Source organism: Arachis hypogaea, chromosome 14 (assembly GCF_003086295.3).
Source record: "Arachis hypogaea cultivar Tifrunner chromosome 14, arahy.Tifrunner.gnm2.J5K5, whole genome shotgun sequence".
NCBI classification, from domain to species: Eukaryota; Viridiplantae; Streptophyta; class Magnoliopsida; order Fabales; family Fabaceae; genus Arachis; species Arachis hypogaea.
The window spans coordinates 3,696,139-3,767,773 of NC_092049.1; the positions used below are offsets into that span (position 1 = coordinate 3,696,139).

The 71,635-nt window shown below is 36.3% G+C and overlaps 4 protein-coding genes across 35 annotated transcripts; 3 read left to right on the plus strand and 1 right to left on the minus strand.

Moving 5' to 3' along the window:
• The first annotated feature begins 298 nt into the window (after positions 1 to 298).
• On the plus strand, positions 299 to 14,654 carry LOC112740999 (putative pentatricopeptide repeat-containing protein At1g16830). 32 transcript variants are annotated; one of them, XM_072213623.1, is made up of 9 exons: positions 305 to 766; positions 2,182 to 2,535; positions 3,391 to 3,622; positions 3,709 to 3,976; positions 4,099 to 5,877; positions 7,976 to 8,147; positions 8,306 to 8,393; positions 8,854 to 8,955; positions 9,660 to 11,218. In XM_072213623.1, exons 4-5 carry the CDS (start codon positions 3,952 to 3,954, stop codon positions 5,787 to 5,789), a joined length of 1,716 nt encoding a protein of 571 aa, XP_072069724.1. In that variant the 5' UTR covers positions 305 to 766; positions 2,182 to 2,535; positions 3,391 to 3,622; positions 3,709 to 3,951; the 3' UTR covers positions 5,790 to 5,877; positions 7,976 to 8,147; positions 8,306 to 8,393; positions 8,854 to 8,955; positions 9,660 to 11,218. The 32 variants fall into 32 exon arrangements, with proteins under 32 accessions (XP_072069721.1, XP_072069724.1, XP_072069698.1 ...); XM_072213620.1 differs by lacking the exon at positions 9,660 to 11,218 and having other exon boundaries at positions 299 to 766; positions 2,087 to 2,535; positions 8,854 to 9,462; XM_072213597.1 differs by lacking the exon at positions 9,660 to 11,218 and adding exons at positions 13,643 to 13,820; positions 13,902 to 14,654 and having other exon boundaries at positions 305 to 2,535; positions 3,709 to 5,877.
• Positions 14,655 to 15,676: 1,022 nt separating this feature from the next.
• On the plus strand, positions 15,677 to 44,238 carry LOC112741001 (alpha-N-acetylglucosaminidase). Its single transcript, XM_072213626.1, has 19 exons — positions 15,677 to 16,117; positions 16,554 to 16,630; positions 17,343 to 17,554; positions 17,638 to 17,759; positions 18,808 to 18,896; positions 19,414 to 19,508; positions 37,195 to 37,276; positions 38,150 to 38,256; positions 38,381 to 38,411; positions 39,057 to 39,174; positions 39,300 to 39,347; positions 40,025 to 40,133; positions 40,688 to 40,791; positions 41,256 to 41,354; positions 41,946 to 42,056; positions 42,378 to 42,607; positions 42,696 to 42,933; positions 43,025 to 43,103; positions 43,797 to 44,238. Exons 1-19 carry the CDS (start codon positions 15,881 to 15,883, stop codon positions 44,048 to 44,050), a joined length of 2,442 nt encoding a protein of 813 aa, XP_072069727.1. The 5' UTR covers positions 15,677 to 15,880; the 3' UTR covers positions 44,051 to 44,238.
• A 16,775-nt stretch (positions 44,239 to 61,013) lies between these two features.
• Positions 61,014 to 66,690, plus strand: LOC112741002 (probable sucrose-phosphate synthase 2). The gene is made up of 12 exons (XM_025789779.3): positions 61,014 to 61,624; positions 62,326 to 62,561; positions 62,640 to 62,703; positions 62,784 to 63,473; positions 63,547 to 63,681; positions 63,756 to 63,887; positions 63,971 to 64,147; positions 64,226 to 64,279; positions 64,377 to 64,439; positions 64,681 to 65,604; positions 65,719 to 65,846; positions 66,147 to 66,690. Exons 1-12 carry the CDS (start codon positions 61,346 to 61,348, stop codon positions 66,427 to 66,429), a joined length of 3,165 nt encoding a protein of 1,054 aa, XP_025645564.1. The 5' UTR covers positions 61,014 to 61,345; the 3' UTR covers positions 66,430 to 66,690.
• Positions 66,691 to 67,549: 859 nt separating this feature from the next.
• LOC112741003 (glucan endo-1,3-beta-glucosidase 4) lies at positions 67,550 to 71,284 on the minus strand. The gene is made up of 5 exons (XM_025789780.3): positions 71,142 to 71,284; positions 70,154 to 70,294; positions 68,452 to 69,699; positions 68,034 to 68,061; positions 67,550 to 67,936 (listed from the first exon to the last, which is right to left on the minus strand). Exons 2-5 carry the CDS (start codon positions 70,218 to 70,220, stop codon positions 67,783 to 67,785), a joined length of 1,497 nt encoding a protein of 498 aa, XP_025645565.1. The 5' UTR covers positions 70,221 to 70,294; positions 71,142 to 71,284; the 3' UTR covers positions 67,550 to 67,782.
• Positions 71,285 to 71,635: the final 351 nt, after the last annotated feature.

Here is a 71,635-nt window from a genome sequence, read left to right on the forward strand (position 1 = left end):
GGATTTGAACACCCCTACTGGAGACTAGAAGGAAGAGGGGTTATGGAACTTAGGGTTGCCATCGCTGCACAGCGAAACGCAGCGTTTTTGTTAAGATTCAAAAACCGGTCGGGTCACGGTTTGGTTCGATTGACCGGTTCTCAGCCGGTTCAACGATCCAACGGCGGTTTTGAAATTTGCCGGTTTTGCCTTCTGTCTGAGTCGTAATTGATAGCGGTTCGACCGGTTCAACCGTCCGGTTCGAACCGGTTTTCAGAACCTTGCCGACTGGTTTAAAAGAAACGGCGTCGTTTTTGTCAAATTTGGCTTACTTTCACCCTTGGGCCTTGGTTCTGAAGCCCCTTCGTTTCTTTCTCCCTTTCTCCCTCCCTATCTTTCATTCACAGAAACTCAGCCAAAAAACCCTAGCACTGTAAGCCTACACCACCGCCGCAAGGAGTGGCATACTGCCGCCATCCGTCCGTCTATCTAGCTTCCCTCGTGCTCCAAGTCTTCAACCCCTGTTCGCTGTCACCGATCGCAGTTGCTTCCTCGAGCTCGGCGTCCGTCGTCTTTGTCTGTTCAGCCGCCGTTTGTTTGCCGTTCACGCTCGCGTCTTCGTTCAGCCGTCGTCTTCGTTCGCGTTCTTCGCTGTTCAAGTTTGCTCGGCGTTCACCGTTCGGGTTCGCATTCGCGTTCGTCTGGAAGCCACGTTGGTCTGCTTCAAACGCTGCGACCAACCCGCGCGCTCCACCTAGCCGTCGAACTGCTCTCTTTTATCGCCGCCGTGAGTTCCCTAAACCCGCCACCAGACAATACACTCACACAACACCAATACTCTGCTTCAAACTCTGCAACTTCTTATTTCTATTACAATAAATAATTATTTGATTTGGTAGTGGTTTGTATTTTTTTCATAGACTGATTAAAGTATACAATTGTTATGTTCTCTTCTCTATGACATTGATATTAAGCTTTGAAATCTCTTATTTTGTTTTAAGTTTACCGCACTCAACACGTTTGATGAAATGCTTTAACCATATTTCGGGTTGGTTTTATGATTTCTAGCTTTTAGAAATTTAGTAAGTTGATTGCATGTGAAATTAGAATAATTGGATCTTAGTAATTAGGAAATTTTAGCTGCACAAATAGCATCTTTGTAGAAAACATATTATATTAGCATGATGATTCCACTTGCATTAGTGTTCTGGTAAATTTTTGGGCTGCGCTGTTGTTTTAATTTGCTAAATTGTTAGGTTTCTGCGATTTAATTTGTTGGATTTTCTATTTAGGTCTTGTTCTTGTTTATTTGCTAAATTGTTGTTGTGTATTTATTGTTGTCTTTGAGATTCTTGCTGGATATTGGTGATCATTGATTTATTATATGCTTCATGTTTTCATTGTTTTCTTTTTCTGAAGGAAAAAAAATTCCTGTTTTCATTGTTTTGTTAATTGTTTGTTTTGTTTCGGAAATCAATTTTTTGTTATCAATGCTCAAACTCTGAATGTTGTTCTTCTGTTTTTGTTTTGTTTCATAAATCAATTCAATGCTCAAATTCTGAATGTTGTTCTGCTGTTTTTGTTCTGTTTCAGAAATAAATTTTTTGTGGTCAATGCTCATACTCTGAATGTTGTTCTGTTTTGTTTTAAGGCTGTGTTTGGAAGAGGTGATTGATTTTTGAGTGTTGTTTTATTTTTGTTTTAAAGCTGTGTATTGTGTTCAATTTTCATTTTATTGGAAATTCTTTGAGGTATATAAGAATTAAGAAGGAAGACTATTTCAACGGTATTACTCTGTTGATTTTGGTTTGCTACAAGCTTGAACATAGAATTGAAGAGAGAAACCCTTTATTATTTCATCATTGGCCTATTTTTGGCATTACATATCATCATTGTAGTTTATTTATTCATAGAACTAGTTGTTTATGATCCCCTTTATAAGTAAAAAAATGCAGCAGAATAGTGTTTAGAACCAGTTACTTTATTCATTGAATTTTTATAGAATCAGGTGTTCATTATAAAACGGTTTTTTCGGTTGAACCACGGTTGAACCAATGAATTACTGAACCAGTAACTAGAGCGGTTCGATAACTGGTCCGGTTTTCAGAACCCCTAAGCCATCCACAACCTCAAGTCTCAGCTCACTCTCTCCCAAGAATCACAGATTCACTGACTCTCACCTCTCAACCTCACTCACCGCAGTTCCGCACGTTCACCGCCGAACACAACGGCAGCCAACGAAGAGGACGTCACTCGTCACTCCCCTTGCCGGCTCCTCTGCCTCGTCCCCCCGCCGCCAGTGTCTGCTCGCCTCTGCCTTCTCCGTCTGTGACGTCCCAGCCGCCTTGGCTCCACCGTGCCTCGCCTGTCTCTGCTTCTGCTTCCTCCGTCGTCATCGAGTTGGCTCCTCTGCAGTCTCTGCCCTGCTCGTGTCGAAGTTCTGCGCTCTCTCGACGGTGGCCTGCTCTGCAACGGTGCAACACTGCAAAACGACCCCAAGTTGGAAAACCGCACCTGACTCTGTTTCTGACTTTCTGCTTCTGCAGTGTAGGGTAGGTGAGTCTTTTTTTTCCTAAGTTATTCTTATTAATTTTTTATACTGGATTTTTGCTGTTTTAATTTATTGATGCTAATTGTATTTGTACGTAAAACTGGTTGATTCAATTTGTAATAGGTTTAGATGAATTGTATTTGTATGTAAAACTAACTGATTTAATTTGTTGTTCTCTTTGTTCTTTTCCCTTTCTTGGGGCTAGTATACTAAAGTTGGAGAAACCGAGAGAGATAATAGAGCAGAAAACATTTTCAATAACACTCAAAATTTGTCTCCTAGCTTGATAATCAAATGATGAAGATTCAATAAAAGGGTCTTTCTTCTGGTGTTGTGTAGTACTGTTTAATTTCCTAAGGAGATTAATCACTTTGCGATAGTTTGATTTGGAGGTCAGTGGTAATAAATAAGAGTTTGTTTTTAAGAGAGAAAATAGGAAGGTTCTAGCAGTTTTAAGTTTTTTTTGTTATATTTGTCTTGTTTTCAATTCAGGAAGGGTCTTTTACGTTCTGTTCTTTGGTCATTTTGTTTTTTGTTGCATGTTTAGAACAACGATGCTAAAATGTGCAAAAAAAAGAGAGTGAATGTATGGAAAATTGGAAACAAGAAAATATTCAACAAAGAATCTGTGAATGTGGGGAAGATGTAAAGGCTGATTTCATTTTATAAGGAGCCTTGGAAACGAGGTAGGGAAGACAGGATAATTGATCATTGAAGCTTTTTTGTTCCGTGCCTGTAGCTAGTGGATTTTTTTGTGTTTAGGGGTGATTACTAGTTACTTTGTTTTGTGTTGATTGATCTATGTTTTGTATTCTTGTTTTGGTTGTATCTTTTCATCCTATTGCTGCTGGTTGTTGCAGTTGTTTTGCTCCTCAGCACCCTCTTTAGGTTTATGGATGTGACTTAGGCTTTTCTAGAGGAATGTTCATCTTCACAAAAAAAATATCTGAATGGCGGCCATTTGTTTCTCAGCGTTACACCCATCTCTTCACTGCAGCCGCTGCTAAGTCTTCTCTCTCCTTCGTTGCTGTTGATATGTACATGTCTCTCCCGCGAGGCTGCAACCTTTGAGCTTGCTCTCGCTGTTGCTATGTAATGTCTTCTGTCCAGAGTTTTTTTTAATGCCCCCTGTGAATTCACGATGTTGAATGACATGATATATGTTTTGTATTTTGTAGGTTTGCTTATGTGTGCTTGGAAACACACGAGGTGGGCTTTGTTTGTTCACAACAGGAAGCCACACCACCAGGTCATGAGAGTGACAAGACTGCTAGCTCGTGTCTTCTTGTCTCGCTGCTACGCATCATCCTGTCATTGTTTGAAGTGGGGTGGTGGCAACAACACCAGCAGTAGTAGTAACATCATCAATGAACACAAAACTAAAACAAAAACCAAAATGGAATCGGTTATGAGTAGGATTGATGTTGTGCATTCCACAGTGGCCAGGTGCCCCTCTGACTTGATTACCCTTTCCTTTTTTATCTGGACTGCCCAGCGCCAGAATTACTATAATGATTTTAATTATAATTACTCTCATGATATCCGTGCCCTTGATTACATGGTCCCAGTGCTTCAACGTCTCACCAACCATTACAAAACCCTCCAAGTTATTCTTTTTCAGTTGGAGACTATAGGATGTGTCACAAAGCGTGCAACTTACATCCTCTTATTAAGGATTTTATGGCATGGCAAAATGCATCCCATGGTGCTTGAGGCTTATAACCTGATGCAAGTTTCGGGCTTCGAACCTAATACATTTGCTCGTAATATCCTCATGGATGTTCTATTTAAAATTGGCCAACCCAATCTCGCATTGAGGGTTTTTCACCACACGCAAGCCCCAAACTTCTTCACCTTTAACTATGCACTTTGTCATCTATCCAAGTTAAATGATATTACTCACACCGGTTATGTGTTTCGACTCCTGTTGAGGATGGGCTATTATCCCAGCATTCCCATGTTTGAGATGCTTCTCAATTGTTTCTCTAGGATGAGTGGATTACTTCAGGTGTATCAAGTGCTGGGTCTCATGATTTCTTTAGGGTTTGAACTGTCTGTTAACATTTGGACGATTCTCATCCATACATATTGTAAAGTGGGGAGACTTGATGTTGCTCGCAATCTGCTCTTGAAAATGGCTGGAAGTGGTTGTTCCCCTAATGTTGTGACATATACAATCTTGTTCAAGGCATTTATGCAATCTGGCATGGTCACTGAAGCGATAGATTTGTTAAAGATCATGTTATCTACTGACCAAAATCCGGATTTAATTCTTTGTAATGTATTAATTGATTGCCTTTCAAAGGTTGGAAGGTATCAGGATGCAGTTGAAGTTTTTGCCGGTTTGTCAAAACAAAATCTAAAACCTGATTCTTATACCTTTACTTCATTGTTGTCTGCAATTTGTCTTTCGGGAAAGTTTTATCTATTACCCAAGTTTAATCTACTACCCAAACTAGTCTGTGGATATGTAGATACTGATTTAGTGCTATGTAATGCACTTTTATGCTCTTTTGTTAAGGCTGGACTTCCCTCTCATGCAGTTGAACTCTATAATAATATGGTTGATAAAGGTTTTACACCAGATAACTATACTTTTGCTGGATTACTGACTGGACTTTGTGCTTCGAGAAGAATTGAAGAAGCAGTTAATGTTTACCGTGGTCTTGCCATGAGTTACCCTGATGTTGATGCTCACATCCATACTGTGATAATAGGAGGGCTTGTCAAGGTTCGTAAATATAACATGGCTGCTGATGTTTTTAGATTTGCAGTATTGAAAAAATATCCACTTGACGGTGTAGCATTCGGAGTTGGCATATATGCACTACTTAGATGTGGAAGAATTCAAGAGGCCCGTGCAATGTATGACCAGATGAAGGTGAATGGTCTTAGACCTGATGGTCATACATTTAATCTGATGATTTATGTATTTTGCAGAGAAAAAAATCTTCAAATGATGAAAGTAATGCTACAAGAGATGATTGATTTTAGGGTAGAATTGAGTTACAGGAATTTATTAAACATATCTAAACTTCCATGTGGATCAGAGACATACTTTTCTACTTTGAACTTGTTGTCTAAGATGAGAGGTTTAGGATTATTATCTGCAAAGGTGTTGCACTCATCAATCTTAGATGCACAAACTGAAGGTGAAGAAGCAAAAGAAAAAGTTTATACCAAATCTGAATCGGAACAGAACGTACTTTCATATTCATCCAGTTCTGAAGACCTATCAGACATTGCTGCAGTTTGTTGAGCTCTTATGCTTAACATGCATCCAATTTCTTCTTGAAGGGCCATTCAATTTACTTATCCTGAATATATCAGCACACCGATAACAGTATGTAAGTATTAATTTAGATTTATTATTTATCCTTCCTCCTTTATTGGCAGTATTTTAACTATGATGCTGTTATCTATGTTGGCTGTTGTGAATGTAGGAATGAAATAGAAGAGCTAATTTTTCTATTTAGTAATTTATATTGGAACGTTTGCAGTAATTTATTATTGGTCAAATTTATGATTACTTTAGGTTATGGTGAACTTCCCACATCATACAATGACATTGCAGCATACAAAACTAATGGCTATTGCTTCAAATATGCCAGTGACTGCTCATAAAGCTTCAATTTATATATACAGGCTGCTTGTTTTTTCTTAAATTCCAAAACATTTTCTTTCAGTTGAGATTAACATGTTTGATAGTTCTTTAGTATTATACTATTGCCTATTGCTATGAAGTACAGCTATATCAAGGTAATGGTGTATCTGTTGACATGATACCAAAATACGGTGAATACCCACGCGTCCTTACATGTCCATGTTCAAATTATTTTTTGTTGAAAACATGTGGAAAACATATGCGAATGAGCATGTCGAAAACATGAAAGGAAACAACCTGAATACAATCTGGCATGACCAATGTTTTTCTTGTTATTCATTTATTTATTATACAAGTGTCTCATGTTATATGTTCTATGAAATGCTAATAGAAATGATTCCCCAGGTGTCCTAGAGGGAACTTAGAAACAGGTAATATATATGGCATAGGTCAATAATACTCTTTCTTTCCAGAGGGATCTAAAAAATTTATGGAAATTAATTGTTTGACATCTATGAAAATCTGGAGATATTGTAAATCTTATGTATGTGTGTATTTGTCGTGTTGGTGTCCTATAATTTTTGGAATTTGCTGTGTCATTGTCTGTTTTGTGCCCCGTGTGTCCATGTCAATGTCCAATAGCAAGGTAGCCATGGCTATGCGTGGGTGAGTGGATTCATGGAAATAGGGATCGAATGGCTATGAAAATAAGATATTTGCACACATAGTGCTGCAAAGATAGTCAGAAAAATCACCTTCAAGGTTGTGTTAGTAGTGTAAACCCTTCCAAAGTATTATCCCTTTACAATATTAACTTAGTATTTAGAAGCTCAGAAAGTTGCAAGAACCTTCAAATGAGCACCTATCCCGTGAAAAGGGAAACATAGAAAATGGAAAAGGAGAAAGGGGGAATGCTGAGTAAGAAACATACCATCAGCAGCCGTGAGACGCCGAAATCGATTCTACTGATCTGATGCTTTCTGATCTGGTGACAGTGAGTTATGCCAGTGGGATGTTGTGGTTTGGTGGTGCCGAGGAGAGGGGACCCTGAACCCCTTTTTTTGGCATCAACCTTCTCTCAAGTCTCTTCTGACTTGCAAGCTTTTTACTTTCTTTGCTTTTTGATTGAATCCGAATTGAAATTGAAAAATGGATGAAGGGTATGATGTCACCTTTTTGGCTTCTGGTCTCAGAATGCATCCTCAAGCGAAACCAGAGAGGAAAGGAGAGGGTTGGAAAAGAGAAGGGTGGTTACGAGAGGAAAGGGGACACCAATGTGCTTGTTTTTGTTCAAGAAGGATCAACAGAGGGACTGAGATGAAAAGAGGGATTAGCCATTGATTTGTTTATACTCAAATTTGTGCGAGAAAGTTCTCCCTCAAGCCACTTCTCACTCCTTTATCCACTGAACTAATTGCATTTTGTTTCATTTCAGTTTGAACTTTGAAGCCAAAACAGAAGAAGACAGGTGTTGCCAATTGGGAGGCCGTGAACATTTTCTATTTTGGGGGGGACATTGTATGGGTTTCAGGAAGTGGGTTATCCAACCTCCTAATTTTAGTAGATTATAACTATTATAATTACATTTGACGTGTAGAAGTTGTTTACTACTAAGGCAGTATCTTTGGTCAGAGCAGCTTCTTTTTTTAATTTCTAGAATATAATTAAAAAGTTCTATTTATGACTTATGAGGAATTCTGAATGGGAATTGGATTAAGTGTTGATTGTGATGGTAGTGATGCTTTCTGAATTATTTAATCCCATCTTATGTTGTCACTTCTTTTCTTTTTTCCTCCTCTCATGTTCTTGTGAAAGTAAGCTAAGTAAACAGTTGATCTTAGGTACAATGATAGAAGTTTTGCAATGGCAAGAGGAGCGTCAAAAAAGCAGCTAGTCAATTTCATTGTGTTAACAGTTTCGTGAGGTGAGCGTGGTGGTTTGCATTGATGATAAAGCCAAAACACCTATCAGAAAGCTCACATTGAGTGAGCTGCTATTAATACCCTGGTGCAGGTTATTAATTCTTTCAAGTAAATTCTTCACGTGTTCCCTTCTCTGTGTCTATCACTATACTCTCAGTTTTGGCATTCATATTATAGTAAATCTAAAATAATGAATTTTTAATAATTCATACTCCAGTGCCATGGTTTCTGATAAGTATGATGCAACAGGGTAATGTAGCAGATGATGCCGAACGCCATGTTGGAAGTTTTGAATAATAAAGAGTTGAAGGATCTTGGATGGAACTTATTTCTATAGGTAAATTGTATGACTTCTACAATTTAAATAATGCATGCTAGTCCTCCTATTTGTTCATCGAACTTATCGGATATTATTATTATTATTGTTGTTGTTGTTGTTGTTGTTGTTGTTGTTGTAAGGGTATCATTTTTCTCGCACTTAAATTTAGTTTGTTACTTCAGTTAATAATTTCATAACACAATGAATTTGATTTCCCAAATTTGAGGCGCTTTCATAAATCATAAGCAATTTTTAAGACATTAGTCACATAATTTATATTTCTATTTTATTTCTTCTGGTTCAAAATAACGGTCAATTCAGACAAACTGATACATCGATATTTCAAAATATGGCACTATTCCAAAATTGTCACTTATTTTGAAATGGAAGGAGTAACTTTTTTATCTTTACACTAATAATGTCATTTCAAATTTTGACGCTTTTTAACATTTATTACAACTTTCGTGAAAATTTTCAGTGAAGATATGACAATTCAGGACCAACCAATTCAGCTGAGGTTGCAAGGGCCATAGTTGTTGTGTGCATATCCAAACACATCAATGGCAAGAACATTTGTAAGGTTGACCTCTCTTTTGATGCAAAGTTTTCTCAGAACTGGTATTAGAACACTCTATGATACAGCGTGAAGGGCCATGTCTCTATTTGGTATAGATATTACCCTATTTTGGCTGCATGGTCTGTCGGTTTTTGCTAGTAAAAGAGGTTGCTATGTTGGTGCATTTGTTTTTGAAGGAGAAAGTAATGTCTTAAATATTATCTTTCTACTTGATTTCCTTGGAGGCTTCTGGAGTTGTTCGAATGTTATGTATATTCTAGTCATGCAAAAGCGTAGAGCATTTCTCTAAGAGAGCAAAAATGCCATGTCACCTGTCTCTGCATTTAAATCTTCCCCCTTGTTTCCCCTTGTTTTGAGATCCAAGTGTGTATTCATATGTGTATATATTGATAGGCCATGAGTGTGAGAATGGGTACATTCCATTTTCTAAGTCTCATTTGTAAAACATACATTCTTTTGCCTTCTAATTAGTTCAATCATGAATAATAACAATTGTGCTTCTTCTTCCAACATTCTATTTTTTTGCATAATTAGCATTCTCTGCTTTCTTGCTGTGAAAGCATTCTCATCGATCTCAAAAACCTTTCTTGGTATCACGAGCCAAAGGTTATTGATCCATGGCTTCTTCCATCACAAATGAATTTTCATAATCTACACCCAATACTCCTCTTCCGAATAGTTCATCTTTTACACCACAATCCTTTCAGAATGCCATTAGCAACAAGTTAGGTGAAAACAACCATCGAACATGGCAGCAGCAGGCATTGGAAGCAATTAGAGGACAAGATTTAGAGAGCCATCTTCAACAATCCATTCCTCCTCAATTTTCATCAGATCAAGATTGACTTTCAGGTAAAGAATTTGCACAGTACAAGCAATGGCGCCAGGAAGATTACAACATCATTTCCTTCTTGTTGGCTTCAATGGAGGAAGTTTTCTCCAACAAGATGGTTGGCAGCCAATTTGCTTATGAAATCTGGAATAGGATCGAGGATTACTTTACTAAAAGCACCAAATACAAGATCAAGCAACTCAAAAAGCTAGCCTCAAGAATATCAAGAAGAACAGATTAACAGCAACACAATACATTCAAAGATTAAAGAAGTTACTGATTCTTTGGCTGCTCTTGGGAGTCCACTCACATCAGAAGAACATATGATGCCCTTCTTGCTGGTTTAAATTCTGAATATCATGTTCTTACTATGATCAATTCCAAACCTGAACTCTATTCTTTAAGTGAGATAGAAACCATCACTATGTCACATGATGATATGTTATAGCAGTTTCAGAACCCAGATACTTTGCTCCCTCAGGCTCATCTTGCACAAAGCTCTTTCTCCAATTCCTTCACCTCTGGTCGTGCCAACTACAACCGTAGAGGCAGAGGTGGAAGAATATCTCGAGATGGCAGATTCAACTATAGCTCACCAAGGCCTCAATGCCAGGTTTGTGACAGATTTGGTCATATAGCTTGGCATTGTTTCCATAGGTTTGATCAACAGTTTCCACCCCCTTCTCAATCCCAGAATCAATCTTTTAGGCCTCCCTCAACAAAGACTTTGCCGTCTTCATCTGCTTCACAAGTTTTTGGTTCATCGTCAATTCCCCCATCCAACCCCTGCCTTCCACAATCCATCTGCTTACATGGTTGCTCCAACATCTCTTGTTGATCCAACATGGTATCCAGACACTGGTGCTTCACACCATATCACACCCAATGCTGACAACCTCCTTTCAAAAACAGACTATAATGGTCCTGAACAGGTTATCGTAGACAATGGCAAAGGTTTGTTAATCTCTCATTGGTAATTCAATTTTACATGCTTTAGATACAAATCGTTTCTTTAATCCTCAACAATTAATTCACTCACCACAAATGACCAAGAATCTAGTTAGTGTATCAAAATTTTGTGAAGACAATGCTGTATTCTTTGAATTTCATGCTTACATTTGTTTAATGAAATGCCAACACTCCAAGAAGATACTTTTACAAGGCTATCGTAGAGGTGGTCTATACAGATTCTTCAATGTTCAAAGTCCTTCAAATCTCACTCCTAGTTCTATTCCCTGTGTGTTTAGTGTAGATCTGACTTACAATAATCTTTGACATCGGCGTTTAGGCCATGCCTCAACTAGAATTGTACATTTGGTTATGAATTTGTGTAATATTTCTTCTTCAAGTAAACAATTTGATATGAATAATATTTGTTCTCATTGTGTTCATGCTAAACATCATAAATTGCCTTTTCCCGAGTCTTCTACTGTCTATACAGCACCTCTACAGCTTGTTTACTCTAATGTTTGGAGACCATCACCATATAGCTCTCACTTAGGTTATAGATTCTATGTGACTTTTATTGATGCTTTTTCAAAATACACATGCTTGTACTTACTGCACTCGAAATCTCAAGTCTTTACTGCCTTTGTACAATTTCAATCTCTAATGGAAAATCTTACTGGACGTAAAATTAAGAAATTTCAGACTGATCATGGAGATGAATTCACCTCAAACATCTTTATTTCATACTTAGCAGAGCAAGATATTTCTCATAGATACACTTCTCCTTACACACATGAGCAAAATGGTAGAGTGGAGAGAAAGCATCGCCATATTGTGGAGACAAGTTTGGCTATGCTTTCTCAAGCCAAATTGCCACTCACTTATTGGGATGAGGTTGTAGTTACAACCTTATCTTATAAATCGATTACCTACTCCAACTCTCCAAGATAAATCTCCATATGAGGTTCTGTTTACCAAAGAACCTGATTATACTCTTCTAAGAACCTTTGGTTCAGCCTGCTATCCCTTAATAACTCCTTATAACAAGAACAAATTTAATTATAAGTCCCACAAATGTTTATTTCTAGGATATGCTATTGATCATAAAGTGTATAAGTGTCTACCTAAATTAGCTAATAGCAATACTTTAAACACTCATAATTCTACTACCATACCTTCAATTCACACTTCAAATAATTCTTCTGATTCAAGTATTATTTCAGATAGACCAACTATTGGTACTAACTAAGTCTGCAGCATCAACAACTAGTGATGTACCTAGTGATTTAATAAAAGAATCACCACCCTCTACTTCTCAAAGTACAAGTTCAGATATCATTCCAATCACTGGTATTGAAAAATAGCTACCTCTTTCTGCACCTCCTACTACTTCACAAAATATTGCTCAACAGAATCTTGAATCACCTGCTACTATTGAGGTTCAGAATCAACACCTCATGACCACAAGGTCAAAAACAGGAAAGTTAAAGCCAAAACTTCACTCTACTGTTGGAAGTTCAGACTTGTCTATTGAAAGTCCTCCTAAAAATGCAGCTGTGGCTCTTAAAATACCACATTGATATGCTGCTATGCAAGAGGAATACCAGGCTCTTATGAGAACTAATACATGGACCTTGGTTGAGGCTCCACCTAATGCAAAAGTGATAGGTTCAAAGTGGATGTATGCTGTTAAAAGGTTACCAAAGATACAAAAATACAAGGCCAGACTTGTGGCACAAGGCTTTGATCAAACTGAAGTATTTGATTTTGGTCAAGTCTTTAGTCCAGTCATAAGACCTACAATTATTAGAATTATGTTAAGTGTAGCACTGACTAGAGGATGGACTATTAGACAATATGACTTTAATAATGCTTTTTTAAATGGGGATTTATACCAAACTATTTATATGAGACAAACAAAGGGATTTGAAATACAACCTTAAACTCTTGTTTGCAAATTAATTAAACTAGATTTTGACCTGCACCATGCACGGAGAATTTGAATAATAATTTTTACATAATGGTTTTTTATTAGATTTTATAAATTTGTGTAAATAAAATAGTATATATTTATATTGTTCTTTGTTATTTGTGACCGTTCAAATGATCGTTATAGTAGCCGTTGTAATATCTTATTACATAATATATAATTATGTTATTTTTAATTATATTTAAAGTAGATTGATTATTCTAACTTTTGTGAATCTTAAAAGAATTTTTACATTTAATTTTGGTTTCTTGTAACATTTGATAATTTTAGTGGCATCTTAAGAATTTTTTTTTTTCCTTGTAATGTGACCTTAAGATCAATGTAGGATATGGTAATTGTACATTAAATAGGTGTAACGTTTCAAAAATTTAATGGGAGCTTAAGGTGAAATTTTTACATTAATTTAAATTGAATTTTATTCCTTGTAACGTTTCATAATTTTAATGGGAGGTTTCATTATGATATTCATAGTTTTTTTTTTGTTTTTTGTTGTAGTTGAAAAAAGAAGAGTCAAAGTCTAAGAATGAATCTAGAATCATGATAGGAAGCAAGGAGACTAACAATACATCTAGAGACTATCTTGTATTCTGTTTTAATATATTACTAATAGATAGGTCTCTCTATGATCTTAAACAAGTTCCAAGAGAGTAATTTCTTAAATTAAGTAGCACTTTAGCAACTTTTGGGTTTTAAAATGCTAAGTCTGATAATTCTCTTTTTATTAGAACTGAAACAGATAATGTTATTTTTATATTGTGTTATGTTGATGATGTGATTGTTATAGGTAATAATCAATCTACAATAGTTGGATTAATGCAGCAACTTCACAACATCTTCTCTTTAAAGAATTTAGGAGATTTGAGTTACTTTTTAGGCGTTGAAATTTTAAAAATTGATACAAGAGCTTTGCACTTGTCTAGGACCAAGTATATACGTGATCTACTCTCTAAAGTTGGTGTGGCTATGGTAACTCCTATGGTATCTTTTCTACAATTAACTGCTAGAGGTTTCGAAGAATTTGATGATCCGAAGCTTTACAGATCAGTGGTAGGGAGTCTGCAGTATGCCACTGTGACAAGGCCAGATTTGGCATTTGCAGTGAGTAGAGTGAGTCAATTTATGCATAGACCTCTTCTTGCTCACTAAAAGGCTGTAAAAAGGTTGCTTATATACTTGCAGGGCACTAAAGATCAATAGTTGATATTCCACAAAAGCAGAGACTTCAGAATTTATGAGTTTTCTGATGTAGACTGGGCCTCTGATTTGGAGGACAGGAGGTCTGTGTCTGGTTTTTGCGTCTTTCTTGGTCCTAATTTGGTGTCTTGGATGTGCAGAAAACAATTGACGATCAGCAGGTCATCAACTAAGGCTGAGTTTAGGAGTCTAGCATCTTGCCAAGCGGAGATCATTTGGATTCAAGGGTTGTTGACACAGCTGAATGTGGAATTAGCCAGTGTCCTTTCGATTTTCTGTGACAATTTGAGCATTGTGTTGCTCACGGCCAACCCTGTTTTTCATGATAAAACCAAGCATTTTCAGCTTGACATTCAATTTGTTCGAGATAGAGTGCAGAAAAACTTGGTACATGTGATACATATCCCAGGAGCTGAACAAAGGGCTGATATACTAACTAAACCTTTGACATCGGTATCCTTTGAGAAATGGAAAAGCAAACTCAGAATTGTGAGAAGACCAATTATGATTTTGAGGGGGATGTCAAGGGTAAGGATGTAAATTCTTTATAGTTAGTTAGAGATGTTGTGAATTAAATGTGAGTTAATTTATGGGCATTAGAGTTAGTTACTGGTCTGGAGTTTCTTGAAATCCATGAGTGTGTATTCATGTGTGTATATATTGATAGGCCATGAGTATGAGAATGGGTAAATTCCATTTTTTAAGTCTCATTTATAAAACATACATTCTTTTGCCTTCTGATTAGTTCAATAACTGTGCTTCTTCTTCCAACATTCTGTTTTTTCTGCATAATTAGCATTCTCTGCTTTCTTGCTGTGAAAGCATTCTCATCAATCTCAGAAACCTTTCAGTTATTACCACCACACCTTCTCCTCCTTCTTACACCCCTGCTGCATCTCCATCTCCTCCTCCTCCTCCTCCTTATTTTTTCTCATCTTTCTTTCATTATCGTCATCGTCATTACCACCACACCACCACCTTCATCTCCTTTTTTTTCATTTGAATTTTTTCGATCTCCTCCTTTATTTTCCTCCTCTTCCTCCTCCATCGTCATTATTATCATTGTTATCGTTATTGTCATGACCATCGTCGTCTTCTTTTTATACATACATTTAAAATCCAGAATGCACCAAAATTCTTAATGACAATGACACACAAACAAACTTAGTTTAAAACAAGTTCAGATTAAAAGTGCACTTTATTTAAATCCAGAACGCACCGAAATTACTTAATGATACACAAACAAATTCGGTTCTAAACAAGCACAGATCAAGTACACCTTATTTAAATCCAGAATGCACGGAAAGTACTTAATGATGACGATACACAAACAAACTAAGTTCAAACCAAGCACAGACCAAAAGTGTACCTTATTTTAAATTTAGAATGCACCGAAATTATTTCCTGAAAAATTATGCATAACTCAAAACTCTTCCTGTTTTTCTTCTTCATCATTTTCTTCTTTTTTTATTCATCTCTGTTTTTTTACCTTATGATTTTTCTTGTTTTATTCTCTAAAAAAAAATAAAAATAAGAAAAAATCAAATAAAGAAGAAACACAATGTTGCAAAATCACTATAAAGAGGATGAAGAAAAAGAAAAGAAGCAACAGCAATAACAACTATAAAAGAATGAAAAACTTATTTTTGTTGGATTTAAACTAAACTTGACCGTAAAAAAAAACTTGGATGCGTAGCAAGATACTTGGTTGGCAAGCATTCATGTGTTTCTACTTTCTAATAAAAAACTAGTTTTCTGGCAATAGAAAAACGGACAAACGAACTCCTCTTAGTAGCTGAAACATCAGCTTCCACAGTTAACAACTCTTGTGTCGTCTCTCTGCCGGCCTCCAAATTGAATACTTTTATCCTGTTTCCTCATGGAACCTCCTTCCTCAAATACGCTTCTTCTTCCTCTTCTTCTATTCGCAAAAGCCTTCTTTACCAACCTCCCAAAACCAACTAATGAACCCCAACATGCTCCCATGTTTTCCCGCCATTTTTCTCATCATACTCCAAAGTCTTTGGTTCCCAAACCCAGCTCTCTCTTCCACGGCCGGCGTCGACTCCATCTCTCGCCTACTCCGAATCCAGGACCGCCAGAGGGCTCCCCCTTCCGTCCAGGAAGCCGCTGCTGCGGCCGTCCTCCTCCGCCTCCTCCCTTCCCACTCCTCGAGCTTCCACTTCCGAATTATCTCCAAGGTAATCCCAATTACTCATTTTTCTTTTCATTTTTGAACTGACTAGGGTAAACTAGCAAAATGATACAAATAATCTCGAAACAAATAAGGTATATATTTTTAATTGGCAAACGCATTTTGTATTTAGCAGTGCATTTGATTCAAATTTGTATAGAAATATTTAAATAATTAGTTAGAAGGTGCATACAAAAATGAAAAGATTTCTAAAGTATTTTTAAATTTTTAAAAAATGTGGATCATAAAAAAATTCAGTTGTCGTAAAATCATCAAACTTTAGAAACAGATCTCATCGTTTCTGAAAACGCATTTTGTATTTCTAAAGCTTATTTACTATTCATATCTTTTGGGTGATTTTCGCCAGCAATATGAACGAATACCATTTTCGTAGTTTATCCAATTGACTGAAATAGTTAGTTATATAATTTTCTCATTTACAGGATGAATGCGGCAGTGACTATTGCTTTGTAGTAAAAAACCATCCTGCTTACACACAAGCCGGGGATCCTCAAATACTGTATGCTACTTTTGAATTTTTAGATTTCATTTGCAATATTCATGATTGGAAATTCTGTGTTGTGGTTTTAGGTTGCACTTGCTGTTGTCTCGCAATCAAAAAGGGAAGAAAATCAAATTAAAACTGTGATATTGCAGTAGTTGCAGTTGTGGTTGTCTACTGGGGTCTAAGACTATACTTACTCCGTTTCAAAATAAATCTATTTTGGACAAAAGGATACGGGTAAATTTAATATATTTGGATACAAATTGGATCGAGATACATGATTCTTTTTACAGAACCAATTTGGCTAAACAGACTTTTTTAGAACTGAGGGAGGAGGTGACTATAATAATTGGTTGGTTCAAATGGTTCAGTACTAGTTCTTGGGCAAGGTTTTCGAAATATAGAAGACTTAATGCTGGGAGAATTACCTCATAATAAGCTAAGCTAACTTGAATAAGATTAGTTGAACTTTAGTGGACCCTTAGCTAGTGATTTTCACCCAAAATACTATATATGGCTTTCATACATGGGCACATGGAAAAGTAAGTAACAAATCAATAACAAACTTAAGTGTGTTTTGTTATAACTAATAGGTTGAGCCAGAAAATTAACTCTCAACTAAAGAAAATTAACTCTCAACTAAGGTAACTAAGCTTAATGCATTATGATAATCTTGCTTAAAGATTTTAAAATGGTTAGATGAATAATGATTTTCAGTCCTCAACAGTATAGCTGGGACTACTGGAGTGGACATTGTGACTGGTCTACACTGGTATTTAAAGCAACGGTGTGGCTCACATATATCATGGGACAAAACTGGTGGCTCGCAACTATCTTCGGTGCCTAAGGTGGGATTTCTTCCACGTGTTCAGGAGGCTGGGATCTTGATTCCGAGGCCTGTTCCATGGAGCTATTACCAAAATGCTGTTACATCTAGCTGTAAGCTTACCTCTTTGAGCATCATGGTTTTACAATAGAACATTTTGTTTCCATGTGATCTTATTTTAATTTCGTTTTGGAAGATTCGTTTGCCTGGTGGGATTGGAATAGATGGGAGAAGGAGATTGACTGGATGGCTCTGCAGGGTATCAACCTACCACTCGCATTTACAGGTCAAGAGACTATATGGCAGAAAGTGTTTCAGGTTAGTATTCCTACCCAAATGCGTTAAATAGTTTTTGGGATAAGTTTGGCATTATGACATCATTTTGTCGCTTTGGAACTTTCTGAAAATGACTTTAATCTTCAAAATCAACTTTCAAATATGCACCATCTGACAAGTTCTAGATGTTATATTGTCAGAAAAGTTCTTTAAATACGGGTTTAGGGTACTACGAATAGTCATTTTCGTTTTTAATTTACGGAAAGCTTGAGCAGTGAAAAAAATGCATATCCTAAAGAGCATAACCGTTTCCTTGAATTTATGGTTTATGCAAAACAATAAATATTTGAAAGGCACAGTTATTAGGTGATGACCAATTTATTATTTTCCATCTCCTTCACATCTCATGTAATACTGCCAGAGCTCTTCGGGCTTAAAGCATGAGCTAACATACATATACTATATCTTGTAAATAAGTTTAATTTAAATTATCAGCAATGATCGCATCGGCGCATAGTCAGAGTTTATGATACCTTATAAAGAACCACACCAAGTGTCTCAAAGAAAAACCTTTGAGAAGGAGGCATAAGAATTCTTCTATATATCTAGCAGTTTATATATTTGCCATGAACAACTACATGCGTTATCTTATTGCATGGAATTTTGTGGCTCTTCTCTTAAGACACTGGCTTTGCAAGCAAGCTATGATCTGTTAACATCAATTTGAGTGTGGTTTTAGATAATACATATTATGATCTAATAACGGCAGGAGATGTATAGAGTAATCTGCCATCTTATAGGATATAGAAAATGTTCAAGTTCAGTCAGATTTGATTTGAGACTTAGTTCTCTAATGGCCTTCTTCCTTTTTAGCATATAACTCTTAGAACCTTTACTGCTAGCAACTTTCATCTCTCTAGACCATTTATTGCAAGTAATGAGTTAACAATGTGAAAATCGATTTTGGCCCATAGTTCTGTAATAGAATTTTTTATTCAAATAATCATTATCTGTAGCTTAGTAATCTTGAATATTGTTCAATTCTGTTTAAAGAATTTATCATATGGCTGACTTTATATTTATTCTCCAGGAGAAATTTAACATGAGCACTTCTGATTTGGATGATTTCTTTGGAGGCCCCGCATTTCTTGCATGGTCGCGAATGGGAAATTTGCATGGGTGAGTGGTAACCAAATTCCTGGTCTTCTTGTTTGACTTAGATTATTCATATTATATGTTTATATTTCTAGGTTCAGTAATTTCTTATTATGTTTACCACAAATATAGTGGTTGAGGGGGAAAAAAGAAATGAAAAAAAAAAAGAAAAAACAGTACCTTTTGGTCACAATATCAATTTCTGAAAATACCCTTATTTACAATTTAGTGTTAAAATTTCTAATAAAAGTTCAAATCTGTTGTAGGTACAAAAAAAACTTTTAAATTAGAAAACTACTTGCACTTTATCTTGAGTTTACACTAGGCACAAAGTACCTTTCAATTTTAGCCTAAATAATTAGGGTTGAAAACTTACAAAATGTATATGTAGTGGCCAAGACTTTTCAGTTTCATTATAAATTTCTCAAGTTTAATGCTTCTAGGAAAAACTCTTTTTCTCTGTCTAAAGTTTCGTAATAATTCTGGTTCTAGCAGCCCAGCTCAATATTTAGAGTGTGAATGATTGTGTAATTTTTTCTAGATGGGGTGGACCCCTGCCACAGAGCTGGTTGGATCAACAGTTAAACATGCAGAAGAAAATTCTTGCCCGAATGTATGAGCTTGGAATGAATCCTGGTAATGAATCTACGGGCTCTTGTATTTTGACGTTAGTAAATCATTGTTGATCCTTATGCAAACTAAACAACAACAATTAAGGCTTTTCATCACTACATCGTGTCAATTTCATGGATAAAATAGAATAATAGCATCATATCATAAATCATTTCTATGATAGACTTGAAATACACGAATGGAGTGAGACAAGGATTGTGTTTTGGATGAATCCCTTGAGAGAATCATCTCTCAGCGTCAATATATATATATATAGGTACAAAAATAAAATCCCTTAATACTAGGAGATAAAATTCCTTAATACTAGGAGATACAACAGAATCAGATATCTAAAAACAGAAACTATATCAAAATAGAATAACTTATATAAAACCTATATCTCTCAGAATAACTTATATACAGCCTATATCTCTAATATGATATTCAATACTCCCCCTCAAGCTGGAGCATATAAATCATATGCACCAAGCTTGTTACATATGTATTGTATCCGAGGACCCCGGAGAGCTTTGGTAAAAATATCTGCAAGTTGATCGTTAGAGTTGACAAAAGTTGTTACTATTTCTCCACTTTGCAACTTCTCCCTTATGAAATGGTAATCAATCTCTATGTGCTTGGTCCGTTCATGAAACACAGGGCTGGAAGCAATATGTAAGGCAGCTTGATTATCGCACACCAGTTCCATCTTACTCGGCTCACAAAACTTAAGTTCCTTAACTAAGTACTTCAACCATATAAGTTCACATGTGGCAAGTGCCATAGCTCTATATTCAGCTTCCGCACTAGATCTTGCTACAACATTTTGCTTCTTACTCTTCCAAGATATCAAGTTTCCACCAATAAAAACACAATAACCAGATGTAGAATGTCTATCAGATGGAGATCCTGCCCAATTTGCATCAGTATACCCAACAATCTGGTTATGTCCTTTATCTTCATACAACAAACCTTTTCCTGGAGCACCTTTGATATATCTAAGGACTCTAACAGCTGCGTCCCAATGACTATCGCATGGGGAGTCAAGAAACTGACTTAGGATACTTGTGGCAAATGAAATATCTGGCCGAGTGACTGTCAAATAATTCAATCGGCCAATTAATCTGCGATATCTACCAGGATTTGTAAGAGGTTCTCCTTGATCTGGACTAAGTTTTGTGTTGGGATCCATTGATGTATCTACAGGTCTAGAATCCAACATTCCAGTTTCTTCAAGAATATCCAGAGCATATTTTCTCTGTGAGATACAGATCCCAGCATTAGATTGTGCCACTTCAATTCCTAGGAAATATTTTAACTTCCCTATATCCTTAGTCTGAAAGTGATCAAACAAGTGCTGTTTTAACTGAGTGATTCCCTCATGATCATCTCCAGTAATGACAATATCATCCACATAAACAACCAGATATATGGAGGTCGTGGAGGAAGAATGACGGGAGAAAATTGAATGATCTGCTTCACTCTGAATCATGCCAAATTTAGAAATAACAGCACTAAAGCGACTAAACCAAGCTCGAGGGGATTGTTTCAAGTCATATAAAGATCGGCGTAAATGACATACTAAGCCGGAAGACTCCTCCTGAGCAACAAACCCGGGAGGTTGCTCCATGTATACTTCCTTCTCGAGATCACCATGTAAGAAAGCATTTTTAATATCAAGTTGATGAAGAGGCCAATGGCGAATGGCAGCCATAGAAAGAAAAAGACGAACAAAGACCATCTTCGCAACAGGAGAGAAGGTATCACCATAGTCCAAACCAAATATTTGAGTGTAGCCCTTAGCCACAAGGCGGGCTTTTAATCGATCAATGGTTCCGTCTGAGCCGACCTTAATAGTATAGATCCAACGACAACCCACAGTAGATTTGCCCGGTGGCAATGGAACAAGATCCCAAGTACCAGTAGAATTTAAGGCATACATCTCCTCAATCATAGCTTGGCGCCACCCTGGATGTGAAAGAGCTTCTGCTGTTGTTTTGGGTATAGAAACAAAAGACAAAGAGGAGGTAAAAGCATAGTGCGAAGATGATAAACGATGGTAACTAAGAAAATTATAAATAGGATTAGGATTACGGGTGGAACGAGTAACTTGTCTGAGAGTAATAGGAGGACTACTGCTAACTCCCGAAGAAGGATCCAAGGACGGTTCAACCACGGGTTCAGGAGATGAGTTATCTTGGACTGCAGGCTGTGGGCGGCGATGATAAACCTGGAGAGGCTTTGTGGGAATAGGAGGCCCATCTAAGTAAGGAACAGGAAGCACCTCCGTAATGGAAGGTGAAGTGATGTCGGGTGCAGAGAAAAAAAGGGTATTCTCAAGAAAAGTGACATCTGCAGACACGAAGAAACGATTAAGAGCTGGAGAATAACAACGATAACCCTTTTGAAATCGAGTGTACCCTAAGAAAACACATTTGATAGAGCGAGCAGTTAACTTGTCTTTGCCTGGGGTAAGATCATGGATGAAACAAGTACAACCAAAGACTCGTAGTGGAAGAGAAAAAATGTGCTCATGAGGAAATAAAATGGAATGAGGAACTTGATTTTGCAAAACAGAAGAAAGCATACGATTAATTAAATAACATGTAGTTAGAACAGCCTCACCCCAAAACTTAAGAGGAACATGAGTATGGAGAAGAAGAGTGCGAGCAATTTCAATCAAGTGACGATGTTTACGTTCAGCCACACCATTCTGTTGAGGGGTATGGCGACAAGACGACTGATGTAGAATGCCTTGGGAGGACAAGTAAGACGAAAAGGGTGCTGAAAAATACTCACGAGCATTATCACTTCGTAAAATTTTAATTGAAGTTTTGAATTGGTTTTGAATTTCAGAACAGAAAGACTTGAAATGTGCAAATAATTCAGATATGTCCTTCATTAAATATAACCAAGTGCAACGAGAAAAGTCATCAATAAAGGTGACAAAATAACGAAAACCAGAATGAGAAGTAACACGACTAGGTCCCCGTACATCAGAATGAATAACAGAAAAGGGAGACGCAGCTCGTGTATTGACACGACTTGAAAAAGAACTACGAACATGTTTACCTAAATGACAAGTTTGACACTCTAAGGTAGCAAGACGAGATAAACTCGGGACCATAGCTTGTAACTTCAAGAGGCTGGGATGTCCCAGGCGACAATGGACCACGTCTGGAGACTCAATAGCAACAACAGAAGACACAGTAGTAGTGGGTAAGGCAAGCCAATACAGTCCTTGAGACTCGCATCCTGTACCAATCGTCTGTCCCGTCCCTCGATCCTGCACAATGACGGAGTCAGCAAAAAAGGTAACAGAACAATTAAGAGAACGAGTAAGTTGGCTAATAGAAATCAAATTGAAAGGACAATTGGGCATGTAAAGAATAGATTTCAAAGGTAATGTAGGAAGAGGAGTAGCTTGACCTATTCCCTTAGCACCAATTTTAGAACCATAAGCCAAAGTGATAGAAGGAAGAAATGCAGGGTGTTCAAGTTTAGAGAGGACAGAAGAAGTACCAGAAATGTGATCAGAAGCACCTGAGTCAAGGACCCATGGTCCAAGAGAAGAGGAATGAGAGATACAAGCAACAGAATTACCAGAGTGGGCCACCGAAGCAACGGGAGTAGATGCCTGCTTTGAAGCTTGGTATTGGAGAAACTCATCATAATCATTGCCAGAGACAAATATCCTTTGTGGTTGTGCGGCGGAGTGAATGTCAGATGGCTCATTAGTTTGGACAACATTAGCTACCTTGGTAGGACGACCATGGAGAGCATAACATTTATCCTGAGTATGACCAATCCTATGGCAATAGGTACAACTAAGGCGAGTACGATTACCACGACCATTACCACGACCCCCACGGCCGCCCCGAGTGGGCACTTGAAAGGACACTTGAGAAGAAGATTGGGATGCCAATGCAGTTTGGTTGAAAGTATGGGTCTCAAGAGAGGGGCCGGATTACAAGAGTCGTGCAAATACGTCCTGAAGGGAAGGAACGGGTGAGGTGCCCAATATTTGTTGCCGAAGAGACTCAAGTTCAGCTGGCAACACAAGTAACGTAAGTACCAAAAACAGCTTTCCCTGTTGAGCATGATGGTCATCAGCATTAGACACATAGGGGAGGAGAGTCGAAAACTCTTCCTTGACAACTTCCACAGCCCTAACATAAGATTCCATATCAGTTCCTTGAAGCTGTAAACTACACAACTTCTTAGCAACATGGTAAAGTCTTGCAATGTCATTAGTGTATAAAGCTTTAGCACGGTCCCACACCTTTTTACAAGTTTTGTAAGCCCGAAACATAGTCAGCTTTGGTGGATCAATGGTCTGCCACATAAGGTTACATAGCTGGGCATCAATCTTCTTCTAAGTGGTTTTGTCAGCGACGCAAACATCATCAACAGATTTAGTAAGGTGGTCTTCATAGCCTTGGCCGATGAACCAAAGTTCCACAGAATCAGCCCAAGAAAGGTAATTTTTGGCACCCATCAATTTTTCAGAGGTCATTGTAGCGGTTCCAGAAACAACAGATGTTAGAACAGCCGGTTTGCCACCATTGGAGTTGGTGTAGGGGGTTACCTCAGAAGACATGATGGTAGACACTCAGAAACGGCCGAAAAACACCTGCAGAAGGGAAACGAGGGCCGGAAAAAAAAAAACTGGGCAGCGGAGCGTGATGTTCACGCGCGTCTGGAGCGGAGGCGCGTGAGGACCACGCGCAGGAAAAGGAGCGGCGCGTGTCGGCGCGTGCGGCAGTTGACGGCGGTGAAATTTTGGGGACAAAGATTTAGGGATTGATTTGCGGTGCTACCATAAAGAACAAAGATATATGCTAGTTCAGTTGAGACTTGCTTACATCCAGTCCTCAACAATAGTTAAGATTTACACTATAAAACGATATTACAAGATATCGTTTCAAGTTTTTCCGGGATAAGTTTTGACTAAAATTATAAGAATATAAGAACCCTAGATATTCTTTCCTTAATAGAGTAAGATGAAGAGTAGTTCTAGAGGAGTTTAGAGGAGTCTAAACGGATCAAAATCTGGAATGTAACTAACTTAAGTGAAGAATGTCACTGATAGAGTCAGCAGCTAGCAGAATTGGTAAGGTTTATTGAAGAAATAGGGATTGCAAATTACAGTCCCTATAGGAATACACGGTTGGAACTACCAATTATGGAGGGAGCTTAGCCTCTCCCGTTCAAACAGATTTAACAGAAAAATTCATACACTGAAAACTAACTGGTCAACTAGTATTTATAGGCAGTAGCTACTGAGACTACTACCCTCATGCTTGTTAGCTTAGATCAAAAGGAACAAACAAACAGCCAAATAATACCAGCAAGTAGAATGATAGAGAGGCGCCTACTACTAACAGATTTGGGCTGTGTTACAAAAGGAGAGGTAAGTAAAGGTCAAGTAGGGGTTGTTTTAGCTGGCTGATAGATTGTTAGACCCTATTACTCACTACCTATAAATAGCTAGGTTATAGTTAGTTTAGGGAGGATATTATTTTGTTATGAATTCTGCTAGAAGTTGGAGAGAATCTCTCACTCTCTGAGTTGGTAGTTCCCACTGTGTAGAACCTTCTAGGGAGAGCTAATTGGCCATCCATGTGTATCAATAAAGCTTGATCATTCTGCTATTGCTGGTCCTATCAACTGGTATCTGAGCTTGAGGATCCCGTCACTGAATGGTGCAACCGAGATCGAGGAAAATGGAGACACGATTTGACACAATCGAGTCGCGCATGGAGATGTTTCGATCGATGCAGGAGACGCTGCAGTGCTTCGATTCCCGAATGGATTCGTTCGAAAATCGCGCGCTTAATTGGAACGAGCGTGGTTCACCGGGATTGCACCTGGCCACAGGCTTGTCGGTCGGAAGCCGCGGCGCGCCGGAGCAATGGCGAAAGCTGGAACTTTCGATCTTCCGCGGAGATGACGCGGTGGTTTGGATTGAACGCATGGAGCAATTCTTCTTGCTGCGTGCAGTGCCAGAGGAGGAATCACGGTCGCCACCTTCGCAATGGAAGGAAGGGCGTTCACGTGGTTCAGGTGGTGGGAGGCGACGACGCCGGTGCTGCAGTGGCGGTTCCTCAGTGCGGCGTTGCTACGGCATTTTCAACTGGAACGGCTGCAGAGCCCATATCAAGCGCTGCTGAAGCTGAAACAAACGAACTCGGTACGGGACTATGTTGACCAGTTCGTGCTTCATGCGCGTCCCCTCCGCGGAATTGCGCCAGAATTGCTGATGGACCTCTTCCTGAATGTGCTGCAACCGGAAGTAGGGGAAGAATGCAAACTGTTCCCATACCAGTCAGTGGACGAGCTAATGGAACTGGCACAGAAGGTAGAAAACCGCAACGCTGCCTTGCGCGGGGTATCGGGACGCAGTAAATCACTGGCTCCCAACTTCGTCGCTACCAATTCAACCGCCACCAAAGCGGTGCACCCCGCTATAGCGTCCAACTCTCCAGAAAGCAACGACGCGGAGTCGACGACAGATCCCTTGCGACGGCGTGGATTGAGGCATCTCAGCAACGAGGAGTATAGAGCGAAGCGTGCTAGGGGGAATGCTTCCTCTGTAATGAACCGTACGCCGCATATCACATTTGCAAGAATAAGGAGTTCAAGCTTTTAATCATGGAGCCAGACTTTGAAACGGATTGGTTACAGCATGAGGCAGTTCCGGAAACAGAAGAGCAAGGACAATTGGAACTCAAATCCATAAACTTGAGTGGAAATCACAAGTCAATCAAAGCCTGGGCAGAGATAAATGGCCGTCGTGTACGTGTTCTCATTGATTGTGGAGCTTCGGACAACTTCGTGACACCGGAGATCGTCACCGAGTTGGGCCTAAGGATGGACAACACCCCTAAGTTCCAGGTCAGGGTAGCGGACAGCAGCAATAAAGGGGGACAAGGAAGGTGTTTGGGTGTCACTCTCCAATTCAAGGAAGTGGCGATCAAAGAAGACTTCTTTATCTTCCCAACTGACGAAGAGGAGTTTGTCCTGGGGCTGGCGTGGCTAGATAAGTTGGGAGACGTCATCGGAAACTTCAAAAAAATCATGCCTTCGATTTCGGAATGGGGACAACATGGTTACTTTGCAAGGGGACCAGGAGCTGTGCTATGGAGGCATGCACCTTCAGTCTGCAGTTTTGTCCATTCAAAAAGGGGGAGAGGGATTTATGGTCCAGCTGTAGCCCATGTCTCTACAAATGGCTACTCTATCGCAGGTGCCGCTAGTGATCAAATCGGTGTTAACTTCTCATGCTAAGGTGTTTCAGACACTACCAAGGCTGCCACTGCATCGTCGCCATGATCATGCCATTCCATTGAGTGAAGGAGCTTCAGTCCCGAATATAAGACCGTATCGTTACCCGCACCATCAGAAATAAGTGATTGAACAAATGGTGCGAGAAATGCTGGCCTCAGGGATAATTCGGCCAAGCTCCATCCCCTACGCTATCCCGATATTGTTGGTGAAGAAAAAGGACGGCAGCTAGAGATTTTGTGTCGATTATAGGGCGTTAAACGGTATTACGGTGCCGGATAAATTTTCTATCCCTGTCATTGATGAGCTACTCGATGAATTGGCGGGAGCTGCAATTTTCTCTAAGTTGGATTTAAAATCGGGGTACCACCAAATTCGGATGAGGGATCAAGACATCCACAAGACTGCCTTCCGCACTCATGAGGGCCATTATGAGTTTCTAGTCATGCCCTTTGGCTTGACCAACACCCCTAGCTCCTTCCAAGCCTTGATGAATGACATTCTTAAGCCTCTATTGTGGAAATTCGTCTTGGTGTTTTTTTTATGATATCCTCATCTATAGTTAGGATATGGCGAGCCATGCCCTTCACCTCTAACAAGTTTTCCAAATTTTAATGGAGAACCAGCTGGTGTTGAATGAGAAGAAATGCGCATTCGCAGTGAGCTCGGTGGAATACTTGGGTCATGTTGTCTCGGCACAAGGAGTCTCGGCGGATCCTAACAAAACCACAGCGATGCTAGAGCGGCCGGTGCCTATGGATCAGCGGGCTTTACAGGGATTCTTGGGCCTTACCGGCTATTATAGGTGTTTTGTGCAAGGCTATGAGGTGATTGCCAAGCCGTTGACGGAGTTGACAAAGCGAAATGCGTTTGAATGGAATGACAAGGCCCAGGAGGCTTTCGAGAGATTGAAGAGGTTGATGGCAGATCTACCGACTCTAGCAATCCCGGATTTCAATCAAGACTTTGTGTTGGAAACTGATGCATCGAGTAAGGGGTTGGATGCGGTGCTGTCCCAGCAAGGTAGACCAATAGCATTCCTAAGCCAAGCACTGTCTCTAAGGGCCCGACAAAAATCTGCATATGAGAGAGAGTTGATGGCCATTGTCTTCGCTGTCCAAAAGTGGCGGCATTACTTGTTGAGTTGCCATTTTATTGTTCTCACAGATCAACAAAGTCTGAAGTTCCTCACGGACCAATGACTCATGGACCCAGCTTACTTGAAGTGGACCACTAAATTGTTAGGCTTGGATTTTGAGATCCGATACCAGCCAGGCCTTGAGAATAAGGCAGCAAATGCGTTGTCACGGTAAATGATGGCAAGGGCAATCTCGGTGGTGCACATGAACCTCCGGGAAACGGTGGAAGAGGAGGTGGCTCACGACCAAGAGCTACAAAAGATCATGGTCGCCCTGCAGCAAGGGCTGGATGACTATCTGGGGTATTCCCTACACAAGGGTCGGCTGTTTTATCAAGGGAGAGCAGTGTTGTCCGCAAATTCTTTTCAGATCCCACTTTTGCTGGCTGAATCCCATGATAGTGGGGCGGGTGAACATTCAGGCTTCTTTTGAACCTATAAGAGGCTGGCAGCAGCGGTTCATTGGCGCGGCATGAGGCAACGAGTCAGGGATTATGTTGCGGGTTGCCACACTTGCCAGCAAAACAAGCATGCATCGATGAAACCGGCGGGGCTGTTGCAGCCCCTACCAGTCCTGGAGAGAGTTTAGGAGCATGTTACGATAGATTTTGTGGCAGCATTGCCAAAATCCAAAGGCATATACACTATCCTGGTGGTGGTCGATCGGTTAACCAAATATGCTCACTTCATTCCCCTAGCTCATCCATTTTCAGCCAAGGAGGTGGCACTAGCCTTTATTAAGGTGGTTAAACTATACGGGTTTCCCAAGTCAATCATATCAGATAGGGATAGGGTGTTCATGGGTAAGTTTTGGTCTGAACTATTCCAAGCCGTAGGGACAAAATTGAAGTACAGCACGACATTTCATCCGCAAACCGATGGCCAAACCGAAATGGTGAATTGCTGTTTGGAGACTTATTTGCGGTGCTTTGTGGGGGGCTACCCGAAGAAATGGTTGGAGTGGCTACCATGGGCGGAGTTTTGGTTTAACACCTACAATGCCTTAGCCCAAACTACTCCATTTCAAGCACTTTATGGTGTGCCAGCACCTGTTTTTTTCCGTGGAGAGACATTTCCATCGCATGTTGAAGAGGTAGCAGCATTGATCGCAGCCAGGGATGCGGTGTTGGCAGAGCTGAAGACGCACTTGGTGTAGGCGCAGCAGCGGATGAAACAAGCAGCAGATAGGCATCAAAGGGATGTCGAGTTCAAGCCGGGTGAGTGGGTTTATTTGAAAATGCAACCTTATCAGATGCGGACACTAGCGCGGAGGGTCAATGAGAAGCTAAGCCCTCGTTACTATGGACTATTTGAGGTGGTTGAGAGGATAAGGGCAGTGGCATACAGGTTAGCCATGCCAAAAGGGTGCAAGCTCCACTCGGTCTTCCACGTTAGCAAGTTGAAAAAGGTCATTCCGCCGCAGCAGCAGGTACAGACGCTTCCACCAGGGCTGGCTGAGGATGGCGAGCTGGTGATGCTTCTCATGGTAATCAGTGGCTAAGAGAAGGGGGGTTGAATCTTAGCTATCCTTTTTGCAGAATATTATTTTTTCCCTTGTAAAGAAATTTCAGGAGATATTTGTACTTTTGTCTCATAAGAAGTTGAGAGACATTTTCATTTTGTCTCGTAATAGATTGAGAGACATTTTGCATTTTGTCTCCTGAGTGCCAGAAGCATAAACGAAGCCGAGAAGAGAGAATCACACCAAGATGTATCCTGGTTCAACTGCTAAGTGCAATGCAGCCTACATCCAGTCTCCATCACAACAGTGACAGAATTTCACTATCTTTCAATAGAATTACATTCACCAATTCTCCCTAGGATCTGTCCAATCCTATCTGGGACAAGTCTAGATTCTAAGCCAACCTGAACTTGACTAGGAATCACCCTAGCTTTCAATAGCAAAGTGCTCACCCAACTTGTAAGGGAACAAGTCCAGATTTTAACCCAACCTGAACTTGACTAGGACTCAAACCTAGCTTTCAACCGTAAAGTGCTAACCCAACTTGTAAGGGAATCCCCTCAGGATCATAACAACAAAACAGAAATATATACAAAGAATTTCTGAGATAACCATGATTTTTTTTAACTCTCTGCCTTTTTTCACTCATTGGCTTTTTCTTACAAAACCTCATATTTTGCCTTTTACTAATGAAACATAGACAGACTAAACTGAGAAAAAGAAGTATTCAATGAAAGTCGTGAAGGAGAAGAATAAATAGCTCAAAGAGCTATGGGAACCCAAACGTGTGCTCTCACTCCTTACCTTCAACCTTTAGCCGTTCACCCTTAATATAGAAGAGTGAAGCTTTTAAGGTCGAATCACGTTCAACCCTAGCACTGTCTTCTTCTCCAACATTAGAGCCGCGACTTCACCAGAGGAGAGAGAGAGAGATCGCCCAAATTTGTTGCATGCATCTCTCTCATCCTTTTTCATCGAACTTCTTCAATCTGGATCCTTGAACTTGACTTTTGCCCCAAGATTTGATTCTAAGCGTTGATGTGGTTCTGACCCAGGCTGGCTTCAAGCTTTCCATTTTTGCTTCTTCCCCTCTAGAGATTCATAGGCTATCTTCTTCTTGGTGGAACAAAAATGGAAATAAACTTTTTACCAAGGTAGATCTGCTTCTTGACCGAGGCTGATCATTTCCTTTTCTTGGCAACAAAATCTTGAAGCCTTTCTTCAAATCTTTCCTTCTGTAGAAATATCTTTTTGAGCCTTTCTTCATAGCCTTTTCTTTGAGGCTTCATTTTTTTCTATCTTCTTTTCTCATGATAGACGTGACCGAAGGAGAGAGGAGAGAGAAGAGAGAAGAAAGAAACTTTTGATGGAAGCATTAAATGAAATTAAACTAAAATGAATTCTCACTTCCATTACCCAAGACATAAAGTAACGTGTGAAGCTTTCAATGTAAATTAAACTCAATTGAATTTGGAGTTGCAGTTACCAATGGGTGTAGTAACCGAAGCATGCTTTTAATGAAATTAAACTCAATTGAATTTTTTACTTCTAGTTCCCAAGTCATGGAGTAACCGAAGCATGTCTTGAAATCCTTGGGCCATTTCCTTCTTTTCTTTTGTTTTGAATTATCATTCTTGACTCTTGGGTTGTTTCCTTTGATTGGGCTTGGTTCCATTTGTTTAGCCCATTTTGATTTCTCTTTGTTTCTTCAGCCACTAATGTTGGATCAATTTGATATGTGGCTTGTTTAATGTGGGCTTAGGATTTCTTTTCTTTAATTTCAAGGTTTCAGCCATCATTAATTTGCACAAGGCTAAATTAATTCAATGATCAGCTTGGGCTTGTTTGGCTTTTGGCCCATTATAGAAACTGAGTTGTTTTCCTACACACTCACCAAATTCATCAAACAAAACAATTAGTTAATAATGTTTAATTATCATATTAGTTTTTCAAACTCAACAGATTCCATCTTAGATCCTGGCATCGCGAACTGCAGAGGACAGGACTTTGGAGTATTTGGTGCGCTGGGTGGGCCTCTTTCCTTGTGAGGACAGCTGGGAGTGGGCGGCGACATTGCGGGCCACCTTTCTGGAGTTCCACCTTGAGGACAAGGTGGTTGTCGGAGGGGGGAGTATTGATAGAGAAGCGCCTACTAATAACAGGTTTAGGCTGTGTTACTAAAAGAGAGGTAAGTAGAGGTCAAGTAGGGGTTGTTTTAGCTGGCTGATAGATTGTTAGGCCCTATTACTCACTGCCTATAAATAGCTAGGTTATAGTTAGTTTAGGGAGGATATTATTCTGTTATGAATTCTGCTAGAAGTTGGAGAGAATCTCTCTCTCTCTAAGTTGGTAGTTCCAACTGTGTAGAACCTTCTAGGGTGAGCTAATTGGCCATCCCTGTGTATCAATAAAGCCTGATCATTCTGCCATTGCCGGTCCTATCATAGAACTACTTACCTCTCTTGTAAACTAAACCAAACCAGTTTGGGGTCACCCTATCAGTCACCTTTTCCTCTTGTGTTCTAACTATATATATGCTATGAGTTGACCATTAACTCGGTTATTAATAATAGAATCTTCTTCTTCACTTATTATCTCAACCTCTCTCCCTTCTTCACTTATAAATGTTCTCCCTTCTTCACCTATAAATGTTGGGAGCCAAAATTATCTGTGCTGCAAGCAAAACCATTTCTGGTGTCTATTTCCGCACATTCTTCCATTTATGATGTATTAGGAAGTGACTTTTCTCATTTCTGAGGTTGACTAGCATCTTAGAAGCTCGTTCTGAGGTTATGACTTTATAGTATAGTCCTTTTGAGATAGCATTTTTAACTAGTTAACTTTTATAATTTAGAGAAAGATTCTCTAGTAATTTAAAAACACTTGTGCAAACTATTAGATAAAGTTGAAGTGTTTGAATATAATGTTCTGTCAAATGTTCAGGGAATTATTCTCTTTATAGAGGAATTACAGAAATAAAAATAACTAGAAAATGGGAAAGAAGGAAAAAATACTAGCCTAAAATAAAAGAAAGATTTCTAATCATAAAATTCCTAAAATTAAGCTAAATCAAAAAAGGAAAAGATTTATAACTAATTCTATTTACATAAAAGATTCATGAAAAGAATTAGGAATTTGATTTTGATTTGATCTAGTCAACACTCCCCCCTCAAGCTAGCTTGAAGATATCCTTCATTGACAGCTTGCTTATTATGCTATCAAAGGTCTTCTTGGGTAATTCTTTAGTTAGAACAATTATTCCGTGGTTGGAACATATGAGATACAAATCTGTCCTCTCTCAATCTTTTTCCTGATAACATGCTTGTCAACTTCAACATGTTTAGTTCTATCATGCAGCACTGGATTATGAGAAATAGAAATTGCAGATTTTTTGTCACAATACAACCTCATTGGTGGAGAAATGGGAACTTTTAGTTCTTGTAGGATTTTCTCTAGCCATAGTGCTTCACATATTCCATGAGTCACTGCTCTAAACTCAGCTTCTGCATACTTCGTGCCACAACACTCTGTTTTTTACTCCTCCAATTAACTAGGATTCTGCCAACAAAAGTTTACCCAGATGTTGACCTTCTATTCATGACATTCCCAACCCAATCCGCATCTGTATGGGCTTCTACTTGAAGATTTCCATACTTTTTGTAGAGTAACCCTTTCCCAGGCGACCCCTTCAAGTACTTTAAGATTCTAAAGACAGCATTCATGTGTTCTCGACCAGGTGAATGCATAAATTGGCTTACCATGCTCACAGCAAAGGCTATATCCTAGTGTGTATGGGATAAATAGATTAGCCTCCCTACCAACCGCTGATATCTCCCTTTGTCCATTACAGCTGGCTTCAATTTTAAGTAGGCTCTATAGGTGTTTCAGCAGCTTTACAACCAAGTAATCTCGTCTCTTTTAAAAGATCTAGGATGTACTTTCGTTGGTTCATAAAAATGTCTTCCTTAGACCTTGCAAATTCAATTCTAAGAAAGTATTTTAATGAGTTAAGTTCTTTGATTTCAAATGCTTTGGCAAGCTTCTCCTTCAAGTCTTTTAGCTCCAAAAATTCATCACCTTTTAGAATAATGTCATCCACATATACAATTAAGATGGCAGTTTCATTAGTTGCTGAATGTTTATAGAAAGTGTATGGTCAGCTTGGCTTTGAGTATAACCAAGTCCCTTCACCACCATTCCAAGTCGTTCAAACCAAGCACTTGGGGATTGTTTCAATCCATAAAGAGATTTCTTTAGTTTGCACACTTTATTCCTCCCTAGTTCAGCCTCAAATCCTGGTGAAAGTTTCATGAACACCTCTTCCTCTAGCTCCCCATTCAAAAAAGCATTCTTTACATTCAATTGATGTAAAGGCCAATTGTAATTCACAGCAAGAAATAAGAGAATCCGCACAGAGTTGGGTTTAGCAATTGGAGCAAAAGTCTCTCGATAGTCTATTCCATAGGTTTGTGTAAATCCCCTAGCTACTAACCTAGCCTTATACCTCCTATGCTTCCATCAGCATTGCATTTGATGGTGAAAACCCACCTGCAACCAACCAATTTTGTATTCTGTTGCAGATCTACAATCTCCCAAGTTTCATTCTTCTTGAGTGCATGCCACTCTTCCATCACAGCTAATTTTCAGTTGGGATCATCTAGTGCTTCTTCTATGTTTCTAGACTCAAACAGATTTGTAATTTTAAAAGTAAAAGCTCGATGTTTTTGAGAGAGATTTTGGTAAGAGACATAATTGGAAATAGGATGGTTGGTGCTGGTTTTGAGTACTTTTTTGGTGCAGGTTCTGGTTTCTTTTCTAAGGGTTATTAGCAAGTTATTATTAGAAGTGACAATTTCAAATTTACTTGGAAGTTCCTGAAGTACTACAGTACTACAGTTGGGCCGTCTTCCGGATTTTCAGATTGGGTTGGTACAGAGATGATGGGCTGGTCTCTAGTTGTCTTGGGATATTTCCGAACATAATATCGAAACTCCTTTTCTGATTGTGGTATTTCTTTTCCTGTTTGGGTTCCAACTAATTCTGGCACAATTTCAGAATTGGTTTCCACATCTTGTTTTCCAATTGTTTTAGAATTTACTTGATCAGTGAAAGTTGTATCCTTAATATGTAAGATAGGAGTGGGTAAAGGTTCATACAAAAAATTTTCTTCACTTAGACTTTTTTCCCGAAGAGAATTTTTCTGAAAAAAGGTTTCATGTTCCAAAAAAGTAATATCCATGCTTACGTGAAATTTCTTGATATGTGAATTGAAACATTTATAACCCTTTTGACTTGGGGAATAGCTAATAAAAATGCATTTTTCTACCCTTGGATCTTGTTTACTTCGATACGAAGGTGTATGCAAAAATACAGTGCAACCAAATACTTTTAAAGGTAAGTCATAATGCAACCTACATGCTGAAAAATTCTTTTTGAAAGTATCCAACGGTATGCAGTAATTTAACACACGTGTGGGCATTTGATTTATGAGATAGGCTGTTGTTAGGACAACATCTTCCCATAAATACTTTAGAAAATTACTCTTAAACATAATGGCATGTGCTACTTCAAGAAGATGTTTATTCTTCCTTTCAGCAATGCCATTTTGTTGGGGTGTATTGGGGCATGTAGATTGATGTTGAATACCTTTCTTTTGAAGAAATTCACCAAGATTTTTATTAAAGTATTCATTGTCATTATCACTTCTTAATATTGAATTTTTTGTGTCAAATTGTGTTTCTACCATTGTTGAAAAATACTGAAAAATTTTAGAAATCTCAAATTTTTCATGCATGAGATAGATCCAACATAGTCGTGTGTGGTCATCGATAAAAGTTACAAACCATTTTTTTTTAATTGAGTTGTTATTTTCAATGGACCCCATACATCACTATGAATCAAGTGGAAAGGTTTAGATGCATGATAAGGTTGAGAGTAATAAGGAACTCTATGACTCTTTGAACGAATACAACTTTCACATTTAAGAGAGGAAGAATCAATATTCTTAAACAAACTTGGAAACAAATGTTTGAGATATGGAAAACTAGGGTGTCCTAGTCTATTGTGCCAGAGCATTATTTGGCCCTTTATAGGCATAGAACTTATACCACTAAATCCTTGAGCTACTTTATCCTCCGAAATATCCTCAAAATGATAAACTTCATCCCTCATCTTGGTGCTGCCAATCATCTTTCCCGAGGTCCGGTCCTGAAAAATATCATGTGTCAAAAAATGTCACAGCACAATTGGAATCCTTGCAGATTTTACAAATAGAGAGAAGATTACAAGAAAGTTTTGGTATATGTAGGACATTTCTTAGGTCAATATTTTTAGACAATTTAATTGTACCTTTTCCAATAAAGGAGTACTAGACACAGAATTGGAATTTAACAGCCTTATGAGCTGCTCAACCTGTTCTTTACTCAAGGATGATTTTTCAGCCTCATGAGCAGTTGGGATAGAACGTATTTTGGGACCAAGTTTGCTGCTTTTAAGATGTGCTGGTTTTCCATAAATCTTCCGGTAGGTTTCTCGGGTGTGACGAGGTTTATTGCAGTGGTCACACCAAAGATTAGAGGGGTGCTTCTGATTTGATGAACTTTTAAGTGCAGCAGGTGCCACTAAGAGTGCATTAGACTTCAAAGAAATCTGTTCAGTCTTGCCTTTTCCCATTATCATTGCTCTACGAGTTTCCTCTCTTCTAACTTCAGCAAATACTTCTCCAATTGAGGGTAGGATTGCTCTTCCAATAATTCTGCCACGAACTTCATCTAACTCCACGTTGAGGCCTGCAAGAAATTGGAATATCCTCCCTTCTTCCACTGTTTGTTGGTGGTGTTTGGCATCAGCGGCTGAATTCCACTTGTAATTATTGAAGTGGTCAAGATCCTGCCACACCCGCTTCAATGTGTGGAAATAGTTGGTGACATTGTCGCTCCTTTGTCGAATTTCTCTAGCTTTTAGAGTAAATTCATAAATCTAGGATTGATTTCCAATATCAGAATACATCTCCTTGACACTATCCCACAATTCTTTGGCAGTGGTATAGTACATGTAGTTACTACTAATATCCTCCTCCATTGAGTTCACCAGCCATGTCATCACCATGGAATTTTCGGTATGTTGTGGGTCAGTGACGTTAGGCTGGCTTCACTCACCGGTGAGATATCCAATCTTCCCTCTTCCACGGATTACATCTGAACTGATTGAGACCACCTAAGGTAGTTTGACCCATTGAGTCAAAATGTGGTGATCTGAACTGAATGGGAGTCACCACTAACTAGTACCTGTTGTTCAGATTTTAAATTTGATGGAGTAGGAATGGTATTCTCCTTCTGTTCAGGATTAATGACCGCGGAACTGTCAGCCATAGCTAGAAATCAGAGGCACAGTGCAGAGATCTTGCTCTGATACCAAGTTGAAGTGTTTGAATATAATGTTCTGTCAAATGTATAGGGAATCATCCTCTTTATAGAGGAATTTCGGAAATATAAATAATTAAAAAATGGGAAAGAAGGGAAAAATACTAGTCTAAAATAAAGGAAAGATTTCTAATCATAAAATCCCTAAAATTAAGCTAAACCAAAAAGGAAAAGATTTATAACTAATTCTATTTACATAAAAGATTCATGAAAGGAATTAGGAGTCGGATTTTGATTTGATCTAGTCAACAGATAAAAACTTAATGAAAATTTTAAATTGTATTTGTCTTTGTTAATCATCAAAACTTAATCTGAGATATATGAAGTTGACACCTTTGGCGGTCAATGTTCTACCTCCATTTTCTGGAAATTAAAACATTTATATACTGAATAATTGCTTTGCAGTCCTACCAGCTTTTTCTGGAAATGTCCCTGCGGCGCTGAAACGTATATTTCCATTAGCAAAAATAACACGCTTGGGAAATTGGTAAGTACAGCTGTATGCATGTTAACTTGAACTTCCATAGAATTAGTCTGCTTATTCAACAATTGCACTGGTTTAGGAAGTTTACTAACATCATTCTAAAAATTCAGCTATTTGATATTTTTTGAGAATATTCGAAGTTTGTATTGTGTTACACCAATTTGTGATACTTATATATGTATATGGATCAGCTGACACTAATACATATCTCACATACCAGTATATTAACACAAACTCATTAAACAACGGAAGCATATCTATGATGGTGATTGGATGCCTAGTTTTTTGAGGAACAAATTTACAAAATCACAAGCACAGAGGTTTCTTACATAGAGAAAACTGGAAACCAGAGAGTCAAGCTGGCTCGGAGAAATAACTTATATGTTTAGCACCCCGTCACTCTTTACTGTCCCTAGAAATATAAAATTTAATCTTGCACCTTCAAAAATAGATAACCTTCCGAAATTGGTAATGCTTGGATTTATGGCTTTAATATCTAGTACCAGTACCATGAATGTCACTAAACCAAACAAATGTTCTTAATTTTTGTACCCGTTGATTTTTCCTTTCAAAATATTGATAACCCCCATGCATGAGTAGTAAATCCATTTGATCATGCATGTCCATGAGTTACTAAATTTCATCAATCCGTATATAAAACTGAACAAAAGAGAGAAATGTGCTATAGGAAACTGGGTGTTTATGCTTTTATATATTTTATCATAACAAAAATGTGATACCATGGATTTAGTGTGATAGCCCAATGAAAGGATATCAAAGGCAGATATTATATGTTTTTATATGTTTTCTGTTTCACTCATGTCCATTGAAACCCCCCATACTTACTTTATGTACCTTTCTTTCATCCTGCTATAGGTTTTCTGTTAAGAACGATGTCAAATGGTGTTGCACTTATCTTCTTGATGCTACTGATCCCTTGTTCATCGATATTGGGAAAGCATTCATTGAGAAACAATTGCAAGGTGATTTGAACTTTTGTTGCCCAGTTTGCAGTGCAAAATAAAAGGATTCATGCAGCTATTCTATAATTTTATCTAATGGATACCAATTTAATTGTTTTACATATTTGATTATGTCTCTCTCCAGAGTATGGAAGAACCAGCCACATATATAATTGGTAAGTATATCTTTACACATCAATTTCAAAAGAGTAGAATGATGTTATCTTTGCTGAATATTTGTGTAAATTTCTGTATGTACATGGAGATCTAGTAGAACTGCACTAGCTGTAACTTGAAATATTGAACGTTGAGTTGTTGACCCTTCCTGGCATGAAATGATATTATGTCTTACTTTCTTACTAAGAAGTGCATGCCAATAAGTTTCATGCTTAAATCTCACCTTTGTAGTTCCTCGGATATGTTTTCACACTTCTCAGAACTTTATTCTAGATTCTTATATTCATCGCATTTGTTATTATCATCAATATGCATAATGATTAAATATTAAATCCATGAGTATCCAATGAATATGAGTTCATTCGGAGAAACACATCTCATTTGATTGTCCCAGTATAGTGGAGCTAGAATTGTGTAATTATACTAAGTTGTGATTTTAGAGGACTCTCTCTGATGGCAGTAATTGTGAAATTCCTTGTGTTGAACTATTTTTGCTCCATTTGATGCCAAGACAAAGGCCTGAATTAAAGTTATAATAATATACATGATTAGTGCGCAAAATCTGGAGAATTTTGCCCTTTATCACTGCTTTTGCTGATACGTGCTTCAATTTAATAACATAGATTATGTTGAACCAATCACAGTGATACTTTTGATGAGAACACCCCACCTAGTGATGATCCAGAGTACATTTCATCATTAGGAGCAGCAATCTTTAAGGGAATGCAAAGTGGTGATGATGATGCTGTTTGGCTGATGCAGGTATGGGAATTAGTTTGCTTTTTTCTTTAGTGTCAAATAGCAGCTTTTGTGTATAACTAACTAAAATTTCATGCCTGTAGATTTATGCAGCAATGAAACCTAATGGTTCAATATTCTGTATGCAGGGATGGCTATTTTCATATGATCCATTCTGGAAACCACCACAAATGAAGGTCATATAATAATAATTTTTTTTTTTCATAGAAAGTCTTACTTTTTCCTTTGTTTTCAATAATTGCAATGGTCTAGAAGTTACAAGTAAAGTTTGTCTAAGATCTGTATGTGTAAACCACTTTGTTGCCTTAACTGTTTTCATGTTAGATTGCTTTTGTCTTAGTTTTGATATATTGTAGATATCTCCATCAATGTTTATGGTTGTTGGTATGTATTGAAATTTGATGGCTTTGTTAGGATCCCATTTGCGAGTTTGCTAGTAGTTAGTTAGCGGAGTTGGGTCACTCTAAATAAAGGCATTATTTAGGAGTCTTTGCTCATTTGTTAGAGTTTTATGAGAGTTGATGGGTTCTCTAATACCCTCTCTATCATTGTAATTCAGTTTGAGACAATGGATTAGTTACTCTTAGTATTTCTTTTCTTTGTTCCTTTTTTTTTTTCCTGTTCTTTTCTTTCATTTGCTGCTTAAGATAGTGATTATGTAAGTAATGGTCCTAATGGCTGCTATAGTGCTATATACATGTGAACAGTTGATACATTAATCAGCATGGATGCTTTCTAGAATATAAGTTAATGCTAGTTGTTTATTGTTATTAATGTATCACCATTCATTTATATGTGACTCTTGAACTTTTTTTTTCTTTTTTAATTTTCCCCTTATTTGAGCTTATTTCAGGCCCTTTTGCATTCTGTTCCCATTGGAAAGTTGGTCATACTTGACTTGTACGCTGAAGTAAAACCTATATGGATTACATCAGGACAGTTTTATGGAGTTCCCTACATTTGGAAAGTCAATTTCCCTTTTATCTTGATCAATGAAAATAATAATATCATCCCATCTATTTTTTAATTTTGTTGGCTATATCCATATTCTTCTTGCCTCTGCTATACATGTGCCAGTGATATCTTGACTCTGCTGGATGTAAAATATATTTTTTTTCAGTGTCCTATAATTTGATTTATCTTCACTTTCATTAAAATTTGGTTGGCATTATGTTCAAGCCAATATTCAGCTTCATAAGGAGGTGGTTCATTGATTGATTTATAGTTGTTTTGCAAAACACTGACAATGTTGTCCAAGTAACTATTAGCCACTGGTGGACTTGCATTCAAATTATTTGATGCCCGTAAAATAATCCAAATTATTTGTTTCATACATGTCTATATCTATACATTGTAGGTATTAGGGCTTTTATACTTTTTAGTTAATACTATTATTCACCTTATCTATTTGATATATAAATAGACCTATTGGTTACCCAAGATTCTACAGTCTGTATCCTTTTGATTTGCATTATTTTGTTCTTTGATTGATTGGGTGTAATATTTTTGCTTCACAGGTGTATGCTGCACAACTTCGCAGCAAACATCGAGATGTATGGGATATTGGATGCAATAGCATCTGGGCCAATTAAAGCACGTATAAGCATTAACTCAACAATGGCAAGTTATCCATTTCTGTTGGAGAATCAATTTCATATTTTTTCTCAGCTATCTTACTTGGGTTTTTTGGCTCTATTATATTAGTTGTGCTCTCAAATGACTAAATAAGTTTAATTTATTACAAGCTTCTTTTGTTATATATATATAAACATGAGAAAGGATCATCTTGTATCTCGAAAAAAAAAAAAAAAAAAAAAAAGAAGAAAATTTTCAATTGATTATTTAGAACAGATACTCAAAAGCACACTCATACATCAATAAATGTATATTGTTGAAGGTGACAATCCATTTCTAAAGTAGTCTGTCCAACTTGAGCAATATCTTTTCCATCTTGTCCACTCGATTCCCATTTAGCATGTGAAACATGTAGAAATGATATTACTGTGTACAAAAGTAATTATGTTTCTGGCTATTATAGGCATATAGATCATACTTACCATGGTGGTCTATTTGATTTTCCAAAGGTTGGAGTTGGAATGTCAATGGAAGGTATAGAACAGAATCCAATTGTCTATGATCTGATGTCAGAAATGGCATTTCAACACAATAAAATTGACGTTAAGGTATGAATAAGAAAATTCCCGGTAGCAAGTCTTTTTGTATTCTACATGTCATTAGGAGAGATTTTCTTCAATATGAATGTAACCTCTACTTGATAAGTTTGTACTTTGGATGTAAGTCTGACATATTTTCTCTTTATTTTAAAAACAATCAGAATATGTATGAGCCCCATTTTGTTGACAATTTTGATAAGAATCTCTCTTGTTTTTAGCTTCCTTTTTACCTGTATAATATATTTCCGTTGGCACTATCATTTTCACACGGTGCCTATTTGAATTTATCAATAACTATGGTGTGCAGGAAAGTGAATCTGTATAATATTAAGATTTATTATTTATTAGTTCTCTGGTAAGCCTGTAGTATGGCGTTATATGAATCCATTTTTATATAGTTATATGCTTCAAGCTTTGCATACTGGTTCATTCCTATACAAGTGTGTTTCACTTCTGTTATAATGAAAAGTTGTTAGCCTCCGAGCCTTTACTAAATCCATTCTCTAGTTAGGTTGTGTTTTCTTCGTATCTATCTCAATATCATGGTAAATGTTTTCAGATTGAAGTTTTTCATATCAGTTATGGTTGTTCCTTTCTCAGGTGTGGGTTGATCTGTATTCAACCAGACGTTATGGGCAGTCAGTTCCTTTAATCCAGAAGGGATGGAACATATTATACCATACCATTTACAATTGCACGGATGGTGCCTATGTGAGTGCTTGCTCAATGCTTATAAGTTATAACATATCTCAGATTAGTAATTCCTGTTAGTCTTGCAATAGAAGAGTTTCGGTGAAATTATGTGTTCAACTTATTATATCACATTGTACACATCCTTTTATCATATGTTGAATATTGTTTTCTTCATATGTACAATGCTAGAGAAAAAGGTATATGTCTCCTTCATGTAATTCTGACTGATAATTACTTGTATAACTGCACATCTTATTGCTCAAGTCCATTTTCAACCAACCAAGAACTACATTGTATTCGTCTATTATTTGACAAGATATTATTTGTTTATGGTAACAGGACAAAAATAGAGATGTCATTGTATCAATCCCGGATGTCGACCCATCCTTGATTTCAGGACAGCAAAATGGGTTTCTGAAGTATGGCAAACCATACACAAAAACATTTATCAGGGAAATAACTGATTCATTTGAACAACCTCATTTGTGGTATCCAACTTCTGAAGTAATTCATGCATTGGAGCTTTTTCTTTGCAGTGGAGATGAACTTTCAAGAAGTAACACTTACAGGTGAGAACGTATTAAGAGTTTCCCTTACTCTTGCTTAGCTATTATATGTTTCCAAATCCAAATTCATGGTATCTCTTGTGTATCCCAGGTATGACATTGTTGATCTGACTAGACAAGTCTTGGCAAAATATGCAAATCAGTTGTTCTTTGAGGTCATAGAGGCATACCAATCACGTGATCTCAATCAAGTGACTCTCCTCAGTCAGAAATTTCTGAACCTGGTCAATGATTTGGACACGCTCTTGGCTACCCATGATGGATTTCTTCTAGGACCTTGGTTAGAAAGTGCAAAGCAACTAGCTCAAAATCAAGAACAGCAGAAGCAGGTTTGATTTTCATTGATTGGCAAAAAATTCAAATCCATGCATTCTGTCATTCTGTTCTATACTTAAATTGTTGTAATCTAAACATCTACAGTATGAGTGGAATGCGAGAACACAAATCACCATGTGGTACGACAACACAGAATTGGAAGCCAGTCTACTTCGTGATTACGGTAATGATAGATAGTTCCTTGCCATTTTTATAAGTGTTAGTTGCATTTCACCCCCTGAATTTTATGTCATGTGCATATTAGTTCCTAAACTGCAAAAATGTGCAAGTTGATCCCCTGAAATTTCCCAAATGCGTAGATTGATCGTATTAGCAAATTTTCCATCAATTAACAAGTTTAGAATGTCAAAGTTGCATCGTTAAGAAAGTTTTCGGGGCGATGGGTACATAACCCAAAGCTTTGGGACGTATATTATACTTATTTTGGGTAAAATGCACATTTAGGAAAGTTTAGGGTGTTGTTGATCTGCACATTCTTAAAGTTTAGGGACAAAAGTACAAGATAGTAAATAAAAAGGTGGAAACTCAGGTGCAGTCGACTTCACGTGAAGTTGATACTTGAGAGCCATTAAATGATTTGACTGATTTGACTAAATTTTCATTTAACGGCTCTCAGATATCAACTTCACGTGAAGTCGACTTCACCTGAGTTTTCACCAAATAAAAAGAGGTAAATGAAGTTTGAGGATGCGTTTTGTGGCCGTTGGCCCTTTTGCGAAACGTGTCATAGCTGGCAAGAAGTTTTCTCGTCCCTGTGAATTTCTTCTTTGAACTCTACAGAGAAGGAAAATAAAATCTTTTTGACATGCCAATTTATTCTGATATCAATTACTATGTTGAACAACTTTTTCAACAGGGAACAAGTACTGGAGTGGTCTTCTCCGTGATTACTATGGTCCCAGAGCTGCTATTTATTTCAAACAATTAAGAGAAAGCTTAGAGAATGGCGAGGATTTTAACCTGAAGGAATGGAGGAGGGAGTGGATAAAGCTTACCAATGATTGGCAAAACAGTACAAACATATTTCCATTGAAGAGTAGAGGAGATGCTCTGAATACTTCAAGATGGCTCTTCAATAAATACTTGAGAACTTCAACAATCCTTGCATAAAACTTACATTGAAAGGTACTGAAAACCAAGTAAACTTGAATGAACTGCATTTATATATACCATACAGGGGATTGGAAACTTTAATTTCCATTTCATGCAATGTATAAACTACCTTGGCATTTGCCATGTATAAAACTAAACTTATGTAGTACTAAGAACATTGAAGACAGATCTTGTTCCTTACTAAATGTGAATAATATCTCGTATATTGTGCTTGGGGAAATTTTAATATAATAGGAAAGTATAAAATAATTTAATGTAATATTGATTACCAAAAATATGAAAAGAAAATCAATTGATGTAACCAATCAACTTTAAAATCCCTCTCCAGCGCATATGTCAAATTGTCTCTGATTTTGATGTCCCATAATGTTTGAACTATTAAGTGATTTTAGTAATAAAACATATTTTTTATTTCTTTTAAAAATTTATTGAATAGTCAATTTTAATTTTTATTTATTAATTAATTTTTCATATATTATTTAATTTTAAAATCTTAGATTTAATTTTTAATTTATTATTTTATTATTTATTATTCATTTATTTTATTTTTACAACTCTATCATTAACAATCTGATATTTATCCGTATTTATCTTCAATCTCCTTTCTAACTTTTATTGAGTTTGGAATCTTAGTCTTATCTTTTCAATCTTAACATCAACAATTTTATAATCTATCATCAATCTCCGTTTCAATTATCTAATTTCTACCTGAGGAATGCTAGGGGCCAGCAACTTTTGTGATTTGTAGTCATCAAATAGTCATCAATGATGGTTTTAATGGTGTGAGATTGGTGTGAGATTTTATCCAATTGCTCACTTTTCTTTGCTGGTTACATGCTAGCCAAAATTTAACAAAGTTGCTGGCCTCTTAGACTTTTCCTTTCTATAATTGTAATCGTTTTATGAATCTCTTTCATCCTCTCGGATCATCGGTTTGGACTTTTCACCTTACAGTTGTCGCTTTTGGTGTTCTGTCAACTACGAACTTTGATGTTCTTTGAGATCGCACGAAATCGCACTGCATTGCAAAACAATCAATTTGTTGAAGGTGCGAAGAGGGAGTGTGAGAGCAAAGCAAAGGTGAAGAGAGAGAGAAAATGAGAGACTTCTTAATTCTTATTAGCTCAATGCACAAAATGATAATCTCATCTTCTACTGTTATAACAATTAGCTATATATAGTGGTCTATCTAACTAGCTGAGTTAGGATAAGAAGTTAACTAATTTCTATTTCACTTTCTACAACTAACTAATTAGTGCTAGACTATGCTAACTAACTTGTTAATACAACTAATAAACCAAATAACTACTTACTGAGTTTGTACATCAGCTAACAATTTTATTTTATTTAAAAAGCAGAAGTATAATACTTAAAGTTTTAAATAATTATAATGTACAAAATAATAATCTCAAAATGAAAAAGCAGATCAAATATAATATTAGAAAAGAAATATATAACAACAAATTTTAGAAATGGTCCTGAAGTATGTTACCTAACATGGGATTATTAGGCCTAAATTCATGCATGGTTTATTTTGGCTTGGCCTAGTATATTAAAAAAATCACTTAATTACCACTTTCATTGTTATTAGTCTCTCTTTAAGGAGTCAAAATGATTGCAAACTAAAGTAACAAACTACGCCAACCAGCCTTAGTTCACATGGCATTTCGCCCCCTCTCCATCTCAAAGGTCTCGAATTTAACTCCTACCAACTGCATCCGAGGAGAAAAAATTGGTAAGTATATGAAGAGTGTGTGGGTGTGTGTATTTGTACCTAGAATTGGGGGTTGTCCAATCCAACTGAAACACCGACTCGGTACACTTGAAAATGTTGGCCTATATGGTCTGAAAATTTCGTTGAAGAGCTCAAGCTTGGTTTATTAACATAGATATATTTAGGGTTGTCAAATTCAAAAATATAGTGGATTGGTCTATCTCGCTAAAGTAATGGATCTAAAATATTATTAGTTTGCCTCATTTTATGATAGATTTGCAGGTCGACAGACTAATCCACCAAATTCTTTTTTTTTTATAAATAAAAAGCAAAATTAATTGAAATCAACCTATTAAAAAAATTTAATTGAAAATCCAACCATAATTCAAATACAAATAAAAGGGAATCAGATTATAACACAATTTTTTTTTTAAATTCTCAACATTAATAGAGTTGTTAATCATAATATTTATTCTCAAATTACTACAAAAATAGAAAAGAAAAGTTTCGATTTAATTTTCAATTAACAAATAATTTTGAAACAACATTTATAAAATAACATAACGCAACACAACATAAAAATAGAAATAGAATTTTGTGATTTAAAACAAAAAAAAAGAACTATCTTTGATTTAAGAAACAAGTTATGTCACATGGTCTAGAATATATATAAAAAATAAAATAAATAAAAAAATTACAAAAAATAAGTTGTGTATTTGAAAAGTCATATTTTATAATATATATATATATATATATATATATATATATATTTGAGTTTTTCATGATATCCCTAGTCATGTAGTTCAACAAATAATTTGTTGTATATTTTAGCTCTACTTAAATATTTATCTTGAGTGAGTTGAGTCAATAGGTAGTTATATATATAAGGCGAGTTTAATATATTTTCAACAGCTATTTAAGAGAATAATTGCCCTAACCACTGGATTAACTTAAGTTATTTTAACTTTCTAATATATATTAGAGTAAACTGACAATTAGATCTTCAAAAAGGATTTAGATTCTCTAAATTTTAAATTTTACTTTAGAGGATAAAGTGTAATCTCTCATCATTTATTTCATAGGTGAGACCCAGAAAAATACGAGAGAGAAACTATTTAAGGGTGAGAGCTCACACTTTACTCTCTCAAGTGAAAATTTAAAATTTAGAGGATTCAAATTCCTTCGAAAATATTGATTTTGGACTAATTAATCCTTGAAGAAGAAAAAAAAGTACCAATTAGGTTTTCTAAGATAGCAAATGGTGGACATGTATGTCAATAGTGCGAAACGAAACGAAATTGTCCATGTATTTTATTATTTATAGTGGTGCATGTCTCATTATTGTCATATGAGCAGGAAAACGATGTAGTTTTAGATAGTAAAACATTTATTATCTTTTGAATTTTCATATATCTTTTATCAACTGCTCTCTATTTATTATAATAAATACTATTAAAACAAGTAAAATTTCGTTCCAAAAATTATTATCTATATGACTATCTTTCATAGATAGATACGTCAGAATAATTAACCAATACATATAAATATTACCGTTAAGTTTTAGTTGATGAATTGATAAAAACATATTATGTATCTACCGAATAAATTAAAATTTTTTTAGGAACTAATTAATTCAAAATCAAAATATTTAAGAACCTAATTGTCATTTTATCCTCTATATTATTGTAATACTCACTCCTTTTGTGTAATAAAAAAGAATTTTGACCCAGCAAAACCTGCAAATTTGATAGTACAGGTTTGAGTGTTTGACGTGTTTTTTTTTTTTTAAATTCAAACCCTCAGGACCAACAAATTTGGCATCTTTTGACACTCTTAGATATGCTAGATTATAAATTAATTTTGCGTGCTAGATTATGCAGAGACTAGGTCAGATCCAAACCCCTAATCAAGTAGCCTAACTTTGTCCCACTTCGTAATGAGAACCTCGTAAATTTTAAAAGGAAGTAATAGATAGAAGGAAAACGAAAGAGAATTGGAATCTTAGAATGAATAAACTAATGAATAATCCTGAAAATGCGTACATATCTGAAGGACTTGAAATGACAAAAAACGACAATCTGTCTGCTTTTGCAAAATGGGCAAATGACCAAATCCCTGATTCTTATGGTTAGGTTTTCTTTGGCTGGTTGCTGAAGGCAACATCTGCCCATGAGATCAGATCACTATAATTTAGAACTAATCAACTTTAGAGGGTTCAAACTTCAAAATATTTTAGGAAAAGAAAGATGAGATAAAGTTTGGTTGATGGTGGTCTAACACTTGTGGGATGAGGATGATGCTTCACTTGCCACAAACTTTTGCATCAAATACATTACAAGAGAATGACAACTAGACATTTAACCATTTAATGACTGTTGGTTCCATTCAATTACTCTTTTTCACCTTTACAATATGTATAAAATAATCAAATTTTACAAAAGATGTATATGCAGGTCTTCAAATAAAATATTAAATAAGTTTTTGAGAAAAAATAATATAAAGTGAGTTCGCAAAAATTACAGTGATGGATTTATAGGTATTAGAAATTTTACTTTCTTAGTATTTTTTGTTAGCAATATATATAAAAAAAATAAGCTGATTTAATGAGGATAAAATCAGTTACAATTCTATGTTACTTGAATTTTAACGGTTTAACGAAAACAAATAACTAATTATAAATAGATTTTTAGGATTTTGATTTTTGGTAGAATTTAATTAAAAAAATCAAAGAATCACATATTATGACCATTAATAACAACAAATCAAGATTGAGAATTAAGATTTTTAATAATTGTGTTTATATATTCAAGTATGCTTTCACTTTTAGATTTTTTTTTAATAATTTAATATAGATTATCCTAGTAGAGTTAGAGCTCTCGGAATTCCAACAATATATTCTTGACAATTATGAAACATGTATATATAAAATTTTAAGAACTTATAAGTTTAGCTTTTCAATTTTTCAATGATTTCTTGGTATGTTTTTCTTATAGACTTATTAGTTCATTATTACAAATATTTTTCATGGTATGTTTTCTTATCAAAAGCTTACTTGGTATTTTATGTTCTTTCGAAACAGATAAATCTGTTATAAAATTTTTAAGGATTTATTTATCATCTTATCCTATTAGTCGATATATAAAGTCTTGAAAATGGAAAAAATTTTCATGCGAAAACCTCATATGAAACTTTAGTTAGATCAAATCAAGTTAATTCCTCATAATTAGATCAATATTGGTAGTCCAATCAGAATAAAATAATAACAATTATGTTATACAAATACTAAAAATTAGTTACTATATAAAAATATTTTTTAATTTTATTAAAACAAATTATGTTATATTACTGTAAAAATATTTAATTATTCTAATATATTAAATTTAATTATTATAGTGATGCCTGATTATTTTCTAAGAAAAATATATAAACTAATGTATATAATTAAATATATAATAATTAATTTGATGATTGAAATTTTATGTTTATAAAATATTTTAATAATAATAATAATAATAATAATAATAATAATAATAATAATAATAATAATAATAATAATAATACATTAAAGTTTATTTCTTTTTGAAGGATCAACCTTTATGGACTAATAATTAACTAAAGAATAAAGTTCTACGATTAATTAAAATATTTAATCAAATTCAATCAAATTGCTATAACAATTTATTACATTAAGTGTGTGCACTTTTCTTCTTCTTTCTTTTTACACTTTTTTTTTTCTGTTTCTTCTTGTTCTCCTTGTTCTTTTTTTTCAATTTTTTCTTTTATTATTCGGATCGTGACCACTACCACCATCATCTTCATCTCCTCCTCCTTCTTTTTTAATTTGAGTTTTTTTCTTTTCTCCTTTTTTTTCCTCCTCCTCTATCATCATTATCATCATCATCATCATTATCCTTATCATTATTGTTATCGTTGTCATCGTCGTCTTCTTTTTATACATAAATAACATTGTTTATTCTCTTTTGAATTTTTGCACTTGTTCTTGTTAATTTCACTGCGTTATCTATAGATTTTTTTACTTATTTTTTTTATCAAAATTTGTAAATCTGCGACTCAAGTCTTTATGAAATAAATTCTTAGTTCCATCACATCATTCAGTTGAAAATTTCGGTATTAGAGTGAAGATATTTTAGTGTTGTTGTTTAGAACTTTATGTGTTATTTTATATATTAGATATATCGTATTCTTCTTATACTTAAATGTCACTATTCATTCTCTTTTGATTTTTTGCACTTCTTGTTAATTTTGCTGTGTTATCTACAAATTTTTTTATTTATTCTCTTTTCTATTAAAATTTGTAAGTCTACAACTCAAGTCTTCATAAAATAAGTTCTTAGTTCTATCATAATATTTAGTTCAAAATTTTGGTGTTAGAGTGAAGATATTTTCAGTATTATTTTTTAGATTTTTGTGTTGTTTTATATACGAAATAAACATTCAATTCATTAAATTGTAATATTTTTTAGAAAGATTCAATATTTTTTTGTGTCATGTTACTAAACTATTGGTGTCAATTTGGTGCTATTTTAGTATTTTATTTCATTTTATAGAGTCAATATGATCTTTAAGTATGCATTTACTTTCTATATTCTATATCATTGTATTTAAGTTTTGGTGTCACTTCAAACAAATTTCGATGCTATTTTTATTTCTGACAATAATTCAATCCAATAAGTGTGAACCTACATTTATTCAACTAAATAAGATTTAAAAAATTTCGGTGTTATTTTTCTGCATAATTCAAAACTCTTCTACTTCTTCTTACAGATCCATTTATATCATATAAAACTTGATACCAACTCTCTCCACAATGAGTTTAAGTCATCTTTTATTTGTATATGATTCCACATCAGTAATTCTAATAACTTGACAAAAGATGAAAAACAACCACCTTTAGTAAAATATTTTTAAAACATTAAAACAAAAAAATTTATCTATTATTATTCAATTAAAACATCAAGTACTAATTAAATGTAATAAACATAATATCTGGGAGCCAATCACTCTGAACAGAGGGGATCCGAAACTGTCACATTTATGTTTTGCCGATGATATCGTTCTATTTGGTGATGCATCAATGGAGCGGGTGGAGTTAACTCATGGTATTCTTGACTTGTTTTGTCCGTGTTATGGTCAGAAAGTTAGCTATGAAAAGTCTTGTATCTACTTCTCTGAGAATATGAATTTTAGTCGTAAGAGGGAGTTTAGTGAAGCCTTAGGTATACGACTAACTTCAAACCTGGGTAAGTACTTGGGTGTTCCTCTCCTCCACATGGCCGTACTAAAATAGAGGACTTTCAGTTTATTATTGATAAGATGACGAGTCGGTTGAGTACATGGAAAGCTCATAATCTCTCTCTGACAGGCAGAGTTACTTTAACCCAATCAGCTCTACCTTTAATTCCAACCTACATTATGCAGACCATGAGGATTTTCATGAGGGTTTGTGATAAGATTGATAGTATATGCAGGAGCTTCGTATGGAGAGGTAATAATTCTGGTAGGAAAATCCACTTACTCAACTGGAAGAAGCTATGCTCGCCAAAGAAATCTGGAGGCCTGGGCTTTAGATCTGCCAAAGTTATGAATGATGCAAATCTGATGAAATTGGCTTGGAAGTTAATTCATAATAGAGACTCTCTCTGGGTGCAGGTCCTCCGTAGTAAATATAGGTGTGGTAATGATACCATCCCTATGATGAAGCCTCTTCATCGTGTCTCTAATGCTTGGAAACGTATCTCTCATATTTGGAAACAATTTGAGAGGAACCTTATATGGAGGGTAGGATCAGGTCAGACCGTGGATTTTTTGAGGCATCATTGGATCCCAAGTGTTCAATGCTTGATGGACTTTGCGCAAACAGAGGTAACAACAGATATGGCAGATGAAAAAGTTTGTGACTATGTTGTGGATAATAATTGAAACTTTGATTGAATTGGTTACAGTTTGAGGGATGATTAGCTCTCAATCTTTGCCTCTATTAAGCCGGCAGAAGCAGAGTTGGGTGAGGATTCGATTGCTTAGATGCTAACACCGAATGGAGTGTTTTCTATCAAGTCAGCTTATTCTCCTTGTCTCCCCTACTAGTACTGAGAATGCTAGCCTTTTTACTCGGATATGGAAGTTGGAAGTCCCTCAAAGGCTTCGCAGTTTCTGCTGGTTGGTAGCGAATAATACACTTCTAACAAATGAGGAGCGTGTTCGGAGGAATATAGCGCAGTTTGCTTTGTGCGGTGTTTATGGTAGCAACTCTGAATCTTTGCTCCATGTCTTGCGTGACTGTCTAGTCGCATATAGAACGTGGAAGAGCATTGATGATAGGTTGGATCTGGAGAATTTCTTCATCAAACCTCTCATTCCTTGGTTGATGGAGAACTTGACTTCCCAACTTCCCTTCAAAGAGGTTCCATGGCCCCTCCTCTTTGCTAGTACCTTAAACTTCCTGTGGTTTTGAAGGAATACCTTTGTCTTTGATAAGAATAGAATCCCAGATGAAAAGAAGACTCATGAAATAGCTTGGTATATGGCACAGGACTATCACAGGGCTCATTCTGAATCTATGCAACCTAGGAGAAGGGTGAAAAATTTTGCAGAGAAGCTTATAAAGTGGCAGCTATTTCCTCCTCCTTTTATCAAGCTGAATTCGGATGGCTTCGTTAGTAAGGATGGCAGAGCGGCTTGTGGTGGAATCCTTAGAGATAGCAACGGTAAGTTTATGGCTTGTTATAGTGTGAATTTGGGTGCTTGCACTGTGACAGCAGCAGAGCCTTGGGGCATATTCTTCGGCCTTGATTTAATCATTAACATGGGACACTCCCATGCTGAGGTTGAAGTTGATTCAGCGGTAGCAGTGCGGCTATGTTCTCAAGACTTGGGCAACTTACATTCGGTAGGAACTCTTATGTCAGCGATAAGGACCAGGTACAACAGGCTCAATAGCTGGACTCTTCATCATGAATTCAGGAAAGAAAACTCTTATGCTGATAAATTGGCATCTTTTGGTCATAGTTTAAGTTATGGTTGTCATTTTTTTTTTCATTGCCATCTTGTATTTCCTTGCATTTCTTTACTGATGCTATAGGAATGGTTCACTCCAAAATAGTTTCTGGTTAGTTCTCTTTTTTTGGGCTTTAGCCCCGATATTAATAAAAAAAATGTAATAAACATACATTAAAAATATCGTAATAATAATAATTATAAAAAATTTCAGTTATAAATATTCAAATTTTACATCTTATACATATTAAGACTCTTACTATTCTTCATTTCTTAATCTCTCATATCAATTGTAAAAATTTCTTCAAATAAATTCAAATTTGACATATCTTTTTATTAGATATATTTAAATATATCATAATTATAAAGTTAAATAAAAATTTAATATAATATTTTTATGTTTTTTATTCTCATTCATTTATTTTTTTAATTATTTACAAGAAAAAATTTTATTAGAAGACAAAGTATAGCAATTAAAGCAAATCTAAAAATGAAAAAAAAATACATAAAGATATAGCTTTATATAATTCTAATATAAATAACTTATATCATTTTTAAAAAGAAATAAATTCAAAATCTTAAAACAAAAAACTAAATTTTAATTTGTATTACATTTTAATTGAATAATTGTATAGAATTGTATACAAATTTTTAAATAAATGTTATGCAAAATATTTTTAATATAAAACACTTAAATTTAACATTCATTTACATATTATCTAATCAATCTCTAAATAGTATAACACACATATTAAAATACACTATATCGTATAAATAATTTATCTCTCCATGCATCGCGCACATTACAAGAAAAATGCTGAATAGCGTCGGATGTTAATGGCAAGTTTGCCGTCGGATTTACCGTCAAACTTGGCTATAAACTCGTAACCGCCAAATATTATCGTCGAAATTCATGTTCCGATGGTAATGTCAACGGTAATATTTGGCGGAAAAAAAGAAATTATGGCGCGCTCCACTACCATCGGATTTACCGGTGGGTAACTCCGACGGTAACCTTGTTTAGTGAAATGCTATGTTTTGGGCACACGAAATCTGACGGTAACCATGCCCTAAATGATAGCGCGAACCTTCGTCTCCCCCATTTCGAATTTCCCCTTTTATCTCTTCATTACCACCCTCTCTCTCTCATCGCTACCTCCACCTTCATCGTTGGTTCTCTACCCCCTCCCGTCGTTGCCGCCGCCGCTCCACCGTGAGCCAAGCCTCCACCACCACGACGTCTGCCGCTTTTTCCACTGAGGTGCACTCCGTGAGCCACCTCCACCGCCACAACCTCCACCTTCATTGTTGCTCCACTTTTCTTGCTCTAAGGTTGGTTTTGAAATTTTGTCAATTTTCAATTTAATATTCTCTGTTTTAAGTTCATTATGGTTTAATTAGATTTTAATTTTTCGTTAGTAATTTAGTTTAGTTAAACTATTTTTTGCTGTTAGGTTGATATAGAGTAAAATTAGAACTTTTTATTAGGATTTCTCTTGGTTCATAGGTGATTAAGCATGTTATTATAATTCTTGGGTTTGTAATTTGAATTTTTTAGGGTTTGTAATTTAGTTTGATTAATTTAGGTTAGATTCAATACATTAGGTTTTGAATTGTTGAAGTGTTTAGAATTCACTAATTTTGTTATTTCCTGCGTTGATAACTGTTTTACTGAGAAATTATTATTGAGATTGGTTGTTAATTGTTTAATTTTAGTTTAATTTAGTTTAGGTTTGGTTAGAATATAAATTTTAATTTTGAATCAGTTTTAAAGTTAGTTCAGGGTTAATTTTCTAATCTTAGTGGATTTAGGTTGATTAATTTAGGTTAAAATTAATACATTAGGTGTTGAATTGTTAAAGTGTCTGAAATTATCTAATTGTGTTAATTGTTCCATTGATGACTGTTTTACTGAGAAATTGTTGCTGAGATTATTTGCTAATTGTTTAATTTTAGTTTAATTTAGTTTAGGTTTGAATAGAATTTCACTTTTAATTTTGAATCAGTTTCAAAGTTTGTTCAAGGTTAGTTTTCTAATCTTAGTAGATTTAGGTTGATTAAGTTAGGTTAGATTCAATACGTTAGGTCTTGAATTGTCCAGCCCGAGGAAGGCATGGATTTGAGGCTCCACGTGTATGAGCTCCAGCGCAGCCTTCACCAGTCAGCTCAGGAACTTAAGGATTATTGGGAGAGGTATCAGGAGATCCTCACCCCCGTGACATCTACGGATGAGCTCAAGTTGGAGTTTAAGGAGTCGCTAGAGTAGATGCACCGTATGAGGCTCAAATGGAGGTGTACCAGGCCCGGATACACGTTGTTGGCATCGACCCTGCTGGTGGCAGCACTGGTGGCAATGGACATCGTCACCGCCTCCTGCACCGCCGACTCAGGACCACGGGACTGACGACGACGACAATTACTACCTAAATATGTAGATATTAGGTTTTTGTTTTATTGTTTCATACATTTAGTTGGTGTATTTGACTTTTATTTAATTTGCACATTGTATTATTTATGAATTGACCACTAATTGTGTAAAAAAAATAAATTTAAAATTAAAATTGATCATTTCTTTTAAATTTAAAAAAAATGAAATTACCATAGGAATAATCTGACGGCAACATGGCGTGAAACAAAATGTTTTGCCGTCAACATTACCGTTGGAAAAATCCTCCGGTAACCAATTGGTTTCCTAAGCTGGTAATCCGTCGCAAAATCCGACGGTAATTATCGTCGAACGAAATAAATCTAACGGTAAATATTTACCTGCATGGTTTATACTGTCTGATTGTTTCCGATGGTAAATTCGACGATAAATTGATTACCATCAGATATATTTGAAGAATCCGACGGTAAATCCAATGGTACTCAACGTTTTTCTTGTAGTGGTGGGTCTCACTCTAGTTCTTATAATTCTTGTTTCACCCTCTTGACAAGAACTTGTATTACGGTTAAGAAATTTCGGTGTCAAAATTGTGAAACTTCTTCTTCTTCTTCTTCTTCTTCTTCTTCTTCCTTCTTCTTTCACCTTCTTTTTGTTTTACCTTCTCATAATTCTTACTGTTTTACCCTCTTAATAAGAATAAAAACAAGAAAAAATCAAACAAAAGAAAAGGAAATACATAATGTTGTAAAATCACTAAGAAGAAGAGGAGAAAAATAAAAAAAATTTAACAATAACAGCAATAAAAGAACAGTGATAAGAAAAAAACATGCGAAGAAAAAGAAAAAAGCGAAGAAGAAGAAGAAGGAGAAAAAGGAGGAAGAGGAGGAACACGAGATACAACATTCACATTAATGGAGATAATTAGAGCATATATCCATGCTTTCATTAATAAAATTAATGTTTGTTAGACTTAGACTAATTTAATTAGATTTGATTACTAAAAATATTTAAATATGTAACAAGACTGTTAACTAAAGCTCTTTTAGAAACATTTTACTAACACTGTCTTAAGCACATTCTTTGGGCAGACAAAAGTAGTTAAACTTACTGATACATTATTTAATACGTTAAAACTTCAACTTTTTATATCTATATGAAAAATTTTCTACTTTTGGCTTCTTAAAAAAAAATATTTACCTATGAAAAATTTTTGAAGAACATTCTCTAAAAAATAGAAAGCAAAAAAAAAAAATTCAAAATTTATTTGAAGTTTCTCACTTTTCTATGTAAAACATCTCACTTTTGTCCTAATTTCTAAAGATTCTTAGGATGCATTTGGTTTGTGTTTTTATTTTTTATTTTTATTTTTAGTATTTTTTATTTTTAAGATTTTGTGAAGAAAAAAGTGAAAACAGGAGATAAAAAAAATATAAAATTTTATTATTTTTACTGTTTTTACTTTTTCCTTCATAACATCTAAAAAATAAAAAATACTAAAAACAAAAATAAAAAAACGCAAACCAAACGTATTTTAAGAAGCTAAGGTAATTGTAAGTCCAAGCTTAATACAATAAAGTGATAATCTGTGACCAATATAAAGGAAATTGAGGTGGGTTGATATTTAACCCCTTTTTTTTCAATCGATCTTGCTACGAAACTAACTAGGGTGTAGCCAACTAATTGAAAAATAAGTTCATTACAAAAAACAATCCTATTATTATTATTAGAGGTAAATACCAAATTGATACTCAAAAGATTTTGGCGCTGACAAAATGGTACCTGACTTTTGTTATTGACAAAATAGTTCTCGAAAGATTTTGAAATTTGACAAAATCACCCCTAACATAAAAAGATGACGTCACAGTGAACGAAAAATACTAATGTAACCGTCAGAAGAGAGCTCCGACGGTGGCAGAGAACTCTGGCAACATTAAAAAACACCACCAACCCTCCTCCTTCCCACCACCAACCTATTCTTCTTCTTCTTTTTCGGCGCCGGGGAGGGAGGACGCCCACGAAGAATGGGCCGAAGAGCTGGTCGAGCCGGCACCTTCTTAACCGCGATGCTGGAGAGTGTGGGGTGCGAGGTAGCAGAGGCGGGAGGTTTCGCGGTCATCGTAGATTCCAGCGATGCCGCACTCTTCACGTGGTTTTTCGTCGTCATCGGAAAAGGAGAAGAGAGACAAGTGTTGGTGCTGTTATGGCTTGGGAATTGGAGAGTTGTGGTTGTCGGAGCCAATGGCACGTGTTGTGGTGGTGGCGGTGGGTTTAGAGAGGGTTTTGTTGTGGAAGAGAGGGAAAGAAGAGGATTTGGAGATATAGTTGGTGGTGGTGGAGATGGCGTGCGGCAGTTGATGCGAGAGAAGAACAGAGAATCGAAAGTGAAGCAGCGGCCATGAGAAAACGTGCCGCACTCCTCCATTACGCCACAGTGGGTCGTACCCTCTTGTGTCGCCGTCACATATGTCCTGCCTCCCTCGCTGGCGCCGGAGAAGAAGAAGAATGGGTTGGAGGAGTACGACGACGACGAGGAGGAGGAGGGGGAGGAGGGATTGATGGTGGTTTTAACGTCGCTGGAGCTCTCTTCGAAACATTTTCTGCTCACTGTGATATCATCTTTTCATGTTAGGGGTGATTTTGTCAAATTTTAAAATTTTTTGGGGACTATTTTGTCAATAACAAAAGTCAGGTATATTTTATCAGCGTCAAAATCTTTTGGGCACCGATTTAGTATTTACCTATTATTATTATTATTATTATTATTATTATTATTATTATTATTATTATTATTAGAGAAAAGAACAAATAGGTTCCAGATTTTTTTATCCCGCGGATATTTTCGTCCTCGAAGATTGGAAAATGTATTTAAGTTCCTGACCTTTTAAAAAATTAGACATTTAAGTCCCTCCATTGAATAGGGTCCGTAAGACTCAATGGAAAAGTTTGACGTGGCTCCTGTTAGATTGATCTAGCCGTTACAGTGTCCTACGTAGAGGGAGAGTTTTCAAAACGGTACAAATTAGTGCCCCCTCCTTCAAAACGACGCTGTTTTGAATAGTACCCCTCCACTTCAAAGGCTCGTCCCTTTCCACCGCCACCATACACCGCTACAACTTCCACAACCATCCCTCACCTATACTCCTACTCTTTATTGTTACAAATTTTCAGTCTTTCAAGCTCAAAGAATGAAAAATGAATACACTCAAGCACCATCCCAAGAAGAAGAAAGGTGGATGGTACGTTGAGATAGTGGTGGAGACAAGTGGACATATGCGAGAAGAGTGACAACTTCAAAACCAACATTTTTACCTGAGCTTCTAACTTCATCTGCAAAAAAGAAGAAATAATTACATGATTTTGATAACCATGACATGAATTCATAAAAACGAAGAAGAATTTGGGTAGTTTACGAGTGTAGAAGCCTTGAAGCTTGAGATTTAGATGGAAAGTTTTAAGGGACTCGAAGACTCTGATTATGAGAGTGTTTTTTCCAACGCCCTGTAATTGAATGATAAGTCAAATTAGGAATTAGATGATAATGACTCACAGGAGGACCGGTGACGAGGAAGCATTTGCCGAGAGCGACTATTGTTCCTCTAACTTTGTTGTTGTGCTAATGGTATCGGAAATAAAAAGCGAGAGTGAGAATTTTTCTTATGTAATACTATTGGACTGAATTTGACCACCGCCAACAAATCCGCCATTGGAGAAGGAAAAGCAAGCTTCGATAAAAAGAAGAACAAAAACAAAAACCGTAACGAACATGAGGAAAACCCCTCCATCGACGAGCAGGGCAATACACGAGCAGTAGGGTAGCAACAATGAGTAGGGCAGCACACGACCAGTAGCAGCAGAGAGGAGCAGATGCAGGACCAGAGGATCTTTAAGGAAGGGGTACTCACCAAACAGGGTCGTTTTGAAGGAGGGGACTAATTTGTCCCCGTTTTGAAAATTCTACCTCCACGTAGGACACTGTAATGGCCAGATCAGTTCAATGGGAACCAGGTCAAATTTTTCCGTTAAATTTAACGGATCCTATTTAATAGAGGGACCTAGATGTTCAATTTTTAAGAGGTCAGAGACTTATATGTATTTTCCAATTTTTGATGACGAAAATATTCGCAAAACAAAAAGTTAGGGACCTATTTATCTTTCTCTATCATCATCATCTTCTTTTGATAACAATGCACTCACTAGATCCTACTGCATGAGTGAAGGTCATGTATGATACAACACAATCAACACTCAGCACAAACATCATAAACAATTTAAAGACACCACAACAAGCATCATAAAGATTCCAAGCATAATACAACATCACTAATACACATGAAGTTATTAACAACTTAAAAAGGAAATAAACAACGGGCTGCAAAACTCCTTTATGGTCGCCTCTTCAGACAAATTTTGCCCCTCCCCCACAGCAACTAATCTTTTTGTCTCCCTCTCCTTTAACCACATTTTTTTTATAGTACTTCACCGAAGGAGAGATATCCTCCACATTATTAACGCCATTATTGAACACTACATTATTTTACGTCCTCCAAACACACCAAACCACAGCAACAAACCGAAATTATCCAACTCAATTTGGCTCTCCTAGGTAAAACACGAGTTGACCATGATTCAAAACACTCTACAATTACTCGGCCATGTTCATTACAACCCATTCAAGCACAGAATCTCACTCCAAACAGTCCAAGATGTGTCACAAGTGAAAACTAATTAACTGATGGACAGTTTGCAATCATACCACACAATCCACACCTTGATAAAGATTGATTAACACATCTGGTCAATTTATCGCTCTTGTTCAGCCTTTCTAATTAAAATTACAAACCAAGTCAAAAGTTTCACCCGCTTTCTCATAAAGCTCGTGAGAAACGGTTCTGTTAGATAGCCTTTGGAGGAGAGATTGAGAAACATAGATTGGAATAAAAATGAAGTCCTAATTTAAATTGCACAAAAAGTAAAGAGAATTAATTAAGGTATAAAACGTTATTAAAGTTTCAGCCTCTGCTCTATATCCTCACTTTTTGGAGATACTGAAATTTTGGAGACAGAACCTAAAATTTTAGTACCAATTTTTAGATCAACAAACATATACTAAATCTCAATCTTTCAATCTCTATCCCAATACCTCAAAACAAACACTATCCTAGAAAATCAATTAGAAATATAACTAACTAGAGCCAACTAGTTTTAAAATAAAAAGTCTGTTATAAAGAAAAAAAAATCCCCACTACTTCTAAATTTTTCAAATTTTAAAACTAAAAATATAAGAAATTAAATTGAGTTGACTCATGATATAGCTAATTCCCTAGACTCCTCATATACATATTGAACTCTTCTTGATTCACTCTATTTTTGTAAAATACCTGCAAATAAGATTTCACAACATAATGTCCAGCACCTTCCATGTTTTCATATTAATTTATCTACTCCTTCCCTATAAATACCAACTCTTACAAAATTAGGGAGAATTTATGTAACAAAAAGACTATACCTATAACAAAATTTGTTTACTAAATTAATTCTTATATATTTATAGAAATATATCTATTATTTAACTCATTTTAAATATAGCTTACATAATAGGATTGCTTTCGTAATTTATCCGAAGAGCCGGTTAGTCTGTTATTCTATTTAAATCTTTGATAATTATTAGAAAAATAATAAAAAATTAACAAAATTTTTTATTTTTTTATCACCAATATTTAAAAAAGTAAATAAAATATGTTATTAAATTACTAAAAAAATTAAACTAATAATTAACTAAAAATAAAAAACAATAAATATAAATTTCTCTGATCATTATTATGGACCTTCATAATAATTTCATGTGTATATTAGTTAATGTAAGAAACAGTGAACGAATCTGCTATTGTGTTTGATGTGTACACGTGTCGATATCGGTGACCCACCATTCGATGCCATGTGGTTGTCTCGCCTTTGCCATCTCCTTCTCCTCCACTCTTGTTTCTGTTATTTGAATTCAACATAACCAACACACCCTTCTTTGAACTCTTCCAAAAGCACACACCCCCCCTCCTTCTACGTTCTTCCAAACAACTTCTTCTTTCACTTCATACAACCAAAGCCATGCACGTGCACTACGCACACTCAACATTTTGATTACATAGAAAAAAAAACACAAGAAAAACAAACAGAAAAGAAAATGGCTGGAAATGAATGGATAAATGGGTACCTGGAGGCAATACTGTCGACAGGGGCATCCAACATCGAGGAACAGAAGCCTGCGCCTGTTACTCTCAAAGATGGAGGCCATTTCAATCCGACAAAGTACTTTGTTGAAGAGGTGGTTGCAAGTGTGGACGAGTCTGATCTTTACCGCACTTGGATCAAGGTTGTTGCAACCAGGAACACAAGGGAGAGAAGCTCTAGGCTTGAGAATATGTGCTGGCGCATATGGCATCTTACTCGCAAGAAGAAGCAGGTCTCTCTCTCTCATTGCTTTCTCATATTGAATCACTCTATTCTTCATGGACTTGCCCCCTTTACCAAGTTATGTTTCATATACAGGATATATTTCGTTGAGTTTAATTTTGATGCAATCTCATTCGTTCTTTTGGATGACCATTCACGCAGCCGATCTCAACTAATGGCATAAGGTTTCACTAAAGATGATGCGAATAAAAGAAAAGCAATGTTAGGGAGTCAGCAACTTTGGTATTTTGTAACCATCAATTGGCCATCAATAGTGTTTTTAATGGTGTGAGATTACATCCAATGGTGAAAAATCACTTAGTTTTCTTTTGATGGTTAAGTGCTGGCCAAAAAACACAAAAGTTGCTGCCCCTAGACTTTTCCATAAAAGAAACCAAATAGTTGAATTGGTTGTTGATGTTAGGTGTAGTAATAGGTTTCACTACATGAATCCATGTGTGTTATGCTGTTTCATTTTTTTGTGATTCCAACTGAACTCAGGGCATTTTGTTGAGTCAATGGCAAAATTATATGCATGTTATCTCTATCATTATGAGCGGAGCAAAGTTTTTGTGTTTTTTTCTCGAATGGTACTTTCATCCTATTGATGGAAATTTAAGTTTTATAAAATTTTCATTCGTTTTTAATTAAGATACATCTTGATTGGGAAGTTATGTTCAAATTCCAATTTGACTTGGATGCTTTGTGCAGTTGGAATGGGAGGAAGGGCAGAGGCAGACGCAACGAAGGTTAGAGCGGGAACAAGGCCGCAGGGATGCAGCTGAGGATATGTCGGAGGACTTGTCAGAAATCGAAAAGGGTGACATTCTTATGGAGATGGTGCAGAGTAATGAGACCTCAAAGAAAACTTTTCAGCGCCAGGTTTCTAACTTGGAAGTATGGTCTGATGATAAAAAAGAAAAGAAGCTATATATTGTCCTCATAAGGTATGATCACAAGTGTGGTCTAACTGCAGAGTCCTTTTAATAATAGTTTGGCTGTAAATTTTTCACTCTGTTCCACAGTTTGCATGGATTGGTTCGTGGAGAAAACATGGAACTTGGTCGAGATTCTGATACTGGTGGACAGGTATTTTAAATACTCACATTCTCTCATGTCAAAATTGAACCTGTTTATGGGTTATTAATGATTAATCAATGTGATGGCAGATTAAATATGTGGTAGAACTTGCTCGTGCGCTTGCGAAAATGCCTGGAGTGTACAGAGTTGATCTGTTTACGCGCCAAATCTCATCGCCTGAAATCGATTGGAGCTATGGAGAGCCTACAGAAATGCTAACTGCAGGGCAAGATGATGATGATTGTGTTGGGGAGAGCAGTGGTGCTTATATAATTAGAATACCTTTTGGTCCACGCGAGAAGTATCTTCGAAAAGAACTTCTTTGGCCTTATATTCGAGAATTTGTGGATGGAGCATTGGCTCACATTCTCAACATGTCAAAAGTATTGAGTGAACAAATTGGTGGAGGCCAACCTGTTTGGCCATATGTAATTCATGGACATTATGCCGATGCTGGAGATAGTGCTGCTCTTCTTTCAGGTGCCTTGAATGTGCCTATGGTCTTGACGGGTCATTCACTTGGAAGAAACAAGCTCGAACAGCTTCTTAAGCATCGCCAATCAATGGAGGATATCAATTCAACATACAAGATGATGAGGAGGATTGAAGCAGAAGAACTTTCCTTAGATGCTGCTGAACTTGTCATCACCAGCACAAAACAGGAAATTGAGGAACAGTGGGGACTTTATGATGGATTTGATGTAAAGCTCGAGAAAGTATTGCGTGCTCGTGCAAGACGTGGTGTCGACTGTCATGGTCGATTCATGCCAAGGATGGCGGTAATATGTTAATTGAATTGATGTTACACTGTGTTACTTTAGCTTTTGAATCTTGTGGCTCAAACTTTCTCAGGTTATCCCACCCGGTATGGACTTCAGCAATGTTGTGACTCAAGAAGATGGCCCTGAAGTTGATGGGGATCTTGCTCAGCTTACTAGTAGTTCCGAAGGCAATTCGCCGAAAACAATGCCTCCAATTTGGTCAGAAGTGAGTAACTTTCTGTCCACAAAATATTTCACATTAGTCACAGCTGTTGGTTTGCAACTGACAGCTTTGCACAGGTGATGCGTTTCTTTACCAATCCTCACAAACCTATGATCTTGGCCTTATCGAGGCCTGATCCGAAGAAGAACATCATCACTCTTTTGAAGGCCTTTGGCGAGAGCCGTCCCTTAAGAGAACTAGCTAATCTTGTAAGTTAACTTCACTTAAAATGTCGTCTTGAGTGGAAATTATGGTTATGTACCTGACAAAGGACTAATGTGTTTCGAAACAGACTCTCATCATGGGTAACAGGGATGACATAGATGAGATGTCTTCTGGGAATGCCAGTGTGCTCACAACAGTGTTGAAAATCATTGATAAGTATGATCTATATGGTCAAGTTGCATATCCCAAACATCACAAGCAAGCTGATGTTCCAGAGATATACCGATTTGCTGCGAAAACAAGGGTATGTCCGAGTTATGTAAGCATTTACTTCTTATCTATTCACAATTATCAATTGCTAATTCTCCAAAATTTCACTCAGGGAGTTTTCATCAATCCTGCTTTAGTGGAACCTTTTGGTCTTACTTTGATTGAGGTAGGATTTAATTAATCAAATTCTTTGGCAGTATTCTTCTCATTTTAATGCTCAATTAATCAATTTTATTCCCCTAAACATCTTCAAAATCGTGCAGGCTGCAGCTCATGGTCTTCCCATGGTGGCCACTAAAAATGGCGGACCGGTTGACATTCATCGGGTAAACAAAGAATTATCTTTGCTAGTTAATTGTGAGCTATTTCCCAGATGCAACAAGAAGAAGAATGAAAACACAACAACTAAGCTATTGAGTTCTTTCTTAGATGAAATAATTCTACAATAGATATCTTGTCTTGTCATAAAGGCTTTAGACTAAAAAAATTGTCTTACCTGTTATGTTTACTTTGGAAGTCAAGCAGGACCATTGCAGACTCACATTATGTCTCATTATGATATGTCAGGCTCTGAACAACGGTTTGCTTGTCGATCCTCACGATCAGCAAGCAATTGCTAATGCACTTCTCAAGTTGTTGTCAGATAAAAGCATGTGGCAAGAGTGCAGAAAAAACGGCTTGAAGAACATACACCTTTTCTCATGGCCGGAACATTGTCGTACTTATTTGACTAGAGTGGCAGCCTGCCGGATGAGGCATCCACAATGGCAGACTAGCACTCCAGGGGATGACATACCAGCCGAGGAGTCTTTCAACGACTCGCTTAAGGATGTGCAGGACATGTCCCTTAGGCTGTCAATCGATGGCGACTTGGCTGGATTTAGCGGGGGACATGACATGCAAGACCAAGTGAAGAGGGTACTTATGAGCAGGATGAAGAAGTTAGACCATGGTTCTAATGACAATGATGGTGGAAATAAACTTCAGGACAATGCTGTTGGAAAATATCCTCTACTGAGGAGGCGTCGCATTTTGATTGTGATAGCACTTGATTCTTATAAAAGTACTGGACTCCCAGACAAGAACATGATTAAAATTGTGCAAAGTATTATGAAAGCTGCTCAACTAGACCCTCATAATGCAAAAATATCTGGATTTGTTCTGTCTACGGCGATGCCTATGTCGGAAGCAGTTGATTTCCTTAAATCCGGGAATATTCAAGCAAAGGATTTTGATGCTTTAATTTGCAGCAGTGGAAGTGAAGTTTACTACCCTTGTACTCCTACAGAAGATGGAAAGCTTGTGCCTGATATGGATTATTGTGCCCATATCGACTATCGTTGGGGTTATGAGGGTCTGAAAAACACCATTTCCAAGCTTATGAATACATCTGAAGTTGAAGGGAAAAAGTCTTCTTCAAGTCCTATTGTGGAAGAGTTGAAATCAAGCAATTCCCATTGTATCTCATATAAAATAAAGGATCCTAGTAAGGTAAATGAGATTTCGTATATTGGTAGTAGATAAGGAGGTATTTTCCCAACTAGTTATAGCTCAAATGGCATAGTCTCACCATATTCACCTAGAGGTCGCGGGTTCTGTTTGCAGGTCAGGAAAGTTGATGACTTGCGGCAGAAGCTTCGGATGCGAGGCTTACGTTGCCATCCTATGTACTGTAGGAGGTCTACGTGTATGCAGGTTGTTCCGCTTCTTGCATCCAGAGCACAGGCACTCAGGTAATATTCATTCCTATGTGACTTTTTAATTTGAAGAAACATAAGTCCTTCACCTTCTAAAATACGAGACATTTAAGTCTTTCTGTTCAAAATATACAAAGACAAATAAGTCCTCTCAGAAAACTTAGATGTCTCGCTTTTTGGAAAGTGAGGGACGTTTTTGTATTTTCAATTAGTCAATGACTTATTTGTGTTCGAAATAAAAAATCAATAACGTATTTGTCATTTCATTTTGATATAAAGATGTCAAACATAAATCACGTTAACACCAACTCACTTCTAACTAAAATCAATTGTTAGGTATCTCTTTGTACGCTGGGGACCAAACGTTGCAAACATGTATGTCGTGGTAGGAGAAACTGGGGACACCGATTACGAAGAACTGATTTCCGGAACTCACAAGACAATAATCATAAAAGGAGTGGTTACTAAGGGTTCAGAAGAAGTACTTAGAAGCCAAGGAAGCTACCATAGAGAAGATGTGGTACAAGATGGCAGTCCCAATGTTGCAGAAATCAGTGAAGCAACAGAGAACAACATTGCTAGTGCCCTCAAGCAACTCTCTCAAGCTGGACCAATGTGAGGTCCTTCTTCATTGCTTGGTACAAATATATGTATATGTTTATTTTTAAAAAAAAAAAAGGAAAAAGAAAAAATAATTATTACTTATAAATATTAGCACAAATTAAATAATTGGATGTAATTATGTTACTATGAAGCATAGAATCTGGCCAAGATATAGCTAGATTATGGGTTCCTTTGTTACAAAAAAATGCTTTCTTGTTTGTACTCTTGAACAATTTTCTTTTCAAAGAATAGGTGCCACTGATGCAGTGATGCAAAATATGAAACTTTTAGTAGGATGGGAGTAGGATGGATATATATTTTATAAAATATGCAAATTAATTAATTTAATTATAAAATTAAAAATTTTGTATATAAATTAGATTTTAAGTAAAACTATAAAAATATTAAGTTCAAATGTATTCATTTGACTTTATATAATCATCTTTATTTTTGTTATTTTAAGTAATTTTTTTGTTTATTGAGTTTGGTTTTGATATATTTACTTTAAAAAATATTTTATATAGTCGAGTTGATCATATTTATTTTTTAGATCATCATTCACACGGTTAATGAAAAAGTAATTATTTGTACCAATGTAATGTTACACATAATTGAATGTACATGAAAAATAATAATTTACTTTTTAGTTTATAATGATTATTAAAGATTCAAAATGTTGGCTCATGTTATGTGGTTTATTTTGTGATTTTTTTGCTAAATTTTAAAAATTTAAAGTTTGTCAAATTATGAATATTAGATGTTGTTTATTTAAGCAAAAATTTGATAATGTGTTATAATTTGTAATTCACTTATTATCTCTTTCTTTTCATTTTTTATTTTTTATATTTACAGAAAATTTTTCTATTTTTTTCAATTTTTCTAAATTAATTTTCAATTGGACATTTGAATATTTGAACCAATCCAACTCAAACCAATTAAATTTCCTAATTTCCCCTAAACTAGAACCAACTCGACCCATTCACACTCCTAGTCTTTCTACCAAATGGTAACACAATCTTCTGAATTTATTAGTTATTTTCCACCATGTGTGGTTTTATGGCAGAACCCCACTTTTCTTTGCTACAAGTCCTGGATTTGGACAACAGCTACCTTTGGATAAAAAAAAAACTACTTACTAAACACAAAAATGATTTCTTCAAAAAGCCAAATCTCCTGTTTGTATTCTCACAGCTAAAACTAACTATCTAGATAATAAATCAAAACTACACCAAATACACCATACAAGATAAAATGTAAAATTTGGTTACTAAATAACATCCAAAGGAAAACTCTCAGCAAAAATTTATGGAGACTACCTTCCCACAATCATTGAGCTGCAAACAAATGTCAGAGAGTATTTAACTTTAGGTCATAATGACACTAGGGCAAAAATAACACTAATAACAGATATCAAAGACTGAAGGATGGGAACTTGAAGGTTTGAGCTTGCTCCAAAAGAACCCATAGGTGCAATTGCTGCTGTAGATGATGAACTCCGTCCGGCGCCGCCTGACGAGTTGGAACTGATAACCAAAGCATCAAATGCTCAAATCAGATTTTGGAAATGTAAACATAAAATAAGAGTCTAATTCATAATAAACGCATTCTTCAAATTCTCACCTTCCTGCATATACACAGGATCCATAACCTGAAACAAAGTGGAAATTGATTAATCGCCCAAAACTCTTACCACATTAGAATGAAATTTGAGCTTTCAAAAAATCAGAACATATCTACAAAAATACTTGGGTGCTTATTAAACAAGAGTTTAACTTTGATGGACTGACATTGTAAAGCGTTTAAAGCAGTCATGCAATTACATCCGTTCTTTTGGATGACTATTCACGCGGTCAATGTAAAAGGTAGTTACTTTTACTGATGTGGCGTTACGTAATTGGATGCATGTGTAAATTGTAAAACTACTTTACACACAGTGTATCAAAATTAAATTCATTAAACAATACACTGACAAAGTCAGAACCAATAAGATAATGAGATTGGAAGTTAAAATAGAAAATAAGAAGCCGCAAAGACTTACTAGGATCCTCATAAGTAACCATAGCTGTTCCATCAAAATCACAAGTTCCCCCAGCATTATGCATTTTCTGATAATAATCATTGTAAGCATAAGAGGCATGGCTTTTCAAGTTATTGGGGAGATAGCATGGCCGCCCTGCTTGAATCGCTGCGCAATTAGCTTGGCCTTGTCCACAAGCCCAGTTCAGAGCAGCTTGCAGTTTATCAGTGTCTGCACCATCTTTGGCAACACAGAAAACTGCTGAAGAATTTCCAGTATTCTGAACAGAACCACTAAAACTCAAAGGATAAACAGTACTTCCATTAGTATAAAAAACACCCCAATTCTTCTCCGATGTCGGTCCATTCCTCTTGTCTTCATTAAACAGTTCATATATGTAAGTGTTAATGGCTATCTTTGGCTGACTAGGGGGACCTGAATCATTGAGAACTCGCCGAATCAAATTAGTATTGTAACTCTCAGCATTCTCTGAGGTAGCATCCGGTTCATCTGCTCCACCAAAACTAGGCCAACCAGTCTCTGTGACAATAATGGGAATATTATCGAAATTGAAGGCACCTATTGAATAATAAGTAGCATCCACCATGGCATCAAACATACTATTATAATGGAAAAGTGTATTTGGATCAACAATTTGTTTCACTGAAGGGAGCGACCGGAAAAGAGCATATTCGATAGGGAAAATGCCATCCCCTTTAGTGTATCCATAATAAGGGTAGGCATTTAACATGTAAGAGGAATTTGTGTTCCTTAGAAACTGAAGGAGTTGATAGATTGTAGAGTTCCATGAAGAGTTAAATGCAGCTGTAGAAGGTGGGAATGGCCGAGGGATAATATCCATGGATTGGGGAGTCGAAACTTTGACACGAAAGTTAAGGTTTGCAGCAATAAGAGCTTTGTGAAGATAATTCATGGCAGGAACAAGAACAGGGGCAATCTTTGGAATTATGGTAAGAACCTGACTGCCAACTGCTATTGCTGTGATATTAGTAGATGGCATGTAAGCAGCTACATTCTTGTTAACCCAGGCCGCTGCGACCGATGGAGATCTACCAATCCTAAGTAACTCCTCATTGGTGACACCAACAATCACTTCAATTCCTGTGTTTGAAAGGGCTTGTAGCATGTGTGCATTGGCATCGTATAGTCGCACATGGCCAATTTGATGCGCTTTCAGAATGGCTACTACATTTGCAGCAGATGGAAGATCAGATACATCAGTGCCAATGTTTACCCCCACAAATGCACCTACATTGTTCAATAATGTCATCCAAAATCAATTGCAAAATTTGCAAGGCAAATATATTGCCAACTCGTTAAGCAAAATTGCAAGAGCCTCAACATTGAAGTCCTTGCTTTATCAAATTAAGAATGAAACATCTCTTTGACTCTTTTATCTGTGTTTGGTAAGTGCATGTGAGATTGTTGGAGTCAACTTCAAGAACCAGCATGCGAAAAACTAAATGACTTCATCATTAAGAATTCACATACCATTGATCAGTACATATATATGAAACATTAAACTGATAATACAGCAATAGCATTTTCAAACTACACGCCATATTAACAAGGCAATACAATCCTGAAGAGCCTGTCAGTATAGATCATTCTCCTTAGTACTTGGTGCACAAAATTTCAAACACAGAAGCATATAAATCATTTAGATGAAGCATAGAATTAAAAAAGGGAATAAATAAATTACCTAATGCACCGCTTAACATGGCGACAAGCAGCAATAAAACAGATTCTAGCCATTTTTTAAGCTTCATCCCATCCAGTATTACTGTAGTCAGCAAGATCAGCCCAATCTTGCAGACAAGCAAATCATAAACTGTTGGCAACTCTGCAGTCAAATTGAAATCAAAATATTTAGCTAAATAACCAACATAAACAGAGAAAAGTAAACATCTTTAAACAATCAGAGAAGAATTATATAACTATGGATGATAATATACAAAACCGAAATAAAAAAGAAAGCAAATAAAACTGGATTCAAATTCGTATACACATGATTTTTTTGTTACCCACGGTATCTCTCAACCCGACAGCCTAAGAATTAATCTGTCACAAATCTGAGCTCCATTTAAAGGTCTGGTCAATGAGTTGCTGCATGCACAGGGCGGAATTCGAACCCCCGGCACTTGTTTAAGCTAACAAGTAAGCTGACCACTTGACCAACCTAAGTTGGTGCGTATACACATAATTTGGAAGAAAAATTGTTGTACACTCCATTAATGAACGAGCTTTCTAGAGGTAAACCATACCAGAAGGATTGCCTATGATCTACTAAGTATGCAATATAACTCTGTGTAACAAACTAATAATGTATAACCATTCAGATTAACCAAAAACCTCAACAAATTCTTTGCCTCTTAACACATACAAAAAAGTGAAAAGCCTTTTTTTTCTCTCTTCGTGTGTTGTTCATCTTCCACTTTTTGTTCAAACAGTGATTTGACAGTAAAAACCATGTTGAAGCATCAAACATACTGAAAATTTCCATCCATTGAACCATAATCCAGAATTCTATATTAAAAATGAGACATGCAATTATGATTTGTGAATTAACCCTCAAACAGTGTTTCACCTAGTTTGGCCTCCTAACAACATATATGAAATAAGCACAGAAATAAATAAGAAAGGAAAATAGATAATAAGACAAGATGCATGCTCAATGAAACTGATCTAACCTTAGCTGCTAAGAACCCGAAGTAGAAGTAGAAGCATCAAATTTGTGACTGTTTGTAACAATTCAATGAATGTGCAAATTGTTAGCAGCTTCTCTCTCTGTTTTGATTTGTGGTACTTCTTGTTCTTCTGTTCACACCTCACTAGTTCCCTCCACTTGTTGGCACAAATATTTTATTTGGAAAGTATGTGGAGCCAATGGAATATTTATACAATGTGTATAATGGAGGTTTAGAGAGTATTACAGATATAATCATTAGTGTTACCTTTTCCCATCAGTTGAAGCTTTTGGGATGAGTGGTATCATGACATGGTATTAGAGTGCTAGATTCGAAAGGTTAAGAGTTCGATCCTTGGTAAATCCCAAAATTAGTTTAAGATTTTAGGAAAATATTTATTATCGCTAGTACTCGGATGGTTATTCTAGATAGTATGGGAATGTCAATAGCCCATTGTACACATAGCCCATTGTACACACTGTATAAATAATCTATTG

What these genes read in the sequence shown, in the direction of transcription:
- LOC112740999 (XM_072213597.1), top strand. Translation starts at nt 3,717, where the DNA reads ATGTGTGCTTGGAAACACACGAGGTGGGCTTTGTTTGTTCACAACAGG.
- LOC112741001 (XM_072213626.1), top strand. Translation starts at nt 15,881, where the DNA reads ATGAACCCCAACATGCTCCCATGTTTTCCCGCCATTTTTCTCATCATA. An exon ending in ATAACACGCTTGGGAAATTG is followed by an intron (nt 37,277 to 38,149) that starts GTAAGTACAGCT and finishes ATCCTGCTATAG; the next exon opens with GTTTTCTGTTAAGAACGATG. An exon ending in TTATGGAGTTCCCTACATTT is followed by an intron (nt 40,134 to 40,687) that starts GGAAAGTCAATT and finishes TTTTGCTTCACA; the next exon opens with GGTGTATGCTGCACAACTTC.
- LOC112741002 (XM_025789779.3), top strand. Translation starts at nt 61,346, where the DNA reads ATGGCTGGAAATGAATGGATAAATGGGTACCTGGAGGCAATACTGTCG. An exon ending in ATTCTGATACTGGTGGACAG is followed by an intron (nt 62,704 to 62,783) that starts GTATTTTAAATA and finishes ATGTGATGGCAG; the next exon opens with ATTAAATATGTGGTAGAACT. An exon ending in GACCGGTTGACATTCATCGG is followed by an intron (nt 64,440 to 64,680) that starts GTAAACAAAGAA and finishes ATGATATGTCAG; the next exon opens with GCTCTGAACAACGGTTTGCT.
- LOC112741003 (XM_025789780.3), bottom strand. Translation starts at nt 70,220, where the DNA reads ATGAAGCTTAAAAAATGGCTAGAATCTGTTTTATTGCTGCTTGTCGCC. An exon ending in CATGTTAAGCGGTGCATTAG is followed by an intron (nt 69,700 to 70,153) that starts GTAATTTATTTA and finishes TGAACAATGTAG; the next exon opens with GTGCATTTGTGGGGGTAAAC. An exon ending in TCCTGTGTATATGCAGGAAG is followed by an intron (nt 67,937 to 68,033) that starts GTGAGAATTTGA and finishes TTTGGTTATCAG; the next exon opens with TTCCAACTCGTCAGGCGGCG.